This window comes from Mytilus trossulus, chromosome 4 (genome assembly GCF_036588685.1).
Source record: "Mytilus trossulus isolate FHL-02 chromosome 4, PNRI_Mtr1.1.1.hap1, whole genome shotgun sequence".
Taxonomy (NCBI): Eukaryota; Metazoa; Mollusca; class Bivalvia; order Mytilida; family Mytilidae; genus Mytilus; species Mytilus trossulus.
Genome location: NC_086376.1, coordinates 38,416,444 through 38,477,850, shown reverse-complemented (window position 1 = coordinate 38,477,850; position 61,407 = coordinate 38,416,444). Strand labels below are relative to the sequence as shown.

At 32.5% G+C, this 61,407-nt stretch overlaps 3 protein-coding genes across 6 annotated transcripts; all 3 read right to left on the bottom strand.

Moving 5' to 3' along the window:
• Window positions 1-5,783: 5,783 nt before the first annotated feature.
• LOC134715262 (protein jagged-1b-like) lies at window positions 5,784-18,466 on the bottom strand. 3 transcript variants are annotated; one of them, XM_063577326.1, is made up of 9 exons: window positions 18,345-18,466; window positions 15,180-15,237; window positions 14,515-14,646; window positions 13,577-13,702; window positions 11,682-11,825; window positions 10,597-10,722; window positions 8,505-8,660; window positions 7,423-7,702; window positions 5,784-6,109 (listed from the first exon to the last, which is right to left on the bottom strand). In XM_063577326.1, the coding sequence occupies exons 2-8, from the start codon at window positions 15,235-15,237 to the stop codon at window positions 7,560-7,562; spliced, it is 885 nt and encodes a 294-aa protein (XP_063433396.1). In that variant the 5' UTR covers window positions 18,345-18,466; the 3' UTR covers window positions 5,784-6,109; window positions 7,423-7,559. The 3 variants fall into 3 exon arrangements, with proteins under 3 accessions (XP_063433396.1, XP_063433398.1, XP_063433397.1); XM_063577328.1 differs by lacking the exon at window positions 18,345-18,466 and adding an exon at window positions 18,150-18,194; XM_063577327.1 differs by lacking the exon at window positions 18,345-18,466 and adding an exon at window positions 15,384-15,496.
• Window positions 18,467-21,464: 2,998 nt separating this feature from the next.
• Window positions 21,465-25,024, bottom strand: LOC134716593 (uncharacterized). Its single transcript, XM_063579605.1, has 5 exons — window positions 25,004-25,024; window positions 24,690-24,710; window positions 23,500-23,551; window positions 22,580-22,726; window positions 21,465-21,931 (listed from the first exon to the last, which is right to left on the bottom strand). Exons 1-5 carry the CDS (start codon window positions 25,022-25,024, stop codon window positions 21,777-21,779), a joined length of 396 nt encoding a protein of 131 aa, XP_063435675.1. The 3' UTR covers window positions 21,465-21,776.
• Window positions 25,025-25,961: 937 nt separating this feature from the next.
• Window positions 25,962-31,345, bottom strand: LOC134713906 (uncharacterized). 2 transcript variants are annotated; one of them, XM_063575184.1, is made up of 4 exons: window positions 31,199-31,345; window positions 29,689-29,751; window positions 27,155-27,242; window positions 25,962-26,594 (listed from the first exon to the last, which is right to left on the bottom strand). In XM_063575184.1, the coding sequence occupies exons 1-4, from the start codon at window positions 31,304-31,306 to the stop codon at window positions 26,515-26,517; spliced, it is 339 nt and encodes a 112-aa protein (XP_063431254.1). In that variant the 5' UTR covers window positions 31,307-31,345; the 3' UTR covers window positions 25,962-26,514. The 2 variants fall into 2 exon arrangements, with proteins under 2 accessions (XP_063431254.1, XP_063431255.1); XM_063575185.1 differs by lacking the exon at window positions 29,689-29,751.
• Window positions 31,346-61,407: the final 30,062 nt, after the last annotated feature.

Genomic DNA, 61,407 nt, shown 5'->3' with positions numbered 1-61,407 from the left:
CAAATATAAATATATGGCGGAATAGAGACTTATGGACTCAATGAAGTTGTTCAGCCTTTACAATCCTTTTTATGATAATTTGCCAATAATTTATTATAGAGATCAAACCATCATGATACCTTCGATCAAAGAAAATACAAAATTTATCATAGTGAGAAATAAAGTAAACTTGTGGAAGCCACAATCTTTTTGGACAAAACAATTTATATAAAAAAACACTATTGGGCACTCACACCACATCTTCCTATATCTAGATAAACATATGTGAAGTACCGAAATCAGACGAGAAAACTAGCGAAAAAGTGAAATGTTAATTGTCATAGTAATGCACGTGATACAGTGAAAATGGTATTGGTAAATTTATTTTTAAAAGAAGAAGACGAAGTATAATTGACAGTGAAACATTTCCGTATAGATACCAGAAACCAAAAGACATAGAGGTAAGCAATAACTGTATACTAAATAACCGTGCTACTTTCGGCAATGAGCAAAATCCACACCGCAGAGTCATCTTTAAAAGTTTGGTATTACAATCGTATGAAAATTAAGCGTCGAAAATAGTTTATTAGAGTTGACAATTAAAAAAACCTAGAAATATATTAGCTGAGATGAGAAGTTCTAGATAACATAGTGGTGCAGTTTTTGTTTTTATTTCGTAAAGTTGAAAAAACAATATCAAGCTCCATCTTATCAAACTGAATTAATTGAAAAGAATGTTGATGAATGATGCAACGTACGTGCTAAACAGTTTGATTTCATTCAAAATTGACATCTAAGATTTCCTGATACATTTGTAATTATCTGACCATAGCTCTACAATAATTGTATGTTTCTTCTTGTTTGCATTTGATGAGAACAAATCGTGTCATATGTTTCTGTTAAGTGTTGATTTATCGTCTGTTTCATTTTTAAATGTCGTGTTTATTTAGACGGTTCCGTTCTTAATTGATACTAAGTTTCCCAAATTAAAAATCAATTACGATTGCGTGAATTTCAAACGTAAATGATCGCAAATGTAAATCTTTGTGTGATTTACTCGATTTTTTTGGAGGATGTTTCAAGGGAAAATATGTTGGATGCCAGTTTTGCGTATAATTGCCATCTGTTGACAGTATAGTCAAGTTATCTATTAAAGGTTCGGTGATTAAACTGAGTCAATACAACAGCAAATCAACGGTAAATTTTAAGAAATATAACTTAACTGACTGAATCTAATTGTAAATAAAAGCAAAGGTGATCAAAAGGTTTTATAAAACAAAACATTAAACAAAAATGTTGAGCGTATACCAACTAATTGTGATGAAACAAAATAGGAACCTTCGTTAGAAACGGCAACACACAAAAGAGACAACAGGCTTTTGATTAAATGTGTTCGAATATTCTTTAGCTTACGTTTCTATATTGATGATTTATTGTTGTTTTTGTTCGTTTGATAGCTGTCTCATTGACAGATATCGTACATTAATAAAATTGCTTACATTTTGTGACTTATATATAATATTGTGACTTTGTATTGAACAGCAATTAAATCATACGTGCTTTATTTTTTATTCAAATACGTACAGGATGATTTTGTTATGTATAAAAACACCAAAAATCTTTATCACTCGACATTTAAATCTTAATTTCATTATCCAATTATTCATGGTCAAAGCACCTTCATACAAAGTGCACCGATTCAAAAGAATCAAAACTGTACTTTTACTTTTACTATTTGATAAAATGAAATTCCAAACTTTTATGGAAATCGTTTTTAAATCTTTTAACTTGTGTGGTCAAGTGAACGTCAAGTCTGTATTTGATATTTGTATACTAATGAAAATAATCAAGAAGCATTTGGAATGGAATACTGAGCTTTCATTAAAACAAAGGTCCAAGGAAGCGTTGTAAATCCCTTTTATACGTGGTCCGAATTTTGACTTAAACAATTATACAGACAAAATCATTTACACGCTACAACTCGGAAGAAGATAAAAAAAAACCTCGATTTTTTAAAACGTTGTAATGAAATGAGTCACACTTATTTTCACATGAGTAACACGACGGGTGCAATATGTTATCATATGTTGAGCATAAACTGCTAACTACTCCGGAGCACCTGAATTAACCTGAGTTAACCATCTGTCTTTGGTGGGGTTCGTATTGCTCAAAATTTTAAAGCTATGTGAAACAAATTCATTTGCAAGAGTATATAAGAGACCCCCGAAGCACCTCGTTTGAGAGATATTGTAAAAAAAAAGTGATTTTGTGTCTTTTATAGATCCGGAAAAACTTTGTCTGTGGCGTATAATACAATATGTTTAGAAAAGCCTACGTTTACAATGTTTATTGACAAAGCATGATGAAGGGTTAAAAAGTGTATAGCGAATCCAAGAAAGAAAAGAAAACTCTTAGTTAGCTAACGTGCTGATAAAATTTCAGAGATATCAGGCCTATAACAGTGTACAGCAGGTCTGATTTTCGTTCACATGTATTAGTCTCTTCAGCGATGTAAAAATAGCATTTCAGACGAATTGTGCTCTTATCCTTGCCGACCTTCTTATTTTCATGTAAGTTGTAGTTCCTTCAAACACTTGTCAAAACAAGCAGATCAAAGTATCCAGATCATTTAATTTCACATCCATGTGTATTGATGATTTTCTTTCCATAAGCAATAATAATCAATCCAAACTTTTCTGATTGGGTTTCATTTATATATCCTCCAGAACATGCAGAACTAGAAACTAAAAAAGCCACAGACACTGCTTCCTCTGTCTCATTTTCAGACTTTTGACATTTTTACTCTTTGAGTATGTTTGTTTTGTTCATTCACCGTTGTTACATAAATTAAGTGGTACAAGAAAAGCAAAATGAGTATGTTAAATTTGATGTATGCCTTTTTGTGATTCTTCGTTACATTTGTTGTTTTTATAGTGATATTAAGATGATAACACAATATTGACTGCTGTACCCCTATTTTTGACATTTTAACTCTTTGAGTATGTTTGTTTTGTTCATACATCGTTGACAATGTAATGGAATTTGATGCGACTGTCATACAAGTGAGAGGTTTAGCTAGCTATAAAACCAGGTTCAATCCACCATTTTTTACATTAGAAAATGCCTGTACCAAGTCAGGAATATGACAGTTGTTATCCATTCGTTTGATGTGTTTGGACTTTTGATTTTGCCTTTTGATTTTGGATTTTCCTTTTTGAATTTTCCTCGGAGTTCTGTATTTTTGTGTTTTTACTTTTTGTTATCCAATCGTTTGATGTGTTTGGACTTTTGATATTCCCTTTTCGAATTTTCCTCGGAGTTTAGTTTTTTTGTGTTTTTACTTTTACTTCGAATTTGACGTAAGTGGTTATCTTAGTAACAGAATCTATGATAAACGATAACATTTTAATTTAAAATGATCAATTTCTCTCACCTAAGCAGCAATGTACCAACTTCAACTGCATATGGGATATACATTTCCAAACCCATTCAGTATGCAAGAGCTTGCAGTTAATTTATTATGGTTCAATTTTTATTAACGCAGTTAAACCCAATCCTTAAATTTATTATGCATAAAGAAAACACAAAACTTTACAATGGAACTATAACGTCAATCAGGACATGCCAAAACCCCATAAACTTCAGATTAAATCAAATATGACCATTTGTCATTCACGGAAATACCATATCAAATGTATATTAGAATAAGGTTACAGCAATGAATTATTTTTGTGTCATATATAAATTTGGTAGTCGTACATTTATGTGACCTACGTGAGGATAATGGGTATTTCTTAGAAAGATGTGGACATGTAAAAATGAAGATGTGGTTTGATTGCAAATGAGACAACTATCCACAAAAGACCAAAATGACACAGACATTAACAAATATAGGTCACCGTACGGCCTTCAACAATGAGCAAAGCTCAAACCGCATTGTCAGCTATAAAAGGCCCCGATAAGACAATGTAAAACAATTCAAACGAGAAAACTAACGGCTTCGTTTATGTAAAAAAAAAATGATCGAAAAACAAATATGTAACACATAAACAAACAACAACTACTGAATTACAACCACTGACTTGGGACAGGCACATACATAAATAGTGTGTGTGTGTGGGGGGGGGGGGAGGGGGTAAATGTGTATACTGTAGGTAAGGGTTCAATGATTATTTTATTTTAATTATTTTTCGGCATTTTGGAAGCTAAACGTTAATCTTTTCACATCAGTTCTGACCATTGTAATTGATTGCATTTCCACATGCACATAAGATAAATAATATGAGTTTAAGCTAAATGTGTCAAAGAAAACAATTCAATCTATTACAATACATAACCGTCTCCATTCGAATGTATTCCATTAATCAACTTATTCTCTTTACATCAGTCAGGGGTATTAATCACATTGGGCTAATCTCTTTCTATGGAGAAAGGGTAACACGAAATTCATCTGATTTATTCAAAAACCTTTTAAGATAATAAAACTACAGAAATCGTTTAATTGTCGAGAAGGTCAGATTAAAAGAGATTTTTTAGAGAAAATGCCTTTACTGTAGTAAGTTTTGAAATTTAGTGCTTGTTTCTTCCTATGAACTCTTTTTCACGACAAAGCTTTTTCGACAATTCCCAGTAGGAAAAGAAAGAAGTGTACAATATTCAGCAACAGTTTTTTAAGATAGTATTAAAGAAATCAGACAAAAATACACAGTTGTGCCTACTTTGTTTTTTTCCTAAGTTGATACATGCATCAGTTGAATACTAAATTAACCAATTCGAAAGTCGAACCATGTGCAATACAATCATTGTATATTCAAAGAATTTTCGACTTATTGACTTTTGTATTTGCATGAGGCAGAATGTTTCATGCCGTCCTACATAAATCATTCTTTTTTTAACAGCTTGACATTATGTAAAATATACGTCGTAACGGTTTTCTTTTTAATTATAGACTTGCATATACAAAAAGAAATATGATAATTAGATATAGGAAGATGTGGTGTGAGTGCCAATGAGACAACTCTCCATCCAAATAACAATTTAAAAATTAAACCATTATAGGTTAAAGTACGGCCTTCAACACGGAGGCTTGGCTCACACCGAACAACAAGCTATAAAGGGCCCCAAAATTACTAGTGTAAAACCATTCAAACGGGAAAACCAACGGTCTAATATATATAAACAAAACGAGAAACGAGAAACACGTATATATTACATAAACAAACGACAACTACTGTACATCAGACCATATATAACCATATATAAAAAAAAATCCAAAAACAATCGGAAAAATTCGGAAAAAAATCGGAAAAACTGGATTACAATGTTGTAGTAAACGATAACTCCTTTCAAGAATAAAGTTGACATATAAAACACAGCGGGAAAAAAATTCTTCAAAAAGTAACTATCTCAGGAATTTAGATTGTCACATGTACATGTAATATGAAAAAAACTAAAAAAGTAGTGTGTTTAATATTTTGAAACTATTTCTTTTGACCAAAATGTGATTCTGCTCGTGAGTTCAAAAACGACGGGTTTTTCGTAAATTATTTTGTTTTAAGATTAGACCGCTAGTTTTAAAATTGAATTGTTATACATTTCTTGTCGGAACCATAAATAACCGACCATACGATATGTTTTTTTTTTCTCATTATTAAATTCCTTACGGTTGCCTATAATTACTTATATCCACTCTATTTGAACTTTGGTGGATAGTTGTCTAATTGACAATCTGATGATACCATGTCTCCTTATTTTTAATTAGCAATAGGGATATATGGCAAACAATTTGACTGCAACCAACAAACAAAAACAAGATATTTATTTGTTACAGCTGTATAGTCCAGGAGGGTAGTATCGTACATTGGTAGATCACTCAATAAAGAAAAAAAGTTTTCTACATCAGTTTAATTACTTGAAATTATAATTAACAAGCTATGTATGAGCATGTTGTAGTGAATGTTAAATAATTTATTAAAATTTGGGCATGACTTTATAAAAATGGAATTACAAATTTATTGTAACTAAATGTGCGTGAACATTGTATTAGACACTGCTATTGTCATTGCAAAATAAATTTGGTAAGTTCATGAATAACTAAAATTGTACATAGTCCGAAACATTGGCATTATATACAGTCCGCCAAAAGTTAAGCACCACCGAAATATAACTGGCAATATTTTTATTACTACTGCGAAAAAAATATTAATGTTTGGTGTTATGAATTACCTTCAACATACCCTAAGAAAATCCATTACGACCAAAAAGATTGAACTCCGATAAAGCAGTCAAGCAACCTCTTATCATAGGTCATCTGCGCATTTACAAAATACACTGTTTCTCCAGGTGGTAGTGTTAGTGTTCGTACATTGGTCAGGCGACTTCTCAGAGGCAACCGAAGAGCAAGTCTTGGTGTTTAGAGACCTGTACTTACAGGTAGGCACTCTACCGTCAGGTTTTAATGGGATAATGACTATCTATGCTTGAACATAAGAAGCAGAGAAAACACTCATTGTTCAGATGGTAGTCAGTTTCTTTTACTGCCAGTAGACGCCATAATGCGAATTTCGCGGGGAAACAAAACGACCTATGACCAAAAACAATGTTTGCACAAGGACTGCATTCAGTGCTGGTGGTGTTCCAGTACGGGGTTGCTTCTTATACCCATATAAGCTGGGTATGCATATTCTGCAGGGTAACATAAAATGGACAGACATACAGAGATTTGGTGCCTTAAAATATTGTAGTCTCTCATTTCAATATTCCCCCACTTGCGTCTACATTGCCAAGACCCTTGTTCAAGGACGACAACGCTAGAACACATAGGGCAAGGATTTTAACCGAGTCAAAAGAGCAACAAGCCATGTATACTGTTTTTTAGCCTTCCATGTCCCCATACATAAACCCTATCAAACATGTCTGAGATGCCGTTGGCGGAAATCTCAATCACAGTGATCTACCTTCACAATATTTTGTCGATTTAAAAGTGGTATTTGTTGTTTAAAGCAACATATTTTCTTAAACTAAAGCTTGAAGGCTTTCACCGAGAAAAATACGGCGATTTTTGTAACTGTACCGGAAGTGAGGTTATTACACATGCTATTGACTCAAATATTGACATTACATTTGCCGAACATACTAAGGCTTATGTGTAGGAAATTTTAATAATATTGGGTGATCAATTGTTGTAAGAAAATAAAGTCAAAGTGAAACTTAAATTCTGTTTCTGAATTGTGTAATTTACACTATTTCTATGAACGGAAAACCTACATGCATAGAACCTTTATAAGTGACTAAAATTACATTTCTGGTTTGTTTATGGTATACATTAGCAAAATTGCCATATGATTGTTTTCTTTTTTCCGTGGAATAATTGATTTTTTAAATTTAAAAAAAAAATCTATGCAATAAAAATAGGTGGTGCTTAACTTTTGGCGGACTGTATATGTATGTGTTATGTGTGTTGTAAAGATATGACATCAAAGGAAGTGGGAAATAACAATTTGATTTTCATTGTAATAAAATGTATGTTTTAAAAGAGCATCCGTTATTAATATGCAACTGTTACTCTGCTTTCAAACTATTTATTTTCCGACAGAGTAATTACATTGATATCTTGCTTCAAGCCCATTGACCTGACAAAGACAATTGTCAAATATCTGCCCATTGTACGATGCAGTCATGTACTCATTATGGTTTCTGCAGTTACCATATGCATCCTTACATTCTGAAATAGTGAAGATTACCTTTTAGATATAAATGATTTCAGTTCAGAATCTTAAAAAAGAAATTGCATTTTCTAAATCATGAACATAACATACAGGGCGAATTTGCTTACCAGGGCACCTGAGATCACCCTTAGTTTTTGGAGGGGTTCGTTTTGATATTGTTTTGTTTTCTATGGTGTATTTTGTGTACTTGTTATCTATCTGTTGTTTCTTTTTGCAGTATCTACCTTTCGTATTCATATTAGTATATCTTTGTCCAGAACATGCATGAAATATTAATGACTGAACACAACAATCAAGAAATTAATCAAATTTAAAAAGAAATGCCGTTCAGTTGTTTGTGAAATTGCTGTTTTGCCACTGGTAATGAATACACAATATTTTGCAATGTTAAATACAGGACTACAGTGTAAATGTGGCAAACAATATGTTTTCGAGCCAGAACAGAAAATGAACGACCATCGTATCACAGGTATATAAGATGAGCGCTCACAAACATTAATTTTCCCCCTGACACATTCTATATATTTGCCCGTCAGAAGTCTGTAGTTTAGTGGGTGTTATATTTTTGTTGTGTTCATTGTGCTGTCAGTTCGGTTTTCTTTTGAATTATTTGATTTTTTATAGCTGATAAAAAGTATGGTTTTGCTCATTGCTGAAGGTAATACAGGTACAATGTACCTATATGCATTTTACTTTGCATCATTTGGAATCATTTTGTTACTGTTCTTATAAGGAGTTGACCGGATCTCTTTAATTTACATAATATTTCAAAGATAAAGAACATTTAAATTTGCTCACTTCTGCTAACTGCCTTTGCCATCGTCCAATAATTGCCAATTCGTTGACATTCGTACGTATTGCAGTCATCTTCCCATCTTGAACCTTGGTTGTGACAAACACCGTTCACCTTGCAACCCTTACATTGTGTTGGCACTGGTACAACGTTGGAATTACCTTAAAGTGAAATGGAAAAATTGACATACTCTTTCAACTTCTTCATATTATTACAACAAAACATAAAATAAGTGTAAGTTTACAAAGAAAAAAAGGCATGTAAAATGCTTTTAAATTCATTTACTCAAGTTGTCTTAGATTTTTATTCCTGAATTTATTATATACTAATCATATTAAAAAACGGAAACCGTCTAAAATTTAACTAAAATGCTTAAATTGTGAATATTTCAGTAATTTAGCATGACTTTATGATGCTGATACCCGATATTTATATATTTTATGGTCATAAATAGCCCATATGTATGTAGCAGAAGCATTTTACGTTCCAATAGATAGCCTTAAGATTACATTTTCACAATTTTGTAATACTGCTATATTTTTGGGCGGAAAAGGGGTTTTACTGAACTTACTCCTTGCTGTTTTGATCGACGCTGTTGGTCGTTTTAAGCTGGCAGTTCTTTCAATTCTTTTAAAAAGTCAACTATTTTTTCAGTACTTTTTTAATCTCTTAACACTTTGTAAGTTTTAAACTCATTTGTTTCAGCTGTAAGACATTTGTACCTTTTAAACGTGTCTACGGTTCGATTCGTTTTCAAATGAAACAAATCTTTAATTTGTTTGTTAAAATCGAATACAGGCAGCAGTAGCATACCGCTTTACAAAATGCTTTACGAAAGTCATAAATCGATTAAGAGAAAACGAATCAGGGTTACAAACTAAAAGCGAGGGAAACACATCAACTATAAGAGGAAGACAACGAAAAAACAGAAACGCTAAAGATAAAAAAAAAAACGGCAATGCAGTACACACAGAAACGACCTATAAGATAAAAATTCCTTTTTTTTTTTTTACCTGACACAGGAAATTTTAAGATCAAATGGTGGGTTGAACCTTGTTTTGTGGCTAGCCAAAACTTTGGGCTTTTATGGAAATTGAAACAATTCTTAATTTTACGTAATGCTCTATATTGATCAGAACATGTGTTATCAATAGGAAGGTTGACACGAAACGATGAGGGTCCAATTGAATTATGGTTAAAGTAAAAGATATCCTGCCCATTTCAATAAAATAAAATAATCTTTTCCTTTTTGGATTATGATCTCTTCAGTTTTTAATTTTTTAACCTTTGGCCTCGATTTCTACTGTAAAGACATTCATTGTCAAAATATGCAATAGATACAGCAACATTGGTACCGATTAATTAAATTGTGTTTTAATTGTAACAAAAAACAGTAATGGAAAAAGAGAGAATATCAAAACCCAACTACGCCATGGTCAAAGTGTTCTAATAAACTATGAAGAAAAGAATAAAACCTTATTTCGACAATTGTGACATTCATATTCCTCTTTTTGTGATTTCTTGTTAATTAAGTCATTTGTTTACCTCCTTAATTTTTCTATGTACTTTATCAGTAAACAGCGACCACGGGAAACCGAGTTTATGTCGTACAGGGTTTGAAGAATTAGATTATCTAATACATAGATAGTATTGGTGTTGCGTGCCATTCATTGTGTTAAGAAAAAATCTGAAAGGTTTCAACAGACGAAAAATTGATGAGCGATTGAAATAATTTCTTTGACACTTCTGAAGCTACCAAATTGTTATTTGTATGGGCCAATAGAGGTACGTTCTTAATAATGAAGACTATATAACTTTAATAGGCCACTAGTCGAAGAAACACACGTTGAGATAGTTGAACAGATAAATGTATTACACAGTGTGCTATGGCCTAATACGTTGTTCTCATCCAAAACGGAATTAAATGACAAAGTATACACGTGCACTTTAGTAGGTCACTAGCACACTATGCAGCTATTAAATTGAAAAGGCAAACATGAATTTTTTTTTTCATATGATAACAGTACTACAAAACTGTTTTTTGTTATATTACTTTAACAAGTATCATGATTGTGATTACAAGCAATTACTACATACCTGTGCATTGATACCTGGTGGTTATCCCCGTGACTGTACACAAACAATTTTTATACAATTGGTCCAGATGATAGTATGGCATTCGTTCACCATTATGTCTACATTGACCATATGCGTCCTTACAAGCTGTAACAAGGTTATTAGTACATTCTTAAATTATTATTTTTTTACAATGTATAGCGTAATAATCATCAAATTTATTACAAATAAATGCAACAGGAGTATACTGGTCAGCAATTTGATTGAGAGAAAACAATTCATTGATACAAACTGTAATGAAACAACTCATGAAACCAGATATCACTAGATTTTTTGTTTGTCTTCCTTGAGAATCTTTTTCTATAATGTTCGATTTGTAATTTACTTCTAGAGTCAGAGTCACAAAAAAACTTTATCATCAATAATTCATTAAGATTTATATATTTACATTATAGTAAACGGAAACGTATATTTTGTTACCAGACGTGTCTTTTTTCTTCGTTATTCTCGAGGCACAGGTTAGAATTTAATGGTCATCTAATACCATACGGTATTGGTTTTGCTCATTACTAAAAACAGAATTATTCCAATCTTGTCTCCATGTGTGTCGCAATTTTAACAGGCAGTCGTTATCTATATAGAAAATATTTACTCCTATTTGCCCCCAAGCCTTTGTACAAACACGTTTACCAATTTAAAGAAAACATATGTCTATCATTATTTCTAATAGGTAACTATACTTGAAAGTTTAAGTTAGTAACCACATTTTTCTTTACTAGAAAAAAATGTATTGTCCGATGCTTTGTGTCATTTTGATAATTAAATACTTTGCATAGAGGTTGCACAATTTTTTTAAAAATATAATACATTTTTATTGTCATTCCATTTGGCTGGAAAAAAACTAATCACAAAAGATAAATAAGATTTGACATGCAGGTATGCGCCATTATGAAAGCAACCCAACCACTTTAATGCAAAAATATATTACATTCGATTTCATTAATAGTGGCGAACACAATTGTTGTAAAGACGATATTTATGATAGTATGATCAGTCATTTCAGCATTACCCTCCATTATGTTAATGATTGGTCAATGTGACAATACCTGCAGCGACAACATTTGCTATCCAGGAATTTCCATCTCTTTGACATTCATAGGTAAAGCAGTTTTTCTCCCATCTTTCACCAAATGTTCTACATACTCCATCAGGCTCGCAGTCACATCTTTTTTTATTTTGCTCATTTGATTCTTTAATCAGATAAGTTAAAAGTTCTATACATAAAATTGTCTTCAATGTATAGACAGAAGGATGAAACATGAAACAAACAGATAATAACTTAACTTATTTGCAGCCCTTGATGAGTATACATTTGGAATTACTGACAAACTGCGATGTAACGATCCATGAGTCGGTTACACGTAGCATGCTTTCCAATTAATAGAGTTCAAATGGTTACCATGTATGAACAAAAGACACAATAAATGCCAAAACCAAATTAATTGTCCGTGTGATAATTTATTTATACGTTGGGCGTTTTCATTCATTTGAGTTTCATACAGAGAAGTAACAGAAAACTCAAAATATGACCCAATAATTGACAAAAGATGTTTTGTCAATAATTTTTGTATCTTTAACGTTATTCAAATAACAAATAAATAGATTTTTCTTACAATGACTTATAACTATGCAACGTGTTCACTTTATATGCAAAGTCAGAATGTCGAAATGTACTTTTTGTGTTTTTACAACAGTGTATATTATACATAATTATCTATAATATCAGATTATTACATGTCATTTTTCATATCGCATGTATTATCAGCCCTAGGTTTAATATCAGCCCAAGAGCCGCATGGCTCGAGGGCTGATATTGATCGAGGGCTGATAATACATGCGATATGAAAAATGACATGTTATGATCTTTTTATCATATGCTTCAACAGTAAAGAAAAATAACAGATTAATGAATTGATCCTTTTCCGTGGTTCCCGAAGTTTAAAGACTTAAAACGTTCACGGACGTCGGACCCAAAATTTGATACATTCAATATGAAATTTTTCTATCATATGCCTCAACAGAGAGAAAAAAAACAACAGTTTAATATAAACGAATCGACAAAAAAAAAATAAAATTCAACAATATACATAATTGTGAACATTGTTTGGAAAAGTCAATTTTTTTAAAGAAACTTTCCAAATTATGTTTCAGAAAAAAATAAAAAAATGCATTTATTTTATAATTTGTTTGATTTTTTTAATTATTTCAATTATTTTTGTTATTTTACACGATGTACTTTCCAAATAAATAATTGTTTTGTACACTACTTTGTAATGTTTTTCACTGAAAACGTAGCATTGAAGTGTATTTTCCGGAATTTGCCGAGTATCACCGGAATGCCATGTGATAACATTACGGAAAGGCATGTGATAACAATCGAAGCATGTGATAAACTTTTCATATCAGCCCGCTAAGCACCAATTCGAAAAATATGGAATTTACGTCAATTTAATGCTATTATCATACGGTAAAATTTATATGTTATTTAGTCTAAGTATATGATAATCTAATTTATCTCATTTTCAGCACGAAATATTTGATATTGATTTTTAAAATCAATCTAAAATCACAAAAGAACAAAAAACAAAAAAACAAAAACAGAAGGATGGATGGATTTAAGAAGTAGCTTAACACAAAGTCATAACATTAAGTAGTTGCGGAGACTTCTTGCAATTTTGTTTTAAATATACAAGACATATTGCTTTCAAAGTGTAAAAGATGTATTTTTTTGACTAACAATTAAATTATGTCCAATTTTAATAAATTTCGGAAAATGACAAGAAACTCAGATACTATGTGTCGTAATATAAGCTTTCAGATATGAAACATACTAAATGTACAATTATTCGTTTGTTACAAACTATCGTATATACACAAGTTAACAAGAAGCAATTGTATAATGCTTGCCCCAATATTTACCTTTAGGTTTACCAATTCTTACCTTCACATAGTACATAATCCCATGAACTCTGACCAACACGACATGTACATGACTCTCCATAACCACCCATATTGACGATCATTTTATCTCCATGGTTAACACACTTCCCATAGCCATCTTTACATTCTACAAGATAAGCAATACAGTCTTAATTTGTACCAATTACAGCAAATACTAAAGTTTTTGAAACAGTAGCACGAATGATAATAAACCACACGTATGTGTGCATGGAGTCATTCATAAGTGGCAAACTTGGAATTTGTGCGTGTACTGGGCAGAGTAATATTTTCTGTGAAACATACATTTGTAACAAAAAGTGAGCTCGCAATTATATGTGTTGATCTGAAACGATATGACCAGATAGTATGTGTTTGGTTAAATTGTCATATACAATTGTCGTAGAAGTTAAAATGGCATGATATCTACTAGTAATTCATTCGTCCCCTAATTGCTAATTAGAATGTATTTCGCCTGCATTTAATAAATTTTCAAGCACTACACGTGCTTTCACCTATAATGGTTTCTTTTTATAAAATAATTGTTACTTTGATAGAAATTTCTCATTGACACTCATACCGCATCGTCCTATATCTTTTTACAGAAAATAAAAAATCTAACCAATAAGAAATTCACATAAATTTACCATAGTATGTACGTTTGTTATACAAATGTAATATTACACTGATATTTGCTTTTGACGAATTGCATATCTTTGTGATTAATATTCTTCATTCATTATTTGATATGTACATGAGAATGTTGTACTCGGAACAATATCAAACAAATCACCAGTATAGGTGCAGTGTTTCAATATAACATAGTTGAAAAATATCAGAAAAAACAGTTTTCGATGAAAGTTTGTTTTCATTAAAACATTTTTCTTTGGTGTGCAATTTCACTCTGCTTTTGTTTTAAATGTTAAATAGACTATTACTTACTAACGCCCTGTGTCTGTATTACATCACCAGCACCTACACATCTCTTGGTGATACAGTTGGATTCCCAAGTCTCCCCATATCCATGACACCGTCCGTTATCATAACAACCTGATCTGCAATTGTTCGTGTAACCTGCAGATGGAAATATGGGGTCTTCATTCAAACTGTTCATCAGTTTTAGAAAAAAAAGGTACACGTCAAATCAGATAGCAACCACAAATGAAACCTAAGAAATCACAATTTCCTTTTTTTTTTGGCAAAAGGACATGTGGGATATATAAGAAGTAATAGAACCCATTGATCACAAATTACCAAAAATTGTCTGGGGTCAACACTCAGTTTTCAAATATAAAGAAAAGGTGAAGCTCCAGATTTCTCCCTGGGTCTAAAAATCAAAAGTTGGGTACACATAAAACAAACATAAACACAACATTCTACAAATATCAAAATCATTCATTGACAGTATGCCATAAGACTCTATCTAACTTTACATTTACACATTTGTATAAACATATTACTTACCATGCATATTAGGAAAAGGTTCAAATTAAAAAGAAATGAACTATTTACTGATCAAGTAAAGCCTTTTTTTTATTACAAAGAGTTCTTAATTTAGCTAATAAACACACATATTGCCGTCAAGACTATTGCAGTTTTATAGTTACCTTGTGTTACAGATAGTACAGTCAGCAAAAGTAAGCAACCACATGCAATTTCAAACATCTGAAAAATAATTAAGTTATATTAATTCATAAATATGAATATATGAATTGTCTTTAAATCCAAAGGTGATCTTATATCAGTAAACGTACATTTCAATCAATCCTTTTATTAACAAGGTTTTTATTATATTATAATGTTGGTCTTACCGTATCTGTATTTATGCTCTATTTTTAGTGAAAGCAATGATGTGCAAGCTCACTGAGGTGAAATCAGGTTATTTGTGTTTATGATATCGTTGTAACTTTATACTTGATAGCTGTAATATATTTAATCTCGAATTATAAATATCAAATATTTCTATAAATTAAGTCATTGTGTATATTTTTTATATAACTATCTTAACAGTCGCCATTACTGTTATTATAAAAAATCAAGTTCTATATTTTTTATAAGTAGTATCACAATTATTTGATAATACCAGGGATATATTTTACGGAAATGACGGTAATTTAGATGTATTATCATAGTTTAATATCTTGAAACTGCCCACCAAAAGGATATTTAACTACTTGACATTTTGGACATGGCATGGATCGTACGGTAGTCCCTAACACACGCGTCATTCAAACTTGTGAAAAACGGCGATATACAAACAGTGATTCACGAAAGGGCAAACACCTTCAGAATGAAATGTTATTGTCAATATCAAAACTGGTGAAACGATATATTTAAGTACATACAACTTTTTAGAAGCGTTATGTCACATTCTTAGTTGCAACATATGATAATCAAGCTTGACGAGTTGGTTAATAGACCATTTTCATATTACCCACTTTTGACTCCGGTTTTACAATTTTTCGACAGGGTACCAACATCTCGTTTGTTGATGTATAAAATATTTGTTTTCCGTCTGTAATTTTTATTGTGACATAAATAAAAGCAACAGTAGTATACCGCTGTTCAAAACTCCATGGACAAAAAACAAAATCGGGGAAACAAACTAAAACCGAGGGAAACACATTAAATATAAGAGGAGAACACCGACATAACACTAAAACGTAACACACACACACACACATATAAACGGAACGATTATACAACAAAATCCCACGAGAATAACAAATATAACATCAAAAACAAATACATGAATTTGGGATAGACAAGTACCGTGACACGTCTTATCGCAATGTGAATTTACACTAAAAAATAAGAGAAAACAAACGACACAACGTTAAAATGTAATACACACAGAAACGAACTATAGCATAACAATCAGACTTGGGGTCAATTACATTGGAATGTAATTAATTAAATTACACATTACATTGCAAAAATGATCAATTACATCAATTACACATTACACTGTTTTTGAAATGTAATTAGTTAAATTACAATTACTTTACTAAAGTAATTAATTAAATTACACATTACATTTCGTCATGGTATTTTTAACAATATTATACATGTATAAATAATGCATGTGTAAAATAATCATGTTAGCATAGTTTAAGTGTTGCATTTGATAATCATTAGCTATTTTTATGTTTTGTCATATGTCTAAATCTCTCTGGTCTGACCACTTTGACATCAATTCTAAATAGCTTTTCCACAGGAGCTAATGGGGCAGATATTGCTTGATCAGAACATGGAAGTTCTATGATCAGAAGATCATCAGATTGAAAGGAGGGGGAATTGGTTTCTATTAACTTGCCAATACATCAAGGGGTATTTTGACATCTCAGAAATGAAGTCATTTGAATTAATAGCTGTTTGTTTTTACAGCTGTTAATTTTTATTTCTTTAATCCTTTTGTGTATACTAATTTGACAAAATGATTGTGTGCAGTGATTTTAAATTCTAAATGAACTGTCTAATTGCTTATCAATCTATTTAGTGAAAGGATCTTTCTTAAAAACTTAACACTATAATATATGATTCTCACATTTTTTTAAATTTAAGAAAAATTCAATAATAATTATTTTAAAAAAACATCTGTAGTTGAAATAAATATTAATATACATTGTAACTTCAGTATAATTCATAGACTTCCTAAAAAAGTATGCGATATCAATATTTTAAAAACAAGTATTATTTTACAATTTATATTATTAAACACAAATCCTTATCTTTAGCACCATAAAAGTATATGTAATTGAAATGTAATTCAAAAGTAATTGAGCATTACATGCTATTTTCAATGTAATTAATTAAATTACCATTACATGTAATTAAAAAAATGCTCAATTACACATTACATTCAATTACATGGAAAATTGTAATGCATTGCACTTAATTACCATTACATTTTCAATTACCCCATCCCTGATAACAATGGCCATATTCCTGACTTGTTACAGGGCATTTTAAGGGGAAAATGGTGGGTTGAACCTGGTTCTGTGGCATGCCAAACCTCGCACTTTTATGGCCATGTGAAATATAACATCAAAATGACAACACAACACCACAGGACTACAAGATAAATAAATTGGAGTACACAATTGACAAAGAATCACACAAACAACAGCCAACAAAAGGCAACAAGTTCAAAATTTTAATACGTCAGAAGTGCATTTTTTCCACACAAGACCGACTAGTGACACCCAGATACAAAAGTTTGAAAGCCGAAACAAGTACAAAGTTGAACAGCATCGAGGATTAACAGATCAAAAAAGTTGTGGCAAAAACGGCAAGGGTTTTCTGTTAGTTACTAGAACATCCCTATTATTTAGAATAATTTATATTTTTACAAACCGTAAATTTTAAAAAGTGACTATACAAAAGATGTACCTGATAAAACTGAAGTATTAACTAATTACAGGAAACAACTGAAATACATTAAATAACCAGATATTTGAAACACAAAAGTAGACACATCCGAATAAGTTTAAACCTCAACGCCAAGTGACGTCATATTTGAAACTGTAAAAAATGAGGAAAAAAAATGACGTCATTTGAATTTTTTTTATAGTTACTTTGTGTTACAGTTAGTACAGTCAGCAAAAGTAAGCAGCCACATGCAATTTCAGAAATCTGAAAAATAAGTAAGTTATATTAATTCATAAATATGAATTATCTTCAAATCCAAAGGTGATCGTATATTAGTAAACGTACATTTTAATCAATCCTTTTATTAACAAAGTTTTTATTATTTATAATGTTGGTCTTACCTTATCTGTTTTTATGCTCTTTTTTTAGTGAAAGCAATGATGTGCAAGCTCACTGAGGTGAAATCAGGTTATAAATGTTTATGGTATCGTTGTAACTTTATACTTGATAGCTGTAATATCTTTTAATCTCGAATTATAAATATCAAATATTTCTCTAAATTTTGTCATTATGTATAATTTCATACATAACTACATTAACAGTCGCCATTATTGTTATTATAATTACATGAAATAATCAAGTTTTATTATATTTTTTATAAGTATTATCACAATTATTTAATAATACCAGGGATATATATAACGGAAATAACGGTAATTTAGATGTATTATCATAGTTTAATATCTTGAAACTGCCCATCAAAAGGATATTTAACTATTTGACATTTTGGACAAAGCATGGGTCGTACGGTGGATAAGTGTAATATTCCCTTTATATATAATAATCATCATGCTGAGTGACATGATCTTCAAACATCTGCAAAATAATATACTAGTAAACAAACAAGTTTTCCAGGTCATACAAAGTATGTAGGTTCTGATATACGGTTGCCTTTATTTATGATGTTATGTATTTGAGGATACACATTCAGAAATGATGTTGTCTTTTATAGCTTTTGTCCTAGCAATGGCTTTTCATTCTTTTAAAACGACACACCGCCCATGGATATAAACAGTTTTTAGGTTTAGTTTCTTATGTATAAGTTAGAGTTTAGTATGGCGTCCATTATCACTGAACTAGTGTATATATTTGTTAAGGGGCCAGCTGAAGGACGCCTCCGGGTGCGAGTTTCTCGATGCATTGACGACCTATAGGCGACCTTCTGTTGTTGTCTGTTATATGATCGGGTTGTTGTCTCTTTGACACATTCCACATTCCACATTTCTATTCTCAATTTTATGTAGTGATAGTTGTTATACTTGAAGCATTTCTTGAATACGAATAATTCATCTGTAACTAAAATAATAACAAAATGACAATCTGATCTGAACAAAAGATCATTGACAAGAACAGCCTTATCTTTTTTCTTATAAATAGACATTTGAGCATGTATATCTTTTGTTTTATAGATTTTAATTCATTTATATATTTCGGAACTAAGTATGATGTCTATTATCACCGAACTAGTACAGCCAGCTGCAATACGCCTCCGGGTGAGGAATTTGCTCGCTTTATTAAAAACCCATTGGTGGTCTGTGGCTGTTTTCTGCTCTTTAGTCGGGTTATTGTCCCTTTGACATATTCTCCATTTCTATTCTCAATTTTGTAAATAGCTTTGTTCTATATTATTATATATAATACGTGTCTAAATGTCTCCATGATTTTACGTGATCCTCCTGAATAACATGATGAGTTTAACTTTAACACAAGGATTTGACATGGGAAGACAGATTATTCAATATAGAAAGGGATTGTACAGTAGATAAACTCATCATAGATACCAGGACTAAATTTTTGTATATACGCCAGACGCGCGTTTCGTCTACAGAAGACTCATCAGTGACGCTGGAATCCAAAAAAGTTAAAAAGTCCAAATAAAGTACGAAGTTGAAGAGCATTGAGAGCCAAAATTCCTAAAAGTTTTGCCAAATTCAGCTAAGGTTACCTATGCCTTAGGTAGAACTCATTCAAATAAAATAACATTCAAATACCGTCTTTAGAGCAACATATGACAATCAAGCTTGACGTGATGGTTAGTATACCATTTTCATATTACCCGCTTTTGACACCGGTTTTTACAATTGTTTGACAGGTACCAATTGCAACATCTCGTTTGTTAATGTATAAAATTTTTGTTTTTCGTTGTAATTTCAGACACAAATTTTGCCGTTAGTTTTCTCGTTTGAATTGTTTTACATTTGTCATTTGGGGCTTTTTATAGCTGACTATGCGGTATTGGATTGGCTCATTGTTGAAGGCTTACAGTGTTTAATTTCTGTGTCATTTTATCTCTTATTGAAAGTTTGTCTTATTGGAAATCAAACTACATCTTTTTTATATATTCGGGAATAGATTACTTTTGGTACTTAGCAGACCGATGACATAGATATAAACCATAAAACCGTCTTGCAAAGAAATTTTAAAAAGACAACATTAACAACCTCGATTGAATCAGTAGCATGTAAGTCAACAAAGTGACAATGACAAACGCTATTATATACAGCGTCTTGGTCTTTTTAAAGCAAATTATGTCAGAAGATAAATATAATGTAACAAACGGTAAAATAAGACAGCAACAGTCATTAAAAAAATGACAGAACTCTGAGGAAAATTAAATCGGAAAGTCCCTAATCACATGGCAAAAGCAATGACAAAACACATCAAACGAATGGACAACAACTGTCATATTCCTGACTGGCACAACTTTTTTGAATTTTGGATCCTCAATGCTTTTCAACTTTTTACTTGTTTGGCTTAATAAATATTTTGATATGAGCATCACTGATGAGTCTTATGTAGACGAAACGCGCGTCTGGCGTACTAGATAATAATCCTGGTACCTCCGTGATAACTATTTACACCACTGGGTCGATGCCACTGTTGGTGGACGTTTCGTCCCAAAGGGTATCACCAGCCCAGTAGTCAACATTTCGGTGTTGAGATGAATATCGATAATGTGGTCATTTTTACAGATTTACTGTTTACAAAACATTGAATTTAAATAAAAAATAAGGATTCTCTTATCCCAGGCAAAGATTACCTTAGCCGTACTTGACACAACTTTTTGGAATTTTGGATCCTCAATGCTCTTCAAACTTTTACTTGTTTGGCTTAATAAATATTTGGAATTGAGCGTCAATGATGAGTCTCATGTAGACGAAACGCTCGTCTGGCGTACTAAATTATAATCTTGGTACCTTTGATAACTATTTCTACAGGCCTATTCAAATGTAGAAAATAGTGTATTGAACTTGTTTTTTAGCGCTAAACCCTCTCACTTTTACAACAATCTCATCGCATTCCGAAATGTTTGCATACAAGTTTAAGAAATCAAAAGTATATTAGAATTAATTGCAGAAAAAGACCGAGATTTAAAATTGTCCAGAACTTCTGTAGAATTTTAAGAATTCAAAAACGGTCTATACCATAATGACATTTAATACAATATATTTAACGCAATTCTTCCATTTCCATTGATTGTAACATAGAATGATCATGAATGTTAAACAATGGTATTGTACTGTAATATTTGCTTCAGTGATAACGAAAATGATACTCGAACAGTAGATACAAACTGACCTGTCGTTTGTTGTTGTTTTTTTTTATACAAAATTGGTATTATTACAAACAACAGATGTGAACACATTGATTCAAAAGATTATATTTTAAATTGTATACCAAATGATTATTGCAAAGTGCATACTAGTATATTTATATTTTGTTTCATGTTTTGTAGTGTTCAACATTTCCTTTCCTTGACTAAATGTATTTTTCTAAGACACGTTGACATTTCCGGTTTGTTGAGCGCAGTTTATGCTGATTCCAAAGCTGGTCACTTTACAGAGACAGTGATGAAACAATTCCCCATGGTTTAACACACTCATATACTCATTATTATGTCTACAATGACCATATGCATCTTTACATTCTGAAAGAGAAATTAAATGTTTACATATCAAAATGTAATTCTGGGGTTGAAGTCATAAATTTTTTCTGAGTGCTGGGAGCACAAAAATCGTGTTCAAAACATGAAATCCAGCCTTTTGATTGGTTGGTTTTCGAGTATGAGTACAAAAAACTGACTCGAAAGTTTTACGACTCCAAGGCCAGGATTTAAATAGTAAAAGACTAACTAATTTTTTTTTGGAGATGGTAGTATGATGTTAAAAACGTATAAAACAAAAAGAACATTGCTGAGGATGTCTGAAATGAATCTTTATTATTCACTGTTGCAGTATTGTCTAGCCAGTTTCCATTTGGAAACTATTGAAATCAACGGTTGCGCAATGCTAACGTGGAAGGGAGGTATACACAAAATTGTAAAATTGAGATGATTTATAATTTTTAACAAGTTGTTTCACAAAAACTTGTTACAAAGTGTTATTATGTTTTGCAAGGGAGTTGGTATTTGTTCAACGATTGTACAAATAAAGGCAACAGTAGTATACCGCTGTTCAAAACTCATAAATCCATGGACAAAAAAAAATATGATAAGGAATTCAAGCAAAGATGAATGCTGTTTTTCGTAGCAACATAATTCATGTTTCGCGTAGACAATTCCTGATATGTCTTGTACCTAGTTTTACAAACGCGGCCTTCCAAGTGTTGCCTTGATCACGCTGACATTTATACGTAATACAACCAATCTCCCATCTTTCACCAAATGATCTGCAAGTTCCACTTACATTACAGTCACAATCAACAGTAACCGGATTGTAAGAATCTACAAGAAAAAAGGCCAATTTAATCTTTTTTTTAAAACTTGAGTGCAAAACACTTTCAGGAAATACCCAAATTTGGAATAATTTTATCAATAATAATAAACAGTAATAGTAATTTAATCTAAAACCATTAGATACAAATAATTATAGGAGCAAGACATCTAGACGTCGACATAGGTTTTTAAAAAAAGGAACTCTTAGAAATCGACAGCTTACCATGTGAGTGCAAATTACAGTAAACGGCTGACAAAGAAATATACAAACGCTGTCAGCTGTACAAATAAACTGACTAATCAATGTCAGAAAAATGAAACGAAGAAAAGACAAACAATAATACAAAAAAACAAAAAAAAAAAACAAAAAAAAACCTTCGTAAAACGAACCCTACCAAACAAACGTCAGTGATCGCAGATAAAATAGAAATTTATGTTTCAACAATTTCTAATTTTGTAAGCAAAAGCTATGGATTTGCAACTAGAGATTTCATGATTTTAAGTCAAATTGAAATAGGTTTTTGCTGATTTGATATATCTCTATACAATTGAGTATATATTTTGTAAGAGTTAAATCAGTATTATAACGGACAATAAAAGAGACAAATGCATCCATGATTGGTTTTCTGCTATATTTTAAAGAGCCAAAGTCGCATTCACAATTTAAAAAAATAAATTAAAGTCCATTTTTTTTTCTTAACCTCAAGCCAAAAAACAATGTTTCAAGTCTAAGTAAGAATTAGAGAATTTAATACAGGCATAAGCAATTAAAATAAACCCACCTTCTGCTAATGTGAGATGATACAATAACGTTGCATGAATGAATAGCAACATCTGAAATCAGACAAACAGATGAATTATGAAAAAAATGGAGGTAAAGTCGATGCTTCTACTGTCAATAAGAAATAACCAGTGGAAAATCCGAAGATAACGAAGGTTTTCTATTGTATTTTTGACAGTATACAAGTCATTTCTTAATTGAAACCATAAATGAAAAGTTACAATTTTCAATATTAAATTGGTTCGTAATTAAGATACAAATTAGAATGATTCGATTTTTAAAGCATATAATAATAATTGAGTATAAGAAAATAAGTACCTCACTTACAAGTTTGGACTAAACTTCAGACTTTAAAACTGACGCATTAACAGCATGATACCTACATATAAGTGTCTTGCAAACCAAAACGAGTGTTGTTTTAATTATCTAGGAAAATAAATTTTATTTCATGTTCAAAAACGTATTGAGCAAAATTAAATATTTTTACCGTGATTTGTTTTTGATTAATGGCTTTTATATATAACTCCGCTTTCGCAAAATTCTATGCTGAGGGAGACGAGTTTAAATAATCATACCTTGTCTTGTATATCATAATCGGAGGTTTGACAAACATGATTTAGAAATTTTTATGATTTATAAACTAAACTGATCAATGCGATTTCCCATTGCAAAGTTCTTGTTTGTTTATTTAAAGATTATTAAGACAATCATACATTAGCGAAGTTAAATATACATTATTATTCAATTTGTATGAGAGACAAGTCAAGGTTTCACCAAACAAAAAGATGGATACGTATACATTCGACAATGAGATGGAACGACTGCCTCGCAGAAGCAAGCATCTTTTGCTTTGCATGCGTTACTCGCTATGCAAATCCACCTTAAAGCAAACACAATCGTTATGAAAATTTCTTGTCTAATTATTTTGATTAGTAATTTCTGATGTATTAAAAGAAATAATATCAATGTTTTATATAAAATATATTTTATAAAAAAAAAAGCCTGCATTTCTCTATTTTACAAATCAACGAATTATCACTGACTTCTTTTAAAAAAATCGTTGATCAAGGGTATTTTAGTTCATCTTTTAATATAGTTAGAAGTTAAACAGACATGCAAAATTCAAATGAAGCAAGCTGTTGACCAAAGCTTGGCATAATCTAGTCTATGTTATTCTAATGTTCCACTTACCTGTATTTTCTCATCCGTTTTCTATTGATAACAAATTAAATACGCTGAAAATTTTATATAACTATGAGAATATATATCTGTTAATATTTACAAAAATATATTTACTATAAACGCATTCTATTTGAATAAGAGAATTTCTATTTTATTCTCTTTTTTTGGTGGTTTCAAATTCGGTTGACGATGTGAATTGAAATTAACACTTTTTGTCAACAAATCTATAAGATAATGGAAATGCGCTTACTTGATGTTATCAAATTTGAGTAAATCTTCCTACTAAATGAAGAAAAATAGTCTTCTTGAATTGAAAAACGTACCAGTGGAGAAAATCCCCACATACACATATAAAACCAATAACATTAGAATGGGGAAATATCCCCACATTCACATTTACAACCAAAAACATCAGAATGCAGAAATCCCCACGATAATATAATTAATAAGAAAATACAAGCTTTAATATTGCTGACCATCAAATGGGGAAATTTCCCCAAATAAATCTCATTATGTTCAAATCATAGAAATATTGTTGACTATCAATTTGGGAAATTTCCCCATAATCTCATCATGTTCATATTAAATATTGTTGACTGCAACTTGGGGTAATTTCCCCATAATCTCATCATGTTCATATTATATATTGTTGACTACAAATTGGGGAAATTTCCCCATAATCTCATAAGATTCAAATTTACGGCAAATCAAATAATTGTTTGTACTAAAACTGTCATCCCAAGTCGTGAAATTTAGACAGTGTTTAGACATTTGACTTCTTATGAAACAAATGTGTACAAATGAGACAACTCTCCATCCAGGTCCAAATTTGTAAACAAAACAACATTATAGGTATAAAAAAGGTCTTCAACACGGAGCCTTGGCTCCTACCGAACAGCAAGCTATAAAGGGCCCAAAATGACTAGCGCAAAACCATTAAAACGGGAAGACCAATTGTATAATCTATATCAAAAACGAGAAACGAGAAACGCTTATGAACCACATCAACAAACGACATCTACTGAACATCAGATTCCTGACAAAATGTTTGAATATGTTGTTGTTATCCGTATAAAGAAGGCAGAATGATTTGAATACAGATTGCTTTAAAACACGAGGAGCTTACGTTAAATCGTCATCATTAGGAACAAACCTCCTTAAAAGAGAAACAAATGATACCAGAAGAAAATTCAAACTCATAAGTTGAAAATAATCGGACAACGACATGTTTGTAAGTTCATCATCATAAATTTTAATATGCTAAGATTGAATTTACTAATGACTATAAAAAGTGCTCTATGACACATTGTTACATGTTTTAATATTGCAACTATATTGAACAGCTTTATGTGCATAATATTGAAACACACTTGGCGATTTATAACTTATTCTATGCACATCTATCTATTGTTGATGATTTTTGCATACTTTTTCATCTATTTATTTTCGTCATTGATGTTGTCTCATTGATGGTGTGATAATTACTTCTTATTCTACATACAGTTTGTCATATTAAATTACAAGCACATTCAGACCAAACAAGCTTATTCTGTGAATGTTTGTTTTTTATCATTAAGATATCATGATAATGTCCCAATATAAATTAAACAACATATATAACCTTGTTCATTCTTGTATACATGTATAGATATATAAGATCATTTGACTGATGTGAAATGTCTTTTGTTCAAGGACAAGGAAATACAGCTTCCTTGTGTTGTTGATATTGTTTATTATATCCCGTTTTGAGAACATTATCAGATGACTTGTGAGTTTCTTGTAAGTTCATATATATATGAAAGTGTTTTGTTCAACAAAACACCTTCAGCTGAATTCATCTCGATGTCTTTTTTCGTAGATTCTGTAGACTTAACACTCTTACTAAGTTGCCGTCTGCAAATACGACTTTGTAACCTGTAAAATAGAGACTATCCAATCAAAGGGACAGAAAACCAAACACATATTAAGCATATTAAAATAAATCAAATATATCTTCATCTTTCCTTTCATACGATGTTTCCCTTGACTTTATCGAAATGTTGAATCCTTAGTGAGTCTTTTTACTTCGAATGCTATGTAAATTGTTTCTGTTGATTAGAAATGTGATGCTCTGTGTTCTCTCCAGATACGCCAATTTTCTCAGCCAATAAATGCAAACGGTCTTTTTTAAATTAGACCGCTATTCGTTTTCCTGTTTGAATTGTTTTACACTAGTGATGGTTATAGCTTCTGCTCAGTGTGAGCCAAAGATCCGTGTTGAAGGCCGTACCTTGACCTACAATGGTTTACTTTTATAAATTGTTACATGGATGGAGACTTGTCTCATTGGCACACATACCACATCTTCCTATGTCTATGATATAGCCTAGGGTGCACAATGTGGCCTTAAACAACAACAAAAACTACCTGACTATTAATCAATTCATTAATTATCGTTCTTTTGTAATCTTTCTTTAATTTATATCATGGTTTACCTGATTTAGTTTTTTCTAGGACTGTTGCATTATACCATTTCTTTTCCGGTTTCCAGAAGCGTATTACTTTTTCGTTCGCTCCGAAATCCTGAGAAAAAATTTAAAACAATGTAATCATCTTAAGAATTTCACCTCTGTTTGAATGCTGCTTTTAATTTTATTTAAATATTATGTTTAAACTAGATAGGTATACAAAGATGTGGTATGATTTCTAGTGACACTATCACATAGACGTAAATTGATTTGGATGTAAGCAGCTATATTTTACTGTACAATATTCAACAATAAGCAATCATATGCCGTAGTGTAAGCTTAAACTAGAGGCTCTAAAGAGCCTGTGTCGCTCACCTTGGTCTATGTTAATATTAAACATTGTACACAGATGGATTCATGACAAAATTGTGTTTTGGTGATGGTGATGGGTTTGTAGATCTCACTTTACCAAACATGTTTGCTGCTTACAATTATCTCTATTTATAACAGTAGTTTCTGTGGAAAATGTTAGTGAAAATCTACAAATTTTGTGAAAATTGTTAAAAATCGACTTTAAAGGGCAATAACTCCTTAGGGGGTCTATTGACTATTTTGGTCATGTTGACTTTTTTTTAGTTCTTACTTTGCTGTACATTATTGCTGTTAACAGTTTATCTCTATCTATAATAATATTCAAGATAATAACAAAAAAACAGCAAAATTTCCTCAAATTACCAATTCAGGGGCAGCAACCTAACAACCGATAATCAAATTCATCTGAAAATTCCAGGGAAGATAGATCTTGACCTGATCAACAATGTAATGTCCTGTCAGATTTGCTCTTAATGCTTTGGTTTTTGAGTTATAAGCAAAAAAAATGCATTTTACCCCGATGTTCTATTTCTAGCCATGGCGGCCATCTTGGTTGGTTGGCCGAGATACTGAACACAATTTTTAAACTAAATACTCCAATGACGATTGTGGTCAAGTTTCAATTAATTTTGCCCAGTAGTTTCATCAGAGAAGATTTTTCTAAAAGATTACCAAGATTTACGAAAAATGGTTAAAAATTGACTATAAAGGGCAATAACTCCTAAAGTGGTCAACTGACCAATTTGGTCATGTTGACTTATTTGTGAATCTTACTTTGCTGAACATTATTGCTGTTTACAGTTTATCTCTATCTATAATAATATTCAAGATCATAACAAAAAACAGCAAAATGTCCTTAAAATTACCAATTCAGGGGCAGCAACCTAACAGATTCATCTGAAAATGTCAGGGCAGATAGATCTTAACCTGATACACAATTTTACTCATGTCAGATTTGCTCTAAATGCTTTGGTTTTTGAGTTATAAGCCAAAAACTGCATTTTACCCCTATGTTCTATTTTTAGCCATGACGGCCATCTTGGTTGGTTTGCCGGGTCACCGGACATAATTTTTAAACTAGATACCCCAATGATGATTGTGGCAAAGTTAGATTTTATTTGGCCAATTAGTTTCAAGGGAGAAATTTTTTGTAAAAGTTAAAGACGACAGGTGACCTAAAAATACGATTTAACATAATGTCAAACAAGAATGTGTCCATAGTACACGGATGCCCCACTCGCACTATCAATTTCTATGTTCAGTGGACCGTAAAATTGTGGTCGAAACTTTAATTTGGAATACAAATTAGAAAGATTATAACATATATAGGAAACGTGTGTACTTAGTTTCAAGTTGATGTAACTTTAACTTCTTAAAAAACTACCTTGACCAAAAACTTTAACCTGAACTTCGCACTATCATTTTTTATGTTCAGTGGACCATGAAATTGTGGCCAAAACTATAATTTGGCATTAAAATTAGAAAGATCATATCATGGGGAACATGTGTATTAAGTTTCAAGTTGATTGGACTTCAACTTCTTCAAAAACTACCTTGACCAAAAACATTAACCTGAAGCGAATGGCCGCACGAACGAATGAACGAACGGACGAACGGAGGCACAGACCAGAAAACATAATGCCCCTCTTCTATTGTAGGTGGAGTATAAAAATTTAAACGTGAATATCAACAACCGATAAATAGAAATTAAATCATAGATCACAAACAGCAGCCAAAACCACCACTAAATTACTGATTTCGGACAGACATATAACATGAACAAATGTGGCCCAATTTAACGTCAAGTAAAACGCAAACAAATATTTAAATTAAGTGTGAAATCGTTCAGGCAATGACACATGGCTGGAAATAACTTTTAGATTATTTTTGAAGTTCACAAAAAATGCAAATGTATCATGATGTTCAGGGGTTTACATTCCCTCCCCACCTTTTCCGCGAACTGGATCCCGACCGGTTTTCGAAAAAAGCTGAATTGTTACACAACGTGCAAATCTGAACTTAAAAATAATATAAATATATGTTTTCTTTTGGGTGCTCGTTGATATTTTGCGGAGAAGACAGAACTATAACGGTTGATAGCTTAAAACTACATTGCATACACATAGTATAGATTTCACTGATTCACTTTGCCAAAGGCATTACAATCAAATCAAATATTATGAACATACCTCCAAGTTCTTGATCATGATATCTTTTTCTGCTATAGTTTTCTCATTCCGTTTACAAGATTTCTAAATAAAAAAAGTAATCCCATATATCAATATAAAATTAGAGATGTGGTATGATTGTCAATGAAACGACTCTCCACAAGAGACCAAAATGACGCAGAAATTAACATCTATAGGTCACCGTAGGGCCTTCAAGTTCGTAATAGAGGTAACGGTTTTAAGATAGATCAATAAATAGATAGTGCTGTAGCGATTCGGCTTTCTAACAAGATGATTTCGGAAGCCTGAGGATATAAAATATAGGGAAAAATTTGTATTTTCACATTAAGCATGTTTAATCTAATTCTACTCTTTAAATTTGTAAAAGGGCGAGGTCATACAAAAAAGAAATATGTCCTCAAAAGATATTATTTATAGTGAGCTTCATGGACAACCGTATCTTTGTTATACTCAGTAGTTCAGTTATTTGTCTACATCTTTAACCGTATAGGAAGAGTCAATTCAAGTCATATGTTGTCAAATAAATATTCATTTATCATGTTTATGTCAGGATGGACAATGATGGAATGAACCTCTCTATGAAATCCTTGATTACTTTTAGTTTCAATCTTAACCTGACAATATACGCTTTTAATATAGAATAATACCGCGGCGTCACACATCAGCGTATACATGTAGCTCCGACGTGCATTTAGCTTACGAGAAGGCTCAGTGCAATAATAAAATCCTGCACCTAGAGTTTGGCTTTCTATATTTAAATAATAGTGCGGTTTTGGCTGCATCTTTTGAAAGTCGCCGGAAAAATAGAAAATAATTTTATGCTCAAGGAAGCGGAAGCCAATTTCCCCCGTAAAACACGTTTTTCTGTACATATACATGTATTCAATTGTGAGGGTTTTTCTAAAATTTGTATCCAATGTGATTGTTACTCTTAATCGAAGATTTCATTCTTATTCATTTATGAAGCATTGTAATGTGACAGTTTTGTACAAGTAATTTCAACTACAAGTTTTAATATCATTACATTGCAACATAATTTATGCTTGCTCAATATAATATCTTCGCTAGCCAAGGGTTACGATCCACTCCCGCTAGGGAGTGGATCGTTACCCTTGGCTAGCGAAGATGTATCAGTTTATCTTTATTTATAATTGTTTTAAAATTATTCTTATTTTCGTTTATCCTGATAAATCTAAAATGATGAAACTGTTATTTCATTTAACTAAAAATGTAAATTAGTAATAATTTTGATTGTTTTTTGTTGACAATGCACATTTTCGTAGTACTTTTTTTTTAAAAGAGAAAATATTTAAATTAATTCTTTACAAATGACCGGCAAAATAACGTATTTACTGTTTTGCTGGATCCAACTTAAAACCCCGTATATATATGCTATTATGTCGGCTTTATTTCGACATTTTAACCAAGGCTGATAAATTGCATATTTTATTATTTTGCCGACGCCTGAAAATTAGCCAATGCCTTAAAAAACAATTATAAAAACAATTACCTCGATCTTCTTATACTGCAAGGAGCTTTTAGCATACTCAATTTGTTCTTCAAAATCTTCAATCCCTTGGATATTCAGTAGGCCATTATCAATTTTCCAATTCACCATTGTTGTAACGGAGGTATATGTCGAAAACGAGCAGTTTGTTTGTTAGATGATTGATTCCAATATGATATAAAGATAAATACATATACTAATGTGGTTGATGCACGTGACAGATGGACAAACATGTCAAATATCATTCACACGGTTTTCCCCACAGGTGGTATTAACAAGATCCGATGCATGTTTCTAGCAAGATCCTTTGTGTAATCATACACTGATAAATGTATCCGTGTCATCGATATAAAATAAACATTAAAGAAACAAACACTGTTTTGTTTCTTAGTAGGATTGGATAAATGCTATGTTAGTAACTCAGAAATAACAGTATTTAGACTACATCTAAAGTGCGTGTTGTCACTAGTACTAAGGTTCTTAAGGTCTCATCATTATATATTTTGATAGATGCATGTATAAGAAAAACATTAAAACGCTTTGACTGTCTTGCAATTTCCGATATTTCAATTTTAACATTGCTACCTGCTTTAAAATAACAAATTTCAATTAAAATCAATATTGCACCATTTAACTTTTAAATGCATTTTTTTTTTAAATATTTGGGTAAACAAATTAATGGTTTGTCCAGCAGTTTTTTTCTATCAAAAGATGCCATTTTATCCGTGCACTAAGTCTACCACAATTTATTAAAATGAGCAGCCACAACAACAAATCATCTGTTTCTATCACAGTTCCATACTTTTGTCATTTCTTTACGGATGCTTACTTTGCTGTTTCTTAAACTGCATTACATCTTTTAACAGACGTCTAAAATAGCATTTTTTTTAAACAAAAATTAAAATGTAAAATGTAAAGCTATAAACTACTTTCTAGGAGCAAACTTACACGATTTCATCGTGGAGGTCAATTAAAGTGTGCACAAGTGATATTAAAAGTATAACTACAAACAATCTTTTTGAACATACAGTTTGTCAGTTCCAAAACGACCGGTTCCAAAACGTATGATTTTATGGTTGTATGCATGTAATAAGCAAACACCTTTTACGTATATCATTTAGAATTTGTTAACATCTGTATTCAATTAAAGCATTTATAGGCAAATTCTAGGGAAGAGGATGGACCAGACCCCTTTATTGAATCATAAACATATAGACTTTTAATCTGATCCACTCAAATCTAGCTCTAGCGTTGGTCAAGCGTATATCTGTTCGCTACACACACGTAAGAAGTACGTTACAAGGGCGTTGGAATAAGTTTGAAACACGTTTAGGGAACGTTGTTTACGCGACAAGATCGTTTGACCTATACTTTGACTTTCACTTGGACGAATGCAGGGCCTGTTTGTTACATACATACAGTATATATACGCCTGTCGTAGTTTCAGCGCTCCATGAACGTACTATATATAAAACGCACCTGTGGCGTATTCAAAAAGTATTCTGACATTCGTATTTTAAACGTACTATAATATTCAACGAAACTTGCTCTGACATTTATAGGGCCATATGTCCGTGAATTTACAAGACCATATGGATACAGAAGTAGTACAAAAACCCATATATAATTACATGTCCGAGACACGCCGGCGGCACGGGACGACTAAGACACGTCTCGTGTACATTCAAATGACTTTTTTGCTATATGTAGTTGCATCTACGTTAGAGACACGACAGACATAAACCATCATACGTTACTGGAACGCCCAAACGCTTTTGTACGCTTCTAGTACGTCCTAAATACGAATAAAGCTCGTTGTGCACACGAAACAGATGTGATTGAAAAGTTGAATGTGTCCATCATTTTTAGCGTATGGTCAGTGTACATGTTTTTTTTACCACGCCCAGCGTACGTCGTTGCTATACGCTGATGTGTGACGCCACTATAACTTCATTTATTAAAGTTGTGAACATACCAAATTTGGAAACTTTACATCTTTAAGATATTTTACCAGTGCAACATTGAAAAGTTACATATACAAGTTTCCGTGTTTGATTTGTTATGCAGTGTACAGTTAAGCTGTCTCGTTCAGATCAAAACAGCTTTTATAGTCTCACCCCGACGGAGGGGGCATTAACTTTTATCCTCGTCTCTATATACGTACATGTACGTTTGTCCGTACGTCCCAAAATATGTTTCCATTCTCTTACTTTAGTTTGCCCTCAACACAATGCTTATTACCTGAAAACATAGTCTAAATTTGTATTTTGAAACATTAAAACACAGAAAGTAATTGAGGCCCCGCCGATTGTCGAACGCCATATAGTGTTCAATCTGTCCGTCCGTCCGCCAGTAACAAATTGTGACCACTCTATATCTAAAGAACCGTTATGATTTCAAACTTTAAACTTGACATGTATATAAACCAACAACAGAGGGTGTGTCATAATTTATGTACAACTTCCTATATGTACGTCAAGGGTCAATGTCAAAAACAGTTCAGTTGACAACCCCATGTCCTATGGTAAAGATACGAATTTTCACCACACGTTATTGACAGCGTAGCCCACAGCGGTGCATGGCTCCCATCTCAATGATATCTTGTTTTGTAAGTATTTATGATGCACAACAGTGTTTTGATTTCATGTTAGCTCATTTTTAAAGTTGACCCATAATTGCTTCAATTCACCTTATATATGTTCTAATGGTATAGTTGTTCCATAGTCAATCATATCAGTATTTTATACCATAAAGTTGCTTATATATATAGGCATAGGCGGATCAATGGATGGGGGCCCTTCTGTGGAATACATTGTGTTGGTTATATAGGGAATCACTAATGCATGACTGGAGCGGGCATTCTTAGGTCAGTCAGTTGACCCACTCCTTAAAAAAAGTTCTGGGTCCGCTACTGTTAGGCATATCAGTAATGTCATTGTAACCAAAATATAATATTCTCTCTTCTCCATATCAACCAAGTTTGTTTAGTCAAAACAATATCTAGAAATAAGAACATTATCTGTCACTGTATCTTCTGTGCTTCAGAGAAACTGGTCTTCTCGCTATAATGTGTCACGCTGTACATAATGTAAGCGCTGAAGATGTGAGGTCAACTGCTGTAGATTTAAAGTCTTAGGCTGTAGGTTTTAAATAAAGTCAAACACTGTCGATTTAAAGTCTATCGCTATAGATCTAAAGTCTAACGCTGAACATTTAAAATCATGCGTTGATTTTACATCTCCGGCGCTTGATTTTACATCTCCATCACTTGACTTTAAATCTCTGATTCATTGCATTGCACAAGGTTATGTTTTTCTTTGACTGTTAACATTGGATGTTGGATGTGTACTGGATGATAATTTAGTCCAAGATGCCTAATTTTACATTAGTTACTATCTGCTTTGAAGAAGCTGTCAGTAAATGCTAGTACTTTTAGATCTGTACTTTCTTTTAGTAGTTGGGATGAACAAGTATAAACCAAGCCACGTCGGACGTTTTGTTTTTGAAATACGACATATTGTTTATAAAATCCTCAGTAAACCCATGCGACCTTTATTTTGTGAATATAAGAGAATACTGATATACTTTTTGGAATATGACACTTAATGTAAAATAAATTCATGATACATTAGCCATAATTATTTGTCTTTTGTTGAAGACGGTGTTTTCTAAATCTGTATTACTTTATGTTGCAGTCAATATAGCAAAGTATATTCCTTAACTCTTTTTTTATTTCTATTTGCAAACTGAAAATTTTTCAGGTAGCTCATTTTTTTTTAGAGGAAATATGAGAAATGTGAAGGGAACTAAGTACATTAGCAAGACATAGGTCGCCGTACGACCTTCAACAATGAGCAAAGCCCATATTGAATAGTCAGCTATAAAAGGCCTCGAAATGAAAATGTTAAACAATTCAAACGAGACAACTAACGGCCTAATTTATATATAAAAACAATGAAATGACTTAATTGTTTACACACAAACTAAAGTAAAGAAATTGAGTGAACTCTTTCACAATTCATTGTTAAAACAAGGCGCGAGATAGATCCAACTGGTTTGAAAGAGTTGAGTAATTTCAGAACTTAACCGGATGGAATAAATTACTATAGATATAAAATTTCTATCGGAAGTTAATCTTCTATGGTTCATGTGATATGCAATAACTTGTGTTTATTAGAAATATAAATTGATCTCATTTCATAGTTTAACACATCTACAGGAAATAAAGCATGTGTTTTTATTGACATGCTGACATCCGTGGTTTTGTCTGTAGTTCAGCTTTGAACCCTGCAATTGATTATATATACTAATAATTAAATGATTATGTTGTTAGATATATTACAACTTCACGTCTGGACGACTACTGATAAAATCACCTAAATACACAGATTAAGATATGTATGTTCCGAAGGATATTAGGGGACGACCATTTGATATTCTGGGGGGGGGGGGGGGGGGGGGCAGGATGATTTTGAAAATAAATAACTCGGCCTTGATAATCACAAAAATAAATGGTTTGTTCTTTGGTAGTTTGAAAATAAATAACTTGACCTGCAATGTATAAAAAAAATAAATAACTCAGCAGGGTTATAGCTTATTGGGCCTTCAGCGGTTCCAAAACCCTTCAAAAAAAAATTTTGCCTCGCTCCGATCGGCGAAATATGTTTATAACAATACTTTTGAAAAACTTTAGAATCTAAGTAAAAGCAAACTTTAATACTATGTACATGTATGTATGTATGCAATACATGTACCATGTATTATCTTAATGTGTTTGTATATATTGTCCTTTTGTACACAAATATGTGTCTGAGGTTTTGAATAAAACCTTAAATCTAAAAGCAGGGGAGAATGATTAATTTTGATTAAATGGTACACAATAACTTGACTATATAAAAAAGAAGATGTGGTAGGATTGCCAATGAGACAACTATCCACAAAAGACCAAAATGACACAGACATTAACAACTATAGGTCACCGTACGGCCTTCAACAGTTAGCAAAGCCCATACCACATAGTCTGCTATAACAGGCCCCGATAAGACAATGTAAAACAATACATGTATTATTCATAATTAACAAATATTTTAAAAATTGTATGTTTTTCGAATATCATAAATATAGTTGTGAAAATGAATAATCAGTCCCTTGCTTTAATTAAAATGAAAAATCTTGCTTCAATAGTGCAGAAAATGAATAATCTGTCCTCTCAGTTTACAAAAATAAATAACCGATAAAAAAAATCCTTCTGGCCCCCGCCTCCCCCCCCCCCCCCCAGAATATCAAATGGTCGTCCCCTTAATTATACATGCATATTAGCATTTATTATAATCTAACTAAATAATAATACAATAAATTACAAAATCATATTTTTATATTTGAGAAGAAAAATAAAACTAATACATTCAAATTAAATCCCTTCAAATTTAAAACCATTAAAATTTGAATATTTATTTTCAATGCTTTAGTGATGATTAAAACCTTTTGAAAAACATTATTCACTGTATTTTTCCAAAGTAGGAAATTTAACCTTATACCTTGTAAAATAAAATAATCACACTTTAATTACTTGGATGGATGTACAAATTAGTCAGTAATTGAATTTTGAAAAGGAATGACACTAGCGGAAGTTGATATTCATAAGAGGGACTGTCACAGTCAAACTCATAGTTCGAATTTAAACCGATAACGCCATGGCTAAAAAAGAAAACCACAAGCAGACAAATAATATACCGATAACTGATTTAATTGGAAAAAAATGTAGTAGGTCTGTTAAGTGAGTTTCAACAAAAGAAAAATGTCTTATAATTAATTTTAAAAATTTATAAATAATAGCTGCACCACCTCACAATGAAACCTTGAAGCCCCCCCCCCCCCCCAAAAAAAAAAAAAATTAAATAAATAAATAGCCCAGTCATAAAATGTCTGAAATTTTAATCTTAGATTCAGATATTGTTTTCATCATAACTTACGATCATATTTAACTAAGAATAGAAATATGGTCACTTTGGTTTTCTTTCGACCGACAGTAAAACTCTTGTTAAAGTTGTTTGTCTATTTGACTGTGCCAGATGTAAAAGTACACAACCACGTCCGATCAGAATCTGTATTTAAGGACCGACATATAGTGCTTGTATTGTAATTTTTTCTCGTCCTGATCATACCTGCTCTCTTGTCGGATTATTGTCTGTTTGGCACATTCCCGAATTCCATTCTCAATTTTAATATTTGCCACTGAACTTTATGAAACCAACAATCAATCAGTCCGTATAAATCATAAACATGCTTCTATACCAAGACGTCATTAAAGTTAATGGAAGTCTTATAACTTTAATCTCGAAATGTATCTTAATGTTAATTAAAATTGAGGATGGAAATGGGGAATGTGTCAAAGAGACAACAACCCGACCAAATAAAAAACAACAGCAGAAGGTCAGCAACAGGTCTTCAATGTAGCGAGAAATTCCCGCACCCAGGGGCGTCCTTCAGCTGGCCCCTTAACAAATATATACTAGTCCAGTGATAATGAACGCCATTAATTAAGACATATTAAGTCCCTTTAGAAGTATAACTAGTTTATGAAAAAGAGAAATATTTCCAAACATGTTCTCTGAATATTGTCTTTTGATCACAAAAGTTTCCCTCAGTTTTGGTTTGTTGCCCCGATTTTGTTTTTTGTCCATGGATTTATGAGTTTTGAACAGCGGTATACTACTGTTGCCTTTATGTGACAAATTTATCGATGTCCAACTTTTTTACAATAGACTGCACTTAAATATTACCGACATCTACGACGGAATGAATGAATGTCAAATCTCTGTTCCGCGACAAAATCAAATGACGCAGGCTCTACATAATTGTAGAAAAAATGTTTTTACAGTTGTATACATTGTACCTATAATTCCATTGTGTTTGATATACCAGTAGCGTGAACATTTTATATACTATTTTAAGTGACATGGGGCCTCAGCCCCTCCGTAACAGGATACCGTATATGAAGCAACCAATGTTCATCCGTTTAACCAAGGCTTGAAACATAAATCTGTCTTTTATGTTCCATTTATCTTGTTGACAATGGTTGATATTGACCTGAATTTTGGTTTCAAGAGTATATTATTTAATATATTAAGTGGCACGATTGACCGTGAATGTGGTGTTTAACCGTACCAATGAAAGGAGATTGATCCGATGTTAACGTCATTGAGACAAAAATCCAACGACACAACAAGACATTTGAATGATTATCAGCACGTCTGTGAAAAACTTAAGTGGATAAAGATTCATCGGCACATTTCATGTGTTTATTTATGGATATATAAACTTGAATATTTCATTTGAAAAACTTGTGAGTTAAAGGAGATCATGGTGATATAAGATATTTGTGAGTTAAACAACGACAAAGGGTATCTAGAAAATACAGCGCTATCCAAACATAGTGCCAAGCTATAAAACACCAATCATAGTCCAAATGAAGTAGATGTTTGCAGCCATAAGGCCTCTGTATAAAAGTGACACCTAACATCCACGTATTCCAACATCAATCCGAATTCCGAGAGCAATCAATCTTATTCGGAAGACTCCGTATACATACTATTAGTATTTTATTGTAATTATATCAAAAAATATTGATCACATGATGCTAGTATTACTAGACTTGCAATTGCTTCAAATCAATACGACATTAATTAATGTTTCGACGATTTTTGTATTATATGCTAATGATAAATGTATAACATTTATGAAAGGGTTTAACTAAGCATTATAGGCCCGTCATCATCACGGATTTTACTATATCAATTTATTTTGATTTTGTCGTTGTCAATAGATCTGCAATATTTTTATGCTTTTTATAAGCTATTATTGGTTTGCGTTAAAATATTTCGTTGCAAACTGCATCCTGTTTTAGTAGATCCCAATGTTAACTAATGCATTGTTTTAATTTATGAATGCATGGATTAAATTGCGTTGCCAATACTAAAGGAATTTCCTTTGTGTTTGTTTGGCCTTTTTCTGATTAAATCAGATCTATTATATGATAATGCCTCAGTTATTTTTCTTTTTCAATCTCCGAAAACATAAACCTCTAACGAAAACATAAACCTCTAACGAAAACATAAACCTCTAACGAAAACATAAACCTCTAACGAAAACATAAACCGGACGTGGCAAACTATATTTGTTCATCCACAATAACAAAAAAAGACACCAGGTATACCCATCAGTATACACAGAACTGAGTGTTTCTACAAATGTAAGTTGTGAATACAACAAAAAAACAAATGTAGCATTCAGGACCAACTTTTATAAATACCAAAATTAACACAGTATGACATAGGCATGAAAACGCTACATGATTATAAGTTTATTAACTTATGAGACATACCTATAAAGATTTTGCGGCATTAAATTTGTTTATGTTTTGGCTGCCATCGGTACAATATGAAAATAAGAAGATGAGGTATGATTGCAAATGAGAATTTTCACCAGAGACCAAACATTTAAAGGGTAAGCAACATTTGCTATAGGTCACAAAATGTCATTCAACAATGAGCAAAATAAAATCGTACAGCAAACTGTAAAAGGCTTAGAAGGAACAAATGTAATGCAATTCCAAAGGGAAGTTCATCTGACAAAGTTTCGATCTGTCATTTTGTCAATTGTCTTTATTCTACTTTTCATAATTCAGCGACTATAAAAAACACTGCATATTTATTTTGTGAAATTCATATTAATTATAACTAATGAAAATACATATTTGGTATACGAGATTCGTTCCATGCAGGTATTATATATACTAGAACACCCCCGCGAAATCGCGGACATTCAGAGCGTAGTTTAAAGTATATATAAAGTGTTGTTGGAAGAATTTTGTAAAATATTGAATGACTGGAGAATTTCAGCAAAAGTATCATAAGTCATAGTTTATTGGGGACAGGAAAATGCTTTTTTTTAACCCCATAGGCGGATTTAGTGGGGGGCAGGGGGCCCGGGCCCCCCTTTTTGGAAAAAAAAATAGTTGCTTATATAGGGAATCACTGAATTGTGACTGGCGCGGGTCCCCTCTTAGGTCAGTCAATGGGCCCCCACTTATAAAAATTTCTGGATCCGCCACTGTAACCCTCCTCCTTTATTTCCTATATTCCCATTTTTTTGTTTTCTATCAATTTCAATATGAGCATACATTTAGTATGTTATGAACATTCAAGTAAGGAGCCTGTAATTCAGTGGTTGTTGTTTGTTTATGTGTGGCCTTTTAAAGCTGAGTATGCGGTATGGGCTTTGCTCGTTGTTGAAGGTCGTACGGTAACCTATACTGTTAATATCTGTGTCATATTGGTCTCTTGTGGAGAGTTGTCTCAACATGGCAATCATACCACATCTTCTTTTGTTTGTAATCAATTAATTTTGTAAAAGATTTAATGACTGGAGAATTTCAGAAAAGGTATCAAAAGTTCACATGCATATTTTTAGCGCTTATCAGTATATTATGAACATTCATTACTATATAAATATAGTGTATTAACTTTCAATTCTAGGTTTACTAATCGATCCATAGTGGTCATTGATATAGTATACAGACCCTCTCTGTTTAATAAACTCTGTGACTGCCGTGGACAGTAAACTTGAAAATTATAGCAGATAGAATTCTGAAAATACACTTTATTCTTTCTATATGTATGTTCAAAGTATATATAGAAAAACGCAAACCGGAAGTCTAATCTGACTTAAAATTTCGTCCAATGACGGGACAATATCCGGATGCCTTTTTCTTGTTTTTCTCAACAAAAAAAAAACTCAATCTGAGTCGTGTTGATCAATTAATTGTGAAAAGAAGAGAAGCGACATGAGGTCTTCTCGTTTAATTGTATATACATGCCCATCAAAACGAGTTTATCTTATGAGGTAACAAGTATGATTGACACCTTACTTTTTCGGCAACTGTTTAATTCTCGTTTTTTTTTGTTTTTTGTTTTTTTTTAAATTATTTAGTTAATTAAGCAGACATTCCTATTCTTTACGATTCAATACTGAGACCCTACACACTGAATTCAATCAAAAATCAAAGTACTGAAGTACTGAACATCGGCTGACCGCAAGTTCTTGTGGATGATCCGACAAGCACTTGTCTCAGAATAAAACTCACATCTCTATACCTGAGTGATGTTAATGTTCAGATATAAAAAGAAATGAGACAAATGCGTGCATTGATGATAAATTAATGACAGGGAATTTAACCTCACCGTAATGACTACTATATTGTAGTGATACAAATCAGTATACTCTTAGACTGGTTTATTGTAATATATTATATTTCAGTTACTTGTATATATTATTTTCTTGCATTTGTATAACATTCTATTCTACCTTATCAATAATAGTGCAACTACCTGTGCAAGTGCATGGTGGGCACTGTTCCAGTAGCTGTAATAATTCGATTTTTCTTATAGTATGGATTTGAGTTGGGCCGAGAAGAAACGAATTTGAGTTTCCTGTAACCCGATCGAGCCTGTTTTTTAAGCCCCGACCCTAATTTTTTTATTGGATCTTCCAAAAAAAAAAAAATATCAACCGACCCCGTTTTTTGACACAGGCTTCTGTTAATCGACATACTAATTTATCTAACTTGCTTCTACTAACACAGAAAGTCAGTAAAGCGTTTTATTAATATGAAAAGATATTCCAATATGTTAAAATCCAAGAAACTTGCACATCAGGTGCTTCAACAACATTGCAAATGACCGACTTCCGGTTTTTGAAACCAATTATGGACTCGGACTTTGGAAAACCATGATAATTTTCCGGATTTCGTTTACAATGTCATATTTTACCGGCAAACACTGTTTAATTTTCCATGCATTTATTGTTCCTTGAGTTTCAAATTTCTTGACTTATTCTTCCGCAAGCGTTTGCATAGATATTTATGAATTTTTTTTGCAACCGTGAAAACATTTTTAATATTATTAATTTATCTTCTAAAAAGTATTTGGCCGTGAGTATTCATTAATGAAATGAATTTCAACAAGCGAGGAATGTTTACGTACTTATCATGTTTATAGATCGGTTAAAACTTGAACCAAAACGAATATTACGTAATGGAAATGTAGGCAATAGCAATACACCGGAGTGCCCTTAAGGTCATCCGCTGTAAACATAATACGTGATACAGTTATTTCAAATAAAAATTCAAGATATACAATGTTACTAAATGGCCAGGTAGGTGCCTGATTATAAACGTTATAGTCAAATGAGTTGCGGAAATGATTATATAGAATATACTAGATACAATTGAGAATGAAAATGGGAAATGTGTCAAAAAGACAACAACTCGACAAAGAACAGGTCTGGACAGCCAAAGGCCATGCACTAATTAGTCTTCATCACATCGAGAAAATTCAAAACACATAGGCGACATCACGGTTTAGAGACTTATTGAAGTTCCTAAGCCCAATTTGTAGTCTGAATTCTTAGTATTCTTATTTTCATTTGATATAGTCGTGCTGATCATATATTAAAGGTGTACAGTATTCTCTGCTTTCAAAATCTTTCTATTTGGATCCCTGTTTTCTCACTGCAGCATTTTAGGAAGATTGTGTTGAATATTTTGACATATATAGTACTAGTATTTGATACACTTGAAATTCTATGATTTTGTTTATATATTTAGAATATGGATGGTTATAATAAATTTTAAAAATCATAGCTCTAAGAAATGAAATTATTATTCGATTTTATCTCTTAGTCTGTATGTCACCCGTATCTGTATATTATGACCTGATGGAGTTCTTTGGAGATCATGATAATAATAATAATAATAACTAGTATCTCAATTGTTTGTAAAACAATTGAAAGGTCTTTCCTGTAAAAGTGATGTTTTCGTAATGTTCTTTGTACGACCTTTCGTTCGATATACGACAAGCATACCTTCTGTAACTTTTCGCTTTTTACACTTAATGACCTCATCCGCCTACATTTTTTAGATCGGAAGTATGATATATGTAACACAGGGTAGATGAGCTTTCATTTGATATGCGACAACGCCATGTTTTAAAAAGTTTGATTGTTGCACTTAATAACCTCATCCAACCAATTTTTGGAGGTTGGGAATTTGATATTTCAAATGTATACATCATGACCTTTCATTTGATATACAACAACCCTATCGTAAAAGAAAATTTATTTTTTGCACTCAATGACCCCATCCAACCAATTTTTGGGGGACGTCAATTTGAAATTTGAAATGTACGCTTTATGTTCTTTCATTTGATATGCGACAACCTTACCATTTGAGAAATTTGAATGTTTGCACTAAATGACCCCACCCTTCCCCCTGGGATGAAAAGGGGGGTTAAAATTTTCATTTTTTAAGTAGAGTTTATTAAGACCTTCAATTTGATATATCAGATGACCCCATTTGACAAAGTGCAAATAATGATGCAATATCAACTATATAAATAGAAGTTATGAAACTTACAAAGTCAATGCAAAACATGAAAATTTCAAATTGATTTTTTGGTGTTTTTTTCCATGGAATGTTTTTGGTATTTGGTCAAATGTCCACCTCTTCAATTTCTAAAACATTTTTCGTGGTAAGCTCTTGATGATTCAGAAATACATGCCTCCGCTCGCAAAACTTCAAACTGCATTATCTCTAAAACGACAATAGATATCTCAAATCTGTTAAATGATAAATGATCTACAGTTGAAGGACAACATTATAGAAAAAGAATGTGGACAATTTCAAAGTTCACCAAGGTCACAATTAATCATCAAATATATGATGCAATACAAAACTTGAGAACCGGAAGTCGTAGAGACATGGGACTATCACCATTCAACTCAAGACCACTTGACCTTTCAAATGTCACAAGGTCAAGGTCATAGTATAATGTGAAGGTCAAGGTGAAATTTCATCATGACCTGACATTGACCTCAAATTGAAGGTCTTGAACTACTGATCATCTTTGCTGTTTATAGTAGGTTGATATCTGTTACCTTTAAAAAGATATACACACAATACTATACTTTTAAGAATCATCCCGTCGTAACTTTTGAACAGACAGTCGGAATCTTTTGAGCTCAGTGTATAAAATGTAGAGGTCGTCGAGAGGAACATTTTATACACTGTAAGTATGCAGCAAACTCTTATCGTTTTCTTAATATGCAAGCTTGAAATTGCAGCGTAATTTTTTTTTGCACTTGGTGACCTTTGACCTTGGGTGCAAATCAAAGGTCACATGAACTTAAGATTATTGGTGTAGGTCCCAAGTCTTTACGACTTCCGGTTCTTGAGATACAATTTTTCAAAAATTGTGTATATTTTTTCAAGGGAAATAACTCCTTATAAGGGTTAACAACAAAATGATTATATATGTTTATTATCATTACCATTTGGTCTTGTACATGTTGCCGTTTTCAAATCGATTCTATCTTGAATACTTTTTGAGAAAAATGTAAAAGAAAGAAATTGCTTCAAGGGGACGTAACTCTCATAGGGAATGATGAAATCCTTAGCAGCCTCATATGGTAACACATCATGATGAGATCTAACTTTTGTCCAAATAAGGTCATGATATCTTTTAAAACATTTAAGGGGGGCCATGTTGAAAAAAATCAATAAAAGGGAGATAACTTCTAAAGGGGATGATGAAATCCTACAAAAGTTCATCTGGTAAAAGTTCATGATGAGGTCTATCAATGATCCATATTTGGTCTTGATAACTTCAACAGAAAGGGGATGAGGCCTTGTCAAACAAATGTTGGAAGAAAAAAAAGAAAAAGACTAGTATCTCAATTGTTTGTAAAACAATTGAAAGGTCTTTCCTGTAAAAGTGATGTTTTCGAAATGTACTTTGTACGACCTTTCGTTTGATATACGACAAGCATACCTTCTGAAACTTTTCACTTTTTACACTTAATGACCTCATCAGCCTACATTTTCGAGATCGGAAGTATGATGTATGTAACACAGGATAGATGAGCTTTCATTTGATATGCGACAACGCCATGTTCTAGAAAGTTTGATTTTTGTACTTAATAACCCCATCCAACTAATTTTTGGAGGTCAGGAATTTGATATTTCAAATGTACACATCATGACATTTTACTTGCAACAAAAATGATATACAACAACCCAATTGTAAAAGATTTTTTTTTTGCACTCAATGACCCCATCCAACCAATTTTCGGGGAACGTGAATTTGAAATTTGAAATGTACGCTTTATGTTCTTTCATTTGATATGCGACAACTTTACCATCTGAAAAATTTGAATGTTTGCACTAAATGACCCCACCCTTCCCCCTGGGATGAAAAAGAGGTTTAAAATTTTCATTTTTAAGCAGAGTTTATTGAGACCTTCAATTTGATATATCAGTTGACCCCATTTGGCAAAGTGTCAAAAATGATGCAATATCAACGATATAAATAGAAGTTATGAAACTTACAAAGTTAATGCAAAACATGAAAATTTCAAAATGATTTTTTTGGTGTTTTTTCCCATGGAATGTTTTTGGTATTTGGTCAAACATATAACTATGCTAACCTCTTCAATTTCTTAAACATTTTAAGTGGTAAGCTGTTGTTGATTCAGAAATACATGCCGCCGCTCGCAAAATTTCAAACTGCATTATCTCTAAAACGACAGCAGATATCTCAAATCTGTTAAATGGTAAATGATCTACAGTTAAAGGACAACATCATAGAAAAAGAATTGGGACAATTTCAATGTTCACCAAGGTCACAATTAATCATCAAATATATGATGCAATACCAAACTTGAGAACCGGAAGTCGTAGAGACATCGGACTATCACCAATCAACCCAAGACCACTTGACCTTTCAAATATCACAAGGTCAAGGTCATAGTATAATGTGAAGGTCAAGGTGAAATTTCATCATGACCTGACATTGACCTCAAATTGAAGGTCTCGAATTACTGATCATCTTTGCAGTTTATAGTAGGTTGATATCTGTTACCTTTAAAAAGATATACACAAAATACTATACTTTTAATAATCATCCCGTTGTAACTTTTGAACAGACGGTCGGACATTTTTGGGCTTATCATATAAAATGTAGAGTTCGTCGAGAGGAACATTTTATACGCTGTATGTAGGCAGCAAAGTCTTATCGTTTTCCTAATATGTAAGCTTGAAATTGCAGCGTAATTTTTTTTTGCACTCTGTGACCTTTGACCTTGGGTGCATATTGAAGGTCACATGAATTAAAGATTATTGGTGAAGGTCCCAAGTCTCTACGACTTCCAGTTCTTGAAATAGATTTTTTCTAAAATTGTATACAATTTTTCAAGGGGAATAACTCCTTATAAGGGTTAATAACAAAATGATTGTATATGTTCATTAACATTGCCATCTGTTCCTGTACATGTTGCCGTTTTCAAATCGATTCTATCTCTAACATTTTTTGAGAAATGAGCAAAGGAAAGAAATTGTTTCAAGGGGAAATAACTCTCAAAGGGGATGATGAAATTCTATGCAGCCTCATATGGTAATACATCATGATGAGATGTACCTATTGTCCAAATAAGATCATGATATCTTTAAAAACAACGAGGGGGGGCAATGTTGAAAAAAATCAATAAAAGGGAGATAACTTCTAAAGGGGATGATGAAATCCTACACAGCCTCATCTGGTAATACTTCATAATGAGGTCTACCGATGGTCCATATTTGGTTTTGATAACTCCAATAGAAACAAGGTAAGGTCTTTCCTCACGGAGAGGAAAGACCTTAAAAAAGAAACTAGTATCTCAATTGTTTGTAAAACAATTGAAAGGTCTTTCCTGTGAAAGTGATGTTTTCGTAATGTTCTTTGTACGACCTTTCGTTCGATATACGACAAGCATACCTTCTGTAACTTTTCGCTTTTTACACTTAATAACCTCATCCTCCTACATTTTTTAGATCGGATGTATGATATATGTAACACAGGGTAGATGAGCTTTCATTTGATATGCGACAACGCCATGTTTTAAAAAGTTTGATTTTTGCACTTAATAACCTCATCCAACCAATTTTTGGAGGTTGGGAATTTGATATTTCAAATGTATACATCATGACCTTTCATTTGATATACAACAACCCTATCGTAAAAGAAAATTTATTTTTTGCACTCAATGACCCCATCCAACCAATTTTTGGGGGACGTCAATTTGAAATTTGAAATGTACGCTTTATGTTCTTTCATTTGATATGCGACAACCTTACCATCTGAGAAATTTGAATGTTTGCACTAAATGACCCCACCCGTCCCCCTGGGATGAAAAGGGGGTTTAAAATTTTCATTTTTAAGTAGAGTTTATTAAGACCTTCAATTTGATATATCAGATGACCCCATTTGACAAAGTGCAAATAATGATGCAATATCAACTATATAAATATAAGTTATGAAACTTACAAAGTCAATGCAAAACATGAAAATTTCAAATTGATTTTTTGGTGTTTTTTTCCATGGAATGTTTTTGGTATTTGGTCAAACATATAACTATGTCAACCTCTTCAATTTCTAAAACATTTTTCGTGGTAAGCTCTTGATGATTCAGAAATACATGCCTCCGCTCGCAAAACTTCAAACTGCATTATCTCTAAAACGACAATAGATATCTCAAATCTGTTAAATGATAAATGATCTACAGTTGAAGGACAACATTATAGAAAAAGAATGTGGACAATTTCAAAGTTCACCAAGGTCACAATTAATCATCAAATATATGATGCAATACAAAACTTGAGAACCGGAAGTCGTAGAGACATGGGACTATCACCATTCAACTCAGGACCACTTGACCTTTCAAATGTCACAAGGTCTAGGTCATAGTATAATGTGAAGGTCAAGGTGAAATTTAATCATGACCTGACATTGACCTCAAATTGAAGGTCTTGAACTACTGATCATCTTTGCAGTTTATAGTAGGTTGATATCTGTTACCTTTAAAAAGATATACACACAATACTATACTTTTAAGAATCATCCCGTCGTAACTTTTGAACAGACAGTCGGAATCTTTTGAGCTCAGTGTATAAAATGTAGAGCTCGTCGAGAGGAACATTTTATACACTGTAAGTATGCAGCAAACTCTTTTCGTTTTCTTAATATGCAAGCTTGAAATTGCAGCGTAATTATTTTTTGCACTTGGTGACCTTTGACCTTGGGTGCAAATTAAAGGTCACATGAACTTAAGATTATTGGTGTAGGTCCCAAGTCTTTACGACTTCCGGTTCTCGAGATACAATTTTTCAAAAATTGTGTATATTTTTTCAAGGGAAATAACTCCTTATAAGGGTTAACAACAAAATGATTGTATATGTTTATTATCATTGCCATTTGGTCTTGTACATGTTGCCGTTTTCAAATCGATTCTATCTTGAATACTTTTTGAGAAAAATGTCAAAGAAAGAAATTACTTCAAGGGGACGTAACTCTCATAGGGAATGATGAAATCCTTAGCAGCCTCATATGGTAACACATCATGATGAGATCTAACTTTTGTCCAAATAAGGTCATGATATCTTTTAAAACATTTAAGGGGGGCCATGTTGAAAAAAATCAATTAAAGGGAGATAACTTCTAAAGGGGATGATGAAATCCTACAAAAGTTCATCTGGTAAAAGTTCATGATGAGGTCTATCAATGATCCATATTTGGTCTTGATAACTTCAACAGAAAGGGGATGAGGCCTTGTCAAACAAATGTTGGAAGAAAAAAAAGAAAAAGAAAAAACATTAGAAAAACAACTAGTATCTCAATTGTTTGTAAAACAATTGAAAGGTCTTTCCTGTAAAAGTGATGTTTTCGTAATGTTCTTTGTACGACCTTTCGTTCGATATACGACAAGCATACCTTCTGTAACTTTTCGCTTTTTACACTTAATGACCTCATCCGCCTACATTTTTTAGATCGGAAGTATGATATATGTAACACAGGGTAGATGAGCTTTCATTTGATATACGACAACGCCATATTTTAAAAAGTTTGATTTTTGCACTTAATAACCTCATCCAACCAATTTTTGGAGGTTGGGAATTTGATATTTCAAATGTATACATCATGACCTTTCATTTGATATACAACAACCCTATCGTAAAAGAAAATTTATTTTTTGCACTCAATGACCCCATCCAACCAATTTTTGGGGGACGTCAATTTGAAATTTGAAATGTACGCTTTATGTTCTTTCATTTGATATGCGACAACCTTACCATCTGAGAAATTTGAATGTTTGCACTAAATGACCCCACCCTTCCCTCTGGGATGAAAAGGGGGTTTAAAATTTTCATTTTTAAGTAGAGTTTATTAAGACCTTCAATTTGATATATCAGATGACCCCATTTGACAAAGTGCAAATAATGATGCAATATCAACTATATAAATAGAAGTTATGAAACTTACAAAGTCAATGCAAAACATGAAAATTTCAAATTGACTTTTTGGTGTTTTTTTCCATGGAATGTTTTTGGTATTTGGTCAAACATATAACTATGTCAACCTCTTCAATTTCTAATACATTTTAAGTGGTAAGCTCTTGATAATTTAGAAATACATGCCTCCGCTCGAAAAACTTCAAACTGCATTACCTCTAAAACGACAATAGATATCTCAAATCTGTTAAATGATAAATGATCTACAGTTGAAGGACAATATTATAGAAAAAGAATTGGGACAATTTCAATGTTCACCAAGGTCACAATTAATCATCAAATATATGATGCAATACCAAACTTGAGAACCGGAAGTCGTAGATACATGGGACTATCACCATTCAACTCAAGACCACTTGACCTTTCAAATATCACAAGGTCAAGGTCATAGTATAATGTGAAGGTCAAGGTGAAATTTCATCATGACCTGACATTGACCTCAAATTGAAGGTCTTGAATTACTGATCATCTTTTCAGTTAATAGTAGGTTGATATCTGTTACCTTTAAAAAGATATACACAAAATACTATACTTTTAAGAATCATCCCGTTGTAACTTTTGAATAGACGGTCGGACATTTTTGGGCTTATTATATAAAATGTAGTGTTCGTCGAGAGGAACATTTTATACGCTGTATGTAGGCAGCAAAGTCTTATCGTTTTCCTAATATGTAAGCTTGAAATTGCAGCGTAATTTTTTTTTGCACTCTGTGACCTTTGACTTTGGGTGCATATTGAAGGTCACATGAATTAAAGATTATTGGTGAAGGTCCCAAGTCTCTACGACTTCCAGTTCTCGAACTAGATTTTTTCTAAAATTGTATACAATTTTTCAAGGGGAATAACTCCTTATAAGGGTTAATAACAAAATGATTGTATATGTTCATTAACATTGCCATCTGTTCCTGTACATGTTGCCGTTTTCAAATCGATTCTATCTCTAACATTTTTTGAGAAATGAGCAAAGGAAAGAAATTGTTTCAAGGGGAAATAACTCTCAAAGGGGATGATGAAATTCTATGCAGCCTCATATGGTAATACATCATGATGAGATGTACCTATTGTCCAAATAAGATCATGATATCTTTAAAAACAACGAGGGGGGGGCATGTTGAAAAAAATCAATAAAAGGGAGATAACTTCTAAAGGGGATGATGAAATCCTACACAGCCTCATCTGGTAATACTTCATAATGAGGTCTACCGATGGTCCATATTTGGTTTTGATAACTCCAATAGAAACGAGGGGAGGCCATGTCAAACAAATGCTGGATGAAAAAAAAAAAAAAAAAAAAAAAAAAAAAAAAAAAAAAAACATGCGAAAAACAATAAGGTCTTTCCTCACGGAGAGGAAAGACCTTAATAAGGTCTTTCCTCACGTAGGGGAAAGACCTTAAAAACATTAGAAAAACAATAAGGTCTTTCCTCACGTAGGGGAAAGACCTTAACTAGTATCTCAATTGTTTGTAAAACAATTGAAAGGTCTTTCCTGTAAAAGTGATGTTTTCGTTATGTTCTTTGTACGACCTTTCGTTTGATATACGACAAGCATACCTTCTGAAACTTTTCGCTTTTTACACTTAATGACCTCATCCGCCTACATCTTGAGATCGGAAGTATGATATATGTAACACATGGTAGATGAGCTTTCATTTGATATGCGACAACGCCATGTTCTAAAAAGTTTAAATTTTGCACTTAATAACCCCATCCAACCAATTTTTGGAGGTTGGGAATTTGATATTTCAAATGTACACATCATGACCTTTCATTTGATATACAACAACCCTATTGTAAATGAAATTTTTTTTTTTGCACTCAATGACCCCATCCAACCAATTTTTGGGGGACGTCAATTTGAAATTTGAAATGTACGCTTTATGTTCTTTCATTTGATATGCGACAACCTTACCATCTGAGAAATTTGAATTTTTGCACTAAATGACCCCACCCTTCCACCTGGGATGAAAAAGAGGTTTACAATTTTCATTTTTAAGTAGAGTTTATGGAGACCTTCAATTTGATATATCAGATGACCCCATTTGACAAAGTGCAAAAAATGATGCAATATCAACTATATAAATAGAAGTTATGAAACTCGCAAAGTCAATGCAAAACATGAAAATTTCAAATTTATTTTTGGGTGTTTTTTTTTCCACGGAATGTTTTTGGTATTTGGTTAAACATATAACTATGTCAATCTCTTCAATTTCTTAAACATTTTAAGTGGTTAGCTGTTGATGTTTCAGAAATACTTGCCGCCGCTTGAAAAATTTCAAACTGCATTATCTCTAAAACGACAATGGATATCGCAAATCTGTTAAATGGTAAATGATCTGCAGTTAAAGGACAACACTATAGAAAAAGAAATGGGACAATTTCAAAGTTCACCAAGGTCACAATTAATCATCAAATATATGATGCAATACCAAACTTAAGAACCGGAAGCCGTGGAGACATGGGACTACCACCATTCAACTCAGGACCACTTGACCTTTCAAATATCACAAGGTCAAGGTCATAGTATACTGTGAAGGTCAAGGTGAAATTTCATCATGACCTGACATTGACCTCAAATTGAAGGTCTTGAAATACTGATCATCTTTGCAGTTGATAGTAGGTTGATATATGTTACCTTTTAAAAGATATACACAAAATACTATACTTTTAAGACTCATCCCGTTGTAACTTTTGAACAGACGGTCGGATATTATTGGGCTTATTGTATAAAATGTAGAGCTCGTCGAGAGGAACAATTTATACGCTGGTAGTATGCAGCAAAGTCTTATCGTTTTCCTAATATGTAAGCTTGAAATTGCAGCATAATTTTTTTTTTCACTCGGTGACCTTTGACCTTGGGTGCATGGTAAAGGTCACATGAATTACAGATTATTGGTGAAGGTCCCAAGTCTCTACGACTTCTGGTTCTCGAAATACAATTTTTCTAAAATTATGTACAATTTTTAAAGGGGAATAACTCCTTATAAGGATTAATAACAAACGATTGTACATGTTCATTAACATTGCCATCTGTTCTTGTACATGTTGCTGTTTTCAAATCGATTCTAGCTTGAATACTTTTTGAGAAAAATGTAAAAGAAAGAAATTTATTCAAGGGGACATAACTCTCATAAGGGATGATGAAATCCTTAGCAGCCTCATATGGTAACACATCATGATAAGATCTAGCTATTGTCCAAATAAGGTCATGATATCTTTTAAAACATTTAAGGGGGGCCATGTTGAAAAAAATCAATAAAAGGGAGATAACTTCTAAAGGGGATGATGAAATCCTACAAAAGTTCATCTTGTAAAAGTTCATGATGAGGTCTATCGATGGTCCATATTTGGTCTTGATAACTTCAACAGAAAGGGGAGGAGGCCTTGTCAAACAAATGTTGGAAGAAAAAAAAGAAAAAGAAAAAGAAACTAGTATCTCAATTGTTTGTAAAACAATTGAAAGGTCTTTCCTGTAAAAGTGATGTTTTCGTAATGTTCTTTGTACGACCTTTCGTTCGATATACGACAAGCATACCTTCTGTAACTTTTCGCTTTTTACATTTAATGACCTCATCCGCCTACATTTTTTAGATCGGAAGTATGATATATGTAACACAGGGTAGATGAGCTTTCATTTGATATGCGACAACGCCATGTTTTAAAAAGTTTGATTTTTGCACTTAATAACCTCATCCAACCAATTTTTGGAGGTTGGGAATTTGATATTTCAAATGTATACATCATGACCTTTCATTTGATATACAACAACCCTATCGTAAAAGAAAATTTATTTTTTGCACTCAATGACCCCATCCAACCAATTTTTGGGGGACGTCAATTTGAAATTTGAAATGTACGCTTTATGTTCTTTCATTTGATATGCGACAACCTTACCATCTGAGAAATTTGAATGTTTGCACTAAATGACCCCACCCTTCCCCCTGGGATGAAAAGGGGGTTTAAAATTTTCATTTTTTAAGTAGAGTTTATTAAGACCTTCAATTTGATATATCAGATGACCCCATTTGACAAAGTGCAAATAATGATGCAATATCAACTATATAAATAGAAGTTATGAAACTTACAAAGTCAATGCAAAACATGAAAATTTCAAATTGATTTTTTGGTGGTTTTTTCCATTGAATGTTTTTGGTATTTGGTCAAACACATAACTATGTCAACCTCTTCAATTTCTAAAACATTTTTCGTGGTAAGCTCTTGATGATTCAGAAATACATGCCTCCGCTCGCAAAACTTCAAACTGCATTATCTCTAAAACGACAATAGATATCTCAAATCTGTTAAATGATAAATGATCTACAGTTGAAGGACAACATTATAGAGAAAGAATGTGGACAATTTCAAAGTTCACCAAGGTCACAATTAATCATCAAATATATGATGCAATACAAAACTTGAGAACCGGAAGTCGTAGAGACATGGGACTATCACCATTCAACTCAGGACCACTGGACCTTTCAAATGTCACAAGGTCAAGGTCATAGTATAATGTGAAGGTCAAGGTGAAATTTCATCATGACCTGACATTGACCTCAAATGGAAGGTCTTGAACTACTGATCATCTTTGCGGTTTATAGTAGGTTGATATCTGTTACCTTTAAAAAGATATACACACAATACTATACTTTTAAGAATCATCCCGTCGTAACTTTTGAACAGACAGTCGGAATCTTTTGAGCTCAGTGTATAAAATGTAGAGCTCGTCGAGAGGAACATTTTATACACTGTAAGTATGCAGCAAACTCTTATCGTTTTCTTAATATGCAAGCTTGAAATTGCAGCGTAATTTTTTTTTGCACTTGGTGACCTTTGACCTTGGGTGCAAATTAAAGGTCACATGAACTTAAGATTATTGGTGTAGGTCCCAAGTCTTTACGACTTCCGGTTGTCGAGATACAATTTTTCAAAAATTGTGTATATTTTTTCAAGGGAAATAACTCCTTATAAGGGTTAACAACAAAATGATTGTATATGTTTATTATCATTGCCATTTGGTCTTGTACATGTTGCCGTTTTCAAATCGATTCTATCTTGAATACTTTTTGAGAAAAATGTAAAAGAAAGAAATTGCTTCAAGGGGACGTAACTCTCATAGGGAATGATGAAATCCTTAGCAGCCTCATATGGTAACACATCATGATGAGATCTAACTTTTGTCCAAATAAGGTCATGATATCTTTTAAAACATTTAAGGGGGGCCATGTTGAAAAAAATCAATAAAAGGGAGATAACTTCTAAAGGGGATGATGAAATCCTACAAAAGTTCATCTGGTTAAAGTTCATGATGAGGTCTATCAATGATCCATATTTGGTCTTGATAACTTCAACAGAAAGGGGATGAGGGCTTGTCAAACAAATGTTGGAAGAAAAAAAAGAAAAACTAGTATCTCAATTGTTTGTAAAACAATTGAAAGGTCTTTCCTGTAAAAGTGATGTTTTCGTAATGTTCTTAGTACTACCTTTCGTTTGATATACGACAAGCATACCGTCTCAAATTTTTCGCTTTTAACTTTTAATGACCTCATCCGCCTACTATTTTGAGATTGGAAGTATGATATATGTAACATAGAGTAGATGAGCTTTCATTTGATATGCGACAACGCCATGTTCTAGAAAGTTTGATTTTTGCACTTAATAACCCTATTCAACTTATTTTTGGGGGTCGGAAATTTGATATTTCAAATGTACACATCATGACCTTTCATTTGATATACAACAACCCTACATTAAAAGAAAATTAATTTTTGCACTCAATAACCCCATCCAACCCATTTTTGGGAAACGTCAATTTGAAATTTGAAATGTACGCTTTATGTTCTTTCATTTGATATGCGACAACCTTACCATCTGAGAAATTTGAATTTTTGCACTAAATGACCCCAGCCTTCCACCTGGGATGAAAAAGAGGTTTAAAATTTTCATTTTCAAGTAGAGTTTATTGAGACCTTCAATTTGATATATCAGTTGACCCCAATTGACAAAGTGCAAAAAATGATGCAATATCGACGATATAAATAGAAGTTATGAAACTTACAAAGTCAATGCAAAACATGAAAATTTCAAATTGATTTTTTTGATGTTTTTTTCAATGGAATGTTTTTGGTTTTTGGTTAAGCATATAATTAGGTTAACCTCTTAAATTTCGTAAACATTTTAAGTGTTAAACTGTTGTTGATTCAGAAATATATGCCACTGCACATAAAATTTCGAACTGCATTATTTCTAAAGCGACAATAGATATCTCCAATCTGTTAAAAGGTAAATGATCTACAGTTAAAGGACACCATTATAGAAAAAGAATTGGGATGATTTCAAAGTTCACCAGGGTCAAAATTAATCATCAAATATATGATGCAATACCAAACTTGAGAACCGGAAGTCGTGTAGACATGGGACTACCACCATTCAACTCAGCACCACTTGACCTTTCAAATATCACAAGGTCAAGGTCATAGTATACTGTGAAGGTCAGGGTAAAATTTCATCATGACCTGACATTGACCTCAAATTGAAGGTCTTGAATTACTGATCATTTTTGCAGTTTATAGTAGGTTGATATCTGTTACCTTCAAAAAGATATACACAAAATACTATATTTTTAAGAATCATCCCGTTGTAACTTTTGAACAGACAGTCGGACATTTTTGGACTGATCATATAAAATGTAGAGCTTGTCGAGAGGAATAATTTATACGCTGTATGTATGCAGCTAAGTCTTATCGTTTTCCAAATATGTAAGCTTGAAATTACAGCGTTATTTTTTTTTTGCACTCGGTGACCTTTGACCTTGGGTGCATAGTGAAGGTCACATGAATTACAGATTATTGGTGAAGGTCCCAAGTCTCTACGGCTTCTGGTTCTCGAAATACAATTTTTCTAAAATTATGTTCAATTTTTCAAGGGGAATAACTCCTTATAAGGATTAATAACAAAATGATTGTACATGTTCATTAACATTGCCATCTGTTCTTGTACATGTTGCTGTTTTCAAATCGATTCTAGCTTGAATACTTTTTGAGAAAAATGTAAAAGAAAGAAATTGATTCAAGGGGACATAACTCTCATAAGGGATGATGAAATCCTTAGCAGCCTCATATGGTAACACATCATGATAAGATCTAGCTATTGTCCAAATAAGGTCATGATATCTTTTAAAACATTTAAGGGGGGCCATGTTGAAAAAAATAAATAAAAGGGATATAACTTCTAAAGGGGATGATGAAATCCTACAAAAGTTCATCTTGTAAAAGTTCATGATGAGGTCTATCGATGGTCCATATTTGGTCTCGATAACTTCAACAGAAAGGGGAGGAGGCCTTGTCAAACAAATGTTGGAAGAAAAAAAAGAAAAAGAAAAAAAAACACTAGTATCTCAATTGTTTGTAAAACAATTGAAAGGTCTTTCCTGTAAAAGTGATGTTTTCGTAATGTTCTTTGTACGACCTTTTGTTCGATATACGACAAGCATACCTTCTGTAACTTTTCGCATTTTACACTTAATGACCTCATCCGCCTACATTTTTTAGATCGGAAGTATGATATATGTAACACAGGGTAGATGAGCTTTTATTTGATATGCGACAACGCCATGTTTTAAAAAGTTTGATTTTTGCACTTAATTACCTCATCCAACCAATTTTTGGAGGTTGGGAATTTGATATTTCAAATGTATACATCATGACCTTTCATTTGATATACAACAACCCTATCGTAAAAGAAAATTTATTTTTTGCACTCAATGACCCCATCCAACCAATTTTTGGGGGACGTCAATTTGAAATTTGAAATGTACGCTTTATGTTCTTTCATTTGATATGCGACAACCTTAATTACCATCTGAAAAATTTGAATGTTTGCACTAAATGACCCCACCCTTCCCCCTGGGATGAAAAGGGGGTTTAAAATTTTCATTTTTAAAGTAGAGTTTATTAAGACCTTCAATTTAATATATCAGATGACCCCATTTGACAAAGTGCAAATAATGATGCAATATCAACTATATAAATAGAAGTTATGAAACTTACAAAGTCAATGCAAAACATGAAAATTTCAAATTGATTTTTTGGTGTTTTTTTCCATGGAATGTTTTTGGTATTTGGTCAAACACATAACTATGTCAACCTCTTCAATTTCTAAAACATTTTTCGTGGTAAGCTCTTGATGATTCAGAAATACATGCCTCCGCTCGCAAAACTTCAAACTGCATTATCTCTGAAACGACAATAGATATCTCAAATCTGTTAAATGATAAATGATCTACAGTTGAAGGACAACATTATAGAAAAAGAATGTGGACAATTTCAAAGTTCACCAAGGTCACAATTAATCATCAAATATATGATGCAATACAAAACTTGAGAACCGGAAGTCGTAGAGACATGGGACTATCACCATTCAACTCAGGACCACTTGACCTTTCAAATGTCACAAGGTCAAGATCATAGTATAATGTGAAGGTCAAGGTGACATTTCATCATGACCTGACATTGACCTCAAATTGAAGGTCTTGAACTACTGATCATCTTTGCAGTTTATAGTAGGTTGATATCTGTTACCTTTAAAAAGATATACACACAATACTATACTTTTAAGAATCATCCCGTCGTAACTTTTGAACAGACAGTCGGAATCTTTTGAGCTCAGTGTATAAAATGTAGAGCTCGTCGAGAGGAACATTTTATACACTGTAAGTATGCAGCAAACTCTTATCGTTTTCTTAATATGCAAGCTTGAAATTGCAGCGTAATTTTTTTTTGCACTTGGTGACCTTTGACCTTGGGTGCAAATGAAAGGTCACATGAACTTAAGATTTTTGGTGTAGGTCCCAAGTCTTTACGACTTCCGGTTCTCGAGATACAATTTTTCAAAAATTGTGTATATTTTTTCAAGGGAAATAACTCCTTATAAGGGTTAACAACAAAATAATTGTATATGTTTATTATCATTGCCATTTGGTCTTGTACATGTTGCCGTTTTCAAATCGATTCTATCTTGAATACTTTTTGAGAAAAATGTAAAAGAAAGAAATTGCTTCAAGGGGACGTAACTCTCATAGGGAATGATGAAATCCTTAGCAGCCTCATATGGTAACACATCATGATGAGATCTAACTTTTGTCCAAATAAGGTCATGATATCTTTTAAAACATTTAAGGGGGGGCATGTTGAAAAAAATCAATAAAAGGGAGATAACTTCTAAAGGGGATGATGAAATCCTACAAAAGTTCATCTGGTAAAAGTTCATGATGAGGTCTATCAATGATCCATATTTGGTCTTGATAACTTCAACAGAAAGGGGATGAGGCCTTGTCAAACAAATGTTGGAAGAAAAAAAAGAAAAAAAAGAAAAAGAAAAAAAAACATTAGAAAAACAATAAGGTCTTTCCTCACGTAGGGGAAAGACCTTAACTAGTATCTCAATTGTTTGTAAGTGATGTTTTCGTCATGTTCTTTGTACGACCTTACGTTTGATATACGACAAGCATACCTTCTGAAATTTTTCGCTTTTTAAACTTAATGACCTCATCCGCCTACATTTTTGAGATCGGAAGTATGATATATGTAACATAGAGTAGATGAGCTTTCATTTGATGTGCGACAACGCCATGTTCTAGAAATTTAGATTTTTGCACTTAATAACCCTATCCAACTAATTTTTGGAGGTCGGAAATTTGATATTTCAAATGTACACATCATGACCTTTTATTTGATATACAACAACTCTATCTTAAAAGTAAATTTATTTTTTGCACTCAATAACCCCATCCAACCAATTTTTGGGGGACGCCAATTTGAAATTTGAAATGTACGCTTTATGTCCTTTCATTTGATATGCGACAACCTTACCATCTGAGAAATTTGAATGTTTGCACTAAATGACCCCACCCGTGTCCCTGGGATGAAACGGGGGTTTAAAATTTTCATCTTGAAGTAGAGTTTATTAAGACCTTCAATTTGATATATCTGATGACCCCTTTTGACAAAGTGCAAATAATGATGCAATATCAACTATATAAATAGAAGTTATGAAACTTACAAAGTCAATGCAAAACATGAAAATTTCAAAATGATTTTTTTGTGGTTTTTTTCCATGGAATGTTTTCGGTATTTGGTCAAACATATAGCTATGTTAACTTCTTCAATTTCGAAAACATTTTGAGCGGTAAGCTCTTGTTGATTCAGAAATAAATGCCGCCGCTCGCAAAACTTCAAACTGCATTATCTCTACAACGACAATAGATATCTCAAATCTGTTAAATGATAAATGATCTACAGTTAAAGGACAACATCATAGAAAAAGAATTGGGACAATTTCAATGTTCACCAAGGTCACAATTAATCATCAAATATATGATGCAATACCAAACTTGAGAACCGGAAGTCGTAGAGACATCGGATTATCACCATTCAACTCAAGACCACTTGACCTTTCAAATATCACAAGGTCAAGGTCATAGTATAATGTGAAGGTCAAGGTGAAATTTCATCATGACCTGACATTGACCTCAAATTGAAGGTCTTGAATTACTGATCATCTTTTCAGTTTATAGTAGGTTGATATCTGTTACCTTTAAAAAGATATACACAAAATACTATACTTTTAATAATCATCCCGTTGTAACTTTTGAACAGACGGTCGGACATTTTTGGGCTTATTATATAAAATGTAGAGTTCGTCGAGAGGAACATTTTATACGCTGTATGTAGGCAGCAAAGTCTTATCGTTTTCCTAATATGTAAGCTTGAAATTGCAGCGTAATTTTTTTTTGCACTCTGTGACCTTTGACCTTGGGTGCATTTTGAAGGTCACATGAATTAAAGATTATTGGTGAAGGTCCCAAGTCTCTACGTCTTCCAGTTCTTGAAATAGATTTTTTCTAAAATTGTTTTCAATTTTTCAAGGGAAATAACTCCTTATAAGGGTTAATAACAAAATGATTGTATATGTTCATTAACATTGCCATCTGTTCCTGTACATGTTGCCGTTTTCAAATCGATTCTATCTCTAACATTTTTTGAGAAATGAGCAAAGGAAAGAAATTGTTTCAAGGGGAAATAACTCTCAAAGGGGATGATGAAATTCTATGCAGCCTCATATGGTAATACATCATGATGAGATGTACCTATTGTCCAAATAAGATCATGATATCTTTAAAAACAACGAGGGGGGGCCATGTTGAAAAAAATCAATAAAAGGGAGATAACTTCTAAAGGGGATGATGAAATCCTACACAGCCTCATCTGGTAATACTTCATAATGAGGTCTACCGATGGTTCATATTTGGTTTTGATAACTCCAATAGAAACGAGGGGAGGCCATGTCAAACAAATGCTGGATGAAAAAAAAAAAAAAAAAAAAAAAAAAAAAAAAAAAAAACATGCGAAAAACAATAAGGTCTTTCCTCACGGAGAGGAAAGACCTTAAAAACTAGTATCTCAATTGTTTGTAAAACAATTGAAAGGTCTTTCCTGTAAAAATGATGTTTTCGTAATGTACTTTGTACGACCTTTCGTTTGATATCCGACAAGCATACCTTCTGAAACTTTTCACTTTTATCACTTAATGACCTCATCCGCCTACATTTTTGAGATCGGAATTATTATATATGTAACATAGAGTAGATGAGCTTTCATTTGATATGCGACAACGCCATGTTCTAGAAAGTTTGATTTTTGCACTCAATAACCCAACCTAACTAATTTTTGGAAGTCCGGAATTTGATATTTGAAATGTACACATCATGACCTTTCATTTGAT

Bases quoted from the DNA above. Each gene is read 5' to 3' on its own strand.
- LOC134715262 (XM_063577326.1), bottom strand. From the start codon at position 15,237: ATGTTTGAAATTGCATGTGGTTGCTTACTTTTGCTGACTGTACTATCT. The intron at 11,826-13,576 runs GTAAGAATTGGT...ATCTGATTAAAG, and splicing joins GGATTATGTACTATGTGAAG to AATCAAATGAGCAAAATAAA. The intron at 10,723-11,681 runs GTATTGTCACAT...ACCTTGTTACAG, and splicing joins AGCAAATGTTGTCGCTGCAG to CTTGTAAGGACGCATATGGT.
- LOC134716593 (XM_063579605.1), bottom strand. From the start codon at position 25,024: ATGTGGGGATTTTCTCCACTG. The intron at 24,711-25,003 runs GTACGTTTTTCA...TGTTATCAATAG, and splicing joins TGTGGGGATTTTCTCCACTG to AAAACGGATGAGAAAATACA. The intron at 21,932-22,579 runs GTACAAGACATA...TTTCTCTTTCAG, and splicing joins GGCCGCGTTTGTAAAACTAG to AATGTAAAGATGCATATGGT.
- LOC134713906 (XM_063575184.1), bottom strand. From the start codon at position 31,306: ATGGTGAATTGGAAAATTGATAATGGCCTACTGAATATCCAAGGGATT. The intron at 29,752-31,198 runs GTAATTGTTTTT...TTTTTTATTTAG, and splicing joins TGCAGTATAAGAAGATCGAG to AAATCTTGTAAACGGAATGA. The intron at 27,243-29,688 runs GTATGTTCATAA...ATTTTTTCTCAG, and splicing joins TCATGATCAAGAACTTGGAG to GATTTCGGAGCGAACGAAAA.